Here is a 72,089-nt window from a genome sequence, read left to right as displayed (position 1 = left end):
CTTTGTACATTGAATGCAAGATGTTCCTAACAGGTTTAGACTAAAAAAAAAAAATCCGCAGGATACTCGTGTTTTATTGAAATTCGACGTCCCCCCCCCTTTTTTTTTAAATTGTTTGTTTTGATCACAAATTGTTCGCATGTAAATGTAATGTAATCTGTTTCTCAAACACCTGTAACATACTTGCATTTAAAAATATGATTCCTCAGATTTTTCAAAAGAAAAATTTTCAGTGAAAATACTTGTCAATTTGAAGCTTTCATTGTACCTTGACACATGAAATAGCACCAGGTTGTAATTTTAACCAGGTACGTGCTGCCTGCTTCGCTAATTAAGAAACGGGTGCACCGCAATTGGTAGCGCGTGCGGTGGATGTGTCGCTCGCGTGCGAAATGTAACATACACCCTTCAAGATTTTTATTGCAGTTTTCCTGGAAGGTGGCCTTTGTTTGACTGCATGTGATTTTTATCAAATATGATGCTTAAATGAATTTAATATTGCAGAAAAACAGGGTCATCATAAAAGGCACTTTCGATTTCAAGGATTTCGCTTTTTTTTAACATAATCAATTACTGGAATATATATATATATATATATATATATATATATATATATATATATATATATATATATATATATATATATATATATATATATATATATATATATATATAAAATCATTTTCTAATCTTTTAATTTAAAAAAATTAGATCTCTTTTTTTTTTAAATACAAATTAAAATGTTGCCCTTTTTTACAATAAGTTTAGATAATCTGCATTAGACAACAAACAAGGACATTACACATTCATGTATGCGGTATTTACAAATATATATAGCTACGTCTCCTTAATATCAAACAGTGGATCTTTATGAACCAAATAATGCATACATAATAGAGAGAATATACATCTCGATTGTTAATATTAAGTGGAATCTTGAAAGACTGTACTATTGAATATTTTGAAATATATATTCCAAAAAAAAAAAAAAAAAAAAAAAAAAAAATGAAAAATGCGTAAAATATGTCATGTATACTGTATTTTTTATACTAATGTATTTTTTTCATACAAAATCAACAGTTACTGTATAGCATTTCTTTAAAAAGCGGGAAAAACATCAAACGATATAAATATACAAAACAGGTGAATCTTCTGTCTAAAATCCAATTGTTCACGTGTCAATGAAACAGGTGAAAATGGCGCATAGTCAGTCCAGCGTAGAGCCATGTCCCGGCAGGTGCTGGCACCGGAATGCGATCCCGACGTGTGCCCAAAATCACTGCCTCCCGTTCATTATCGAAGCGAACAATCTTTATTGCTTATACCTGTCTGATATAGAAAAAACTTCAGGGTGCAATAAAATCAAAGTGATGATTAAAAATGACATAAATATATTTACTGTATGGTATATACAGTTGTTTATACTTAAATTGTAAAAATTACTTCTTAATCTTAATCTAAACATTTTCATTTAAGTTAACAGTACAATGAAAACAAAGCGTCTGCAGTTTTAAGCTTAGATATAAGATAAATTTAATTATATTATTTATTTTATTGTCATTTGATATAAATATTTTAGAATTTAAGAACAGTTCCGTTGTTTTATGTTCTGTAATAAAATATTTAACAAAGGTCCTAAACCAGTTTATAATTAATATTCAATTATTTTATACGGCTTTAAATACATGCAGAAATATATGCAGTATATGCATGTTGTAATTTTTGAACAGTTTCTGGCATGCATTTTGTATCTTGTCATCTTTACATGGCTTTGTTTGAGAAACGACAACAGTTGTGAAACCGTAACGTCCCAGCAGGGAAGAGAAATTTCAGACACGTGTGTGCTGATTACTTCCGTTATATTCAAGACTTTTTTCACACAAATATAGTAATACGAATAAATCTACTTAGTTATTCACACTTTTCAGTGTCAATTAAATCATGAAAAATTTTCATGCGAAGGCAGGATATTCTCTAAAAAATATTGATCTTGCATTTAAAATATTTGCACATTATTATTTTTATTTATTTATTTTTTTTTTTTTTTTGGAAGACTATTTCATATGTAGAGAGAAGACAAGAATAAATATATAAAATTATGTATAATAAATGTTTGAAAAGTCCAGTGTTGCACCTGAAAACACTGCTGTAAATGTGTTTTGTGAATCAACTATATATTACTAGTAAACCAATAAGGTGAATATATATAAATAATTAAGTCATTTATTTATGTGTGTCATTCTTTATTAACTGAGATTCAAAACGACCCTATATAATATAGACACCCCTTCAGAGCATGAGTTCAGTTTTGCTATCTGCCAAAATGTATTTATAAGCCGGGCAATAAGAATATATTTGTTCAGAAAATAATCTTAAAATCGCTTTGAAGGGTGAGGAGTATAGAAAATATACAGGTACTTTGTAGAGTTTACATGAATCCAACACTAAATCAATAAAACCGTCCACTACCATAACTAATTGGCAATATTTGTTACGATTTAATTTCCTATATACCGCTTGAAATTTTAAATTCCTTTTCAATACAAATATTGCCCCCAAGACTTCTGAAGTGACTTTAAAGTTTGCAAAAATAATATATCACTTGAAACCAGAAATATGTTCTTTCATATATTTCGAACAACAATAGCGGATTAAAGCTATCTTAACATGAAGAGGTAGTTCTTAATATTTGGAGGAGCAATTAATTTGAATCGAACAAGATGGCTTGGCAGGTCTTTTAAATACGAAGGGGTGGACAAAATACGCGAAGCAAACACAAATTTCAATGGAACACTTGTTATTTCAACAAGACAGTCATGCGGACGTTTACTTTCAATCAGACTTGGCATGAATTTTAACACCTTGTCGTCTGTATCTCCCGGAAGTTGCTAATTTCTAACACGTGAATTCCGTGTAGAAATAGGAAAAGAAAACAGTAGGATTCTGTCGTTGACACTTCGTTGTTTCTTTGTTTTTATTTACCACACGTCTTTATTTAATTAGCTGAGTCCCCTGTCTTGAAATAGATATATTAAATTTTCATTACATCAAATCTCAATGCCAATGTAAGTTACACAAAAATAAAAACAAAAGTTCAGGTAGTTAAATAAATCATACTCTTGTTGTTTTCAAACTTCGAGGAAATTCTTCAGGGCACTGGTTTTAGCACCTGTTACCGTTCTCCTGAGCATATTTATTCAGATTGGTTCAAGAAAGATATGGGGCGGAGCTTTGAAATTTGATTGGTTCTAGCGATATCAAACTTTCTCAAATCACGTTCTCTGATTGGCAGAGACTAAAAATGATTTCTTAAGAATCAAAAGTGGATATAGTATTTTTATAGGAAGGAGGAATATGATTTAAAAAACGAAACTCGAGAAAATTAAGTTTTGGTTCATTCGGCGTCCACAAAGTCACTGAAGCCACGAACTCATGCGTGTCCTTAGAAAAAAAAAATACGGGTTAAAAAAAATTTAAAAGCGAGGGACGTACTGGTCTAGGAATGGTTAAGCATACCTGATTTCTCCAAGTTTGAACAGTTTTAAATTCCTTTACACTTTTTTAAAAAAAAAAATACTGAACCGGTGAAAAATGAATGTTTGCCAAACTGGACAAGGCACAAAAGACTTGAGCAGCAAATCTGCTGTGGATACAACTATCCTTAGGATACCAAAGGAGAGGGATAGTCTACATAAGTTTGCCATCAGGGAGATGCTGGGAATATCAGATGACGAAGCTGAACGACCAAAATCTCAAAGCAGAAGCGAATCAGAAGTCACCAAATTAGATGAAAATTGCAACAACTTGGCAGGAAAAGGTATGAGAAATTCTTTTTTTTTTTTTGAAATAATTTCTAATCACTGATTTTTATTAATTTACAATTCATATCGTTATTCACTTACAAGTATTTGGGGAGGGTGGGGGGGGGGGGGGGTCCTAGCTATCTGCCCATGATGATGTCGTGTTCTTTATTACTGAGCATTTAAACAAAATCAAAGTGTTTGACTATATGAACATTTTTATTAGCTATAAAATATTAGTATAAACGAATCGAACTATTCAGCTTTTTTGAAGGAAAATAATATTGATACCATTTTTGAAAGATGTAAGAATCGGAGTATCATGATAAATAAATTTTTGTAAAGTATTAGCGCAATTTCTGTCTTGTTTTGCCTTATTATTCATTAAATGCTTAAATTACAAAATAAACTATCCACTTGGATTGAATAAAAGAGTGAATAATTTGCGAACAGGTGTATCGGTTTTATTATGTTATTGTGGTCAAACGTGTCTGATGTGTCGCATCTTTTTACCGATCGACCCTTAGGGGGAAAGAGTGGTTCTCCTATTCTCCAATTTTAAATGATACAATTAACAAGTGTTTTGATACAATGGTACATGTGAAAATAACAAGTGTTTTGATACAATGGTACAGATGAAAATAACAAGTGTTCAACATTTGTGCAGATATTGAAGCACTTATATATATTTTTTTAATGATTTGAAAGGGAATAGATACATTTTAAAACTTTATTTTTAAACTAAATAAATAAGGACCGAGGTCTCCTTTTTTAGGTTCCAGCATTAAAAATCCTTTACTTTTAACATATTTGCTTTAATGATTTAATATATCTGTTGCAGAAAGAAAATCCCCAGTAGCCACAAGTTCCCGAAACTCTTCTCCGCATAATGTCAGTATGTCCAGTCCCAGTCTACCGGGCGAGCAACATGAGAGATTAGTAAACTGTCGGACCCAAAGTAGCCCGCTGGGATTTCCGCCGCCACCACCATACGATTTTCCATGGCCAGGTCCATTATTCCGTGGAATGGCTCCTCATTTTTCACCTTATCTACCGTTTGGCATGCCGATCCCTGGATTTACTCCGGGATTCCCGCCACTACATCCCGTAACATCAGAGCATCAATTTCCCTTAAAAGCATTGAGTGATCCGTTTTTAGCATTCAACGCCATGCGCCATGCTTTCCCGCAATCACGGTCATTGGCTAGTGCGCATTTACCATACCCTAAACCTGTTTCAAAATCATTGAAAACTGACAGCGTCGAGGAAAATGATTCTAAAGTATTGACTTCAGCATTTGATCCAGTGGTTTCTAAGTACAGTCCTTTGCGAGAAAGCTCCATGTTCGAACTTGATTTGTCTGTTTCTGGAAAGAGAAAAGAGAGAGATGGAGAGACAATGCGATATCATTGCGATGGATGTACCAAAGTGTACGCAACATTTAGCGGACTCACAAAACACAAACAGTTTCATTGTGCCAGTCAGGTCAAAAAAGAATTCAGTTGCAAATACTGTGATAAGACCTATGTGTCTCTTGGAGCCCTGAAAATGCATATAAGAACACATACTTTGCCTTGCAAATGCAAACTCTGTGGAAAAGCATTTTCGCGCCCTTGGTTACTTCAAGGTCATATCCGAACACACACAGGGGAAAAACCTTTCAGGTGTGACCATTGTGCACGTGCGTTTGCAGACCGCTCCAATCTTCGCGCGCATCTCCAAACTCATTCTGACATCAAAAAGTACAGTTGCAAATCCTGCTGCAAAACATTTTCGCGCATGTCTCTTCTGTTAAAGCATGAAGATGGCTGCTGTAGTAAACCTTTATTAGTGTAAAATTAGTGTAAACCAGGTGTTCTTTCGGTGTCTAGTCATAATAAGCGGGTTTTTTGTGCATTTTTGAGTGCTAATTGGTTTTGAACTTACAATTATATATTCCACTTGATTTGATGTAAGATATGCTAATTAAATTATTGAAATATTCAAATTCAGATTTTTGTCCTCTTATCATTAAAGAAAAAAAAGTGTGTATTGAATTTGTAGATAATAATGGCTATTGTAAATATTCTTATTAGCGCGCTTTTTAAGTGGTTTCATTATGACAGATAGCTAGCTTACTATAAATTGGACAGATGACCTTGTGTTACCTTAAAAAACCAAACGAAGTCGTTGTTATTTCATTGCATGTATCTAGCTGATTAAAATATTGAATGATTTTTTTATTCAGCTTATATCAAACATTTTTTTTATTTGAGACCTATAACTAGTCGAGAAAAAATGTCATCCATTGAATCAGTTCTTTGAAATATTATTAGCTAAATAGGCCACTTCACGGCAGGTGCGAGCTGCAGGTGTAATTTAAAAGTGGTCTTCCTTACTTTCCCCTCGTACGACAGGTGATTTTTACCTTCTATATAAAGGCTGGAGGGAAAAGTTTACGTTAATTAAATAAATTACGCACCTTACCCCTCCCTCTTCACATTTGAGTGAAAGACATAAACCACTCCGAATAGAGATATTGTATTTGTAATTCACCTGCTCCTATCACTGAGAGGTATACTTAAAGCGAATGAAATCGCTGACACGTTTAAGCAAGTCATTATCTGTCTTGCCATTTGTCCCCATATCAGGGTTTCATCAAATAAAACCCGCAGCATTAATATTCCACAATTGCCTTGACACCATGCACAAGACAAAATAGATTCGGGATTCAGTTGCCCCGCGCGGGTGGGAAATGCCACGCGAGCAGTTTTGTTTGCAGACGATTAAGGTCGCGTGGAAGCAGCCGAGTGAATCCATCTACATCCTAATATAGCACATCATTTGCATACAACGGTGATGCTTGAAAATGAAAAGCATTTTTCTGTTGGAAGTGATTAAAATATCTTGAAAATTTCAAATGCGAAGTTTTAAAACCACATCATATAATTTTCTTTTAATTTCATTAATATTTATTTTAATTTTTTAAACTCTTAATAATATCCTGCGAATTTTTTTTTTTTTTTTTTTACTTTTTGAAAGTGAACGAGAAAGAAAATTTGCAAAACGGTATATCGATCTAGCTTTTTTTTTTTTACTTTCATTATAGTCTGTAGAGGTAATTAACAAGTACAAAATTCTATTTCTGATCAGCTTGTATAACTACTGATAGATTTTACAGCTAGTTTGTTCTTTACTTTTCATACAAACACCTGGCAGACTTATCAGAATTTATATCCTCTCAATTCTAACTTAAATATCTATAAAAACAAGGCAAGAATTATACTAAAACACGAGAAAATATTGACATCTTTCCCAAATCTTCGGACTGGCAGGTGCGACGTGATTTGGAATCCTGAGATGGGTTCTCGCACCTGCTTTTTACTCGCAAAAAGTGTTGATTTTGGGGATCTATGCGGGAGGGTTAAAGGTGAAGGGGATACTTGTCCACAATTTCACGTAAACGTCATTGGGAAATAGATGACTCTAAGTGGCCCGTAACAAAAGCTAACAAGCACTATTAGCACAACACACAATTGACGGATTTGTGTGTTAAAATTCAAAATTGAAATCGAGAAAAGTGCCTTGGAATGTTAGACACCTGCAGTTATATGAATAATACTTAATTAGTTTAAAGTATTTGTCCATGTTGTTTGAAGATTCTCAGTACAAGTCACGAAAGACTATTGGAAGCAATCAGATAATACGACAGAACACAAAAGGAACAAAAAAATGTACAAATAAATTGTAAAAGTTCAATACACACAAAATCGACGGATGCGTGAAGGACAATTGATGTATCTCACACCAGTTTATGTACATGTACTTCATATTTCAGTCCGACATTTATAAATTTACCCATTTTGAAATGAACTGTATACCGACATTTAAATAGAATCTCTCTCTCTCTCTCTCTCTCTCTCTCTCTCTCTCTCTCTCTCAATAAACATCTTATTTTCAAAATGGCAATGGAAAAAATTACTATTTCTAAAGATACAGGTGTACTTTTGTGATATCGGTGAATTGTATTTGATATTGTATACAGAGTCGGAGAAAGCTTGTCTAAGGGATTAAATTTTCTTTTCATTTGAGGACACAACTCCATGAATATTTTAGTAAGCATTTCACTTGTAAAATATGAAGCTATCATTTGACATTGTGTGACAGAGCTTTGGGTACTTTAATCATTGAAATTGTATTACATGGGCTCACACCTGCAGAAGTACCTGTCGCTAAATTCCTTTCTCTGAACAACACAAGTGCCCTTGCTAGAAATTGCAATATAATCACCATATATAACGACATGTTTTTGGAGAAAACCTTTATCCGTGTCGTTTATATTTAATTTAACATTTCAAAAATTTAATAATCAAAATCTCGATGTGTTATTATAAGATTGTGCAAAAAAGAAAATATCTTCAATACTAGTCGAGTGTCAATTTATGATTAATGAATTTCGATGTTTTCATGTGTAAATAACAGTTATTTATTAAAATATTGAAGGAAAAGTCACCAGTTCAAGCATAAAGTTGACTTTCTATCCATTTTGCATTTGCATTTCATCAAATTTTATACGTTTAGTTCATTCATATTGTGGTCCCATACATCTGCAAACACAACAAGTTCATAATATAGAAATAAAAATATGCCATTTTCAAACGGTGCAATTTTGGACTGATATAACAATGGAAATATCGTAAAAATAAATTCTCCATGAATACCTTATTAAACGAAGTGTTTAAAACAAGGAAATATTTATATTTAGAATGATTCATTAAAGATAGTAACATCAGATCTTGAATTTTTTTTTGTTCATTAACGAACTTTTTTCCCCATAATTTTTAAATAAATGGTTCCAAGTGTTTTAAATGATAGGAATTTTTTAAAATCTTAATATGTTTTGTTCATTTTTTGTAATCCCGGCACCTGCTATGCGTGTTTTGAGACAATTACAGGTGGAATAGACATACCTAACTCGGCGTAATTATTTTTCAAATCCTAATTTTCCCCCACGATAGAATATTTGAAATGTAATGTTGAGTCATGGTAATCTAGAACAATTTTCAACAGAGAAAGGCATGAACACAGGTGATTATGAAAATACTACTATTTTCATGCAGAAATATTCCTGTATTGAATTGAAAAGTCTATTTTTCTCACGACTTCTCTCTCTCTCTCTCTCTTAAATATATTGTTTAATCCTATTCTTGATTATACATTTCTTTTCTTTTTTCGTTTAATAAACATTTTTTTTAATGATAACACTTGTGCATTTACAGGGTTTTTTCCCCTCCATGCACCAGCCATACAAACTTTATTCTTAATTTTGATTTTGATTTTTAAATCTTCTAAAAACGCACATTTTTTCGCTCTGTGTGATAGAAATAATGCATTTTTTTCGTTCTTCTTAGATAATGATTGTTGTAATTCTTGGTAAGGTTTGAGCAATATACAGCAGGTCGCGGGAAACCAAAAATCGTGCATGGTCAAATATCAACATAAGATTTTTTAAAAATAAGAACAGATAAGATTTACAGATTATCATATCTATACCTTAAATCCGATTAACTTAAATTCAAAACACAAGCGATAATCTTTTATTGTAAAGATTATACAATATTTTCCCTCCAGTGATTGTTAGTAATTGCACTTGTTAAAAAGTGTTTTAATTTTTTAATTCTCTCTTTACCCTTTAATCCCCAAAGGCAGATACTTTAAGGTGATTTTATTCCGAATTGTATTCAAGGTGATCAGTTAGAGTTCACTGTGTATTTAATTAATCCGAAACTGAAGTTGAAGCACTTGATGTTATGAAATAAATATACCCTGAAACAGTTCGCGCTTAGGATCTGTCGGGTTCGTTACGACAAGTTTGGTCAAGGTTAGGGACAGGTTCATTCAATATGATTAAACTACACAAAGTCGACAAAAGTCTAGTTTTAATGACTTTATACCTGATGGCAAAGATCAATAGCTAATGTGCATAAGCTCCTTCTACATTGCTACGGGGACAGAGCTTATTGACTAAACAATATTTGTTGAGTAACAATCTCTCTCTCTCTCTCTCTCTCTCTCTCTCTCTCTCTAACAACTGTTGGAATTATTCCTAATGATAACAAAGATAAGAATATTAAATAAATCGTTATATCTAAACAAAGCAGATATGAAAAATCTCAAATATTAAAACTTGCTAAGAGATGCATCACATATTCGGCATCCAAAACTAAGGACCAGGGTTTCCAGATATGATCAGCTGTTCCATACCTTAATACCAATATCAATATACTTTTCTACCTTTCCGTAAAGCTGTTGAAAACATAAATCGGACATCAATACCTAACTTGTGTCGTCTGTTTACAAGTGCACAGGTTTTCTTCCTTTGGCAAATTAAGATCAAGTGCGTCTTAGAGAGAGGGTATGTCTGTATACAGGCTATTTCATCTTCTTTAAATGTTTGGTCTATACATCGACCGGCCGGTACAGGTTGCCAGGGATACAACATGGGGCTGAATGACATATGGGTTTCTCACATTTATCTGAGGGAGAAAACCAGCATGGTCTTTTGATGTAAAAAAAAAATGTCGTTTTTGTAATAACTTTTATAAGGAAAGGCCTCTTACATGCAACGTCATAATGGTCTTGCAGCTTGAATTTAATTGTGTCATCTGTAGGCGGACTCAAATTTGTACTGTGTCCTTATTAGTCCCCTACCTGTGAAACCGGAGGGGACTATAGGTTTCCTCTGAGTCTGTCCGTCCGTCTGTCTAGCTGTCTGTCCGTATGTCTAGCAGTCCCTCTGTCAGTCTGTCCCACTTGGTTTTCCGCACTTTTTTCCTAAACGCTTGCAGATATTGAGCTGATTTTCGGTATGTGAGTGTATCTTGATGAATTACAGGTCAAGTCTGCATTTCGTTCCGCTTCATTGATTTTTGACGGAATTACGACCTTTTCAATTTTTAAGGGTTTTCCGCGATTTTTTTCTAAACGCTTGCAGATATTGAGCTGAGTTTTGGTATGTAACTTAACCTTGATTACTTATAGATCAAGTTTGCATTTCGTTCCGCTTCAATGATTTTTAATGGAATTATGGCATTTTCAATTTGTAACGGGAACCAGATTACACTTGCCGGTAGGGGACTAGTATTGCTAATTGCAATACTCTCAGAATGCTTGTTACTTAAAGTCATATATGGCGTATTTTTTATAAGTTCAGACTAACTAAAATTAAAAAGATCTTCTATTTGTTTTGTTTTTTTACTTTATATAAAGATAGGACTTTCCTGTAAATTACACAATTTAAATCAATCGCGTTTCATAGATATTAGAAATTTAAAACAATTACTGATTTATTTACCGTCTCCGCATTTAAATAACAGACACAGTTTAAAGTCAATTTAACTATAGAAACGTGGGTTTATTCAAGTTCAAAATCGGTGAAAATTTTAATTTGAACGTAAATAAAAAATATCATGTTCATTTACACTCAATCTCATATTTTTAATTTTTTAGCTCAGATACGTCATGCATATATAGCTTTAATAAATTATGAGTGCTCTAATTAGCATTGTTTTGAATTTTTCAAGATATTTCTATTTGATTTAGGGCACAAATAAAACATTTACAGTTAAATGTGTATTTTTTATCATAGGCTAATACTTTGTACGTAATGTATTAGTCTCGTTCAACCAGTCTCTCGTATGTCTCCGTAATCTCCGACGAGCATCTCTGCTCGTCGGAGTTTACGAAGACAGTCGAGCGTCTAGTTGAACGAGAATATACATTATGTGTAGTTTTTTGTGAATTACCTATTTTTTACCTACACCTTTTAATGTATACACTCCCTGTCGTTTACTTGTTTGTTTGTTTTTTTTAAATTTCATGTAGAACAAAATATGAAAAAAATAACTTCTATCAAGGGAAAGAGTTGATAGCTTTGAAGGAAACTAACTCCATTTTTTGTCTACACTCAGATCATTGTCTTACTGCCTGGAGGACCATTTGTTGGGGGGGGGCAATTTTTTTCGGGTCCGATTATATTTTTTCAAGCCCCCACAGGCCACAGTATTAAAATTAGCAGCTTTTACTTTCTCTTCATTGGAAAAAAATTGATGAGAAAATGAAAAATAAGGGAGTAAGGAAACAGCCCAAAATGCGAATTCTCAAGGGGATGGGGTGGGTGGATGGGTTACCATTTTATATAATTATATCAATTGGGCGAAATGAGATTGTATTAAAAAGTGAAATAATTGACACACTTTCAGAATAGATGGACTAGCTGCAACATCAGTCCAAAATCATTTCGTAGATTTTATAAATATACAAAGAATATTCGTTATACATGTATTTCATAGATTAAATTCTTGATTATGTGTATCGATTTGTGTTTGTATCATTTCAATCAGAATACATTTTTTCTATAAGGTATATATACAAATGTTACTCTGGATAAGGAGCACCTGAAATGTGATAATGACAGAAGTCTAATAGAGCAAAATAAAACTATAAAATATGAAAGTTTATTAAGCTCATTTTCGTAGTTAAAAAAATCGCGTCATAACGTTACAACGCTAAAGTTACGCCGTATAACCGTAATATAACGCGAAATTATAAATATAATATATAGTAAGTCATGTTAATCAGGAACCCGTGATCTTGACGGACAGATAAGAAACATGAATGCAGTCGGGGACGACTATGAATTTATGTGTCATTTCTTCAGAATTGAGAAACTGCAAATACTTATCAAAGCATGCACAAACCATTTACTTATTTCATATGCATGGGGATTGTAATAAGCAATTCAATTACTTGTAGACCAGTCCATTTAGTAATTAACTTCCATGTTATTGTTTTCATACCCAACTCAGAATTTTTTTAATCTGTTGATTTATTTAATTAACAGTCCAACATCTACTTTTCTATGGAGTTCAGTATACAGTAAAACACGCTTATAGCAAACCCACTTATAATGTATTGACATTTTCAGGAAAGGGATTTCGATTTCCCATGGCATTAAAATATAAATGAATTTAACTTCGTTATAAACGTTTCTTGCTGTATTAAATACATGTAGCATCTAATTACTTGTACACATCTATTAAGAATAAGTGTATAAAATAAAAAATAACAAAAACTATACGTGTAATTCAACGTTTAACAGAAACATAATTTGATCATATATATATATATATATATATATATATATATATATATATATATATATATATATATATATATATATATATATATATATATATATATATATATATATATATATATATATATTATTTATGTCTCTGATCTGACCAGCTGAGGGTTACAATAAAACTTTAATCTCTATCCAGTTTGATCAACAGGAGGGCTGGGTGATCATGAATATTTTAGGCTATTAAAATGTCTCCTGAACAAAGGCAATAAAACTATAGGAAAATGCATTGAATTTAATAATAAAGAGCCACAGCGTATGATACGCCCATATCATGGGTTCCTGATTAACATGACTATATATAAACGTGTATAATTTCGCGTTATAGCGCAAGAATTTCGCGTTTACTCGCCATATTTTTTTGCCTACGAAAATGAGCTCAATGGGCTTAAATTTCGTATTATTGGAATTACTGCGATGTTTCATAATTCGTTAGCATTGCTGGGTATTGTTGTATTCATAAGAAAATATATCGACGTTTATTTTATATCATGATATCAAAAATTTAATGCAAAAATCTGCATTTGAAAAAAAATCTACGTCTGTGCGAAGGCATGTTTGATAAAATTAAAACGTTTCATGAGCTAAAATAGCAAATGCTGGGCAATAAACAAAACCTTAACATAATTTTGTTGTTTGACTTTGATAAATTAAAAAAAATAATAATAATTTCACTGATATTCCGTGGAAGCAGAATAAAGTTCAATAACCCTTTCCCTTCTCTGCATGAATCTTTTTTTTCCCGACGAAGACTCCATTGTTAATGACATTGTGAAAATTTAGAAGTTCTGAAAGTGTCCGTTTCAACGAAAAGGTCCATTATGCCTATACACCATTAACATGGGGAATAATTAGGGGAATGGGTTCCAGGTCATTTCTTTTTACTATAGAGAGTTAATATCTGAAAATTCCAGAGCGGTCAAGATCCTCTTGAACCCCTCCCCTGCCCCGGAGATGTAAAAAGTGTCATTATATAAATATGCATAAATCGTATAAAAAAGAAAAATATATGAGTTATTTCCCTTTGCAGCATTTTAAAAAAGATTGATTAAATAAATCATATTATAGAAGTACCTTTTTTCAGAATTCTTGTCTTTTTTCATTGGGCGTATTAAATAAAATTTTGAACATGAAAGACATATTTCTAAATATAATTGATGAAACATTTTGCAAAAACCTACATTACATGATATATATTCATTTTCTTCTTTTTCTCACACGCTTCTTGTAGGAAACAATCTTCCAAGCTATGGAGGCCTAAGGTCTCTTCACAATAGGGGCCGCATAAGATGCTTAATGATCTCAATGGTCACCTGAGTATAACTATATTTATTACATTTTCAACCGTGAAAACTGTGATTTATTTATTGAATAAAAGTGATATTCTCTCACAGTGGGAAAGGATACCAAAATGAAGAAGTCGAAAACGTTCACGACAATTACAAAGACTTTGCTCAGGTGGGCTAAAAATGTCTGTCGAGGTCTGCAAAGGTATGCTTCATTCAGTGATGTATAAAAGTTAACAGATAATTATGTCATTAACAACATGAAAGTACAATTCAATAAAAGAAAAAAGTTAAAAATAAAATACGTATTGTCGTATTTCCCTTTTTTCATTTACATTGGAGTGATGGGATCATCTAAACTCATGAACGGGTTAATAAATATTAAAAGATGGCGGCCTCCATTGGACGTGAGTTTGTATATTTTTTATTTTTATTTTCTCATTATTTGAGAATATCGAATATAAACATTCCATGTTCTTATTCCTTACAAGCCCTTCATTGTCTCTTTTTAAATTATCATTTTGATTTTTAAAAAAAATTCATGGACATTCATAGTCAACAGGTCAAGACAATTTCACAGAAAGATAGGCTAACTTGACAAGATAACATATGATAAACTTTAATTCAGTCAAGCATGGTAAGAAATCCACCGTACATGACCAGCAAAGCTGCTATACATAGCCGTGTACTATTTTGTTTTGAAGCCCCCATAATGAGACTGTTTTCCGAGGGGGGGGGGGGGGGGCATTGGAACAGGTTGAGACCAATATGTGACCAAATGGGTAGTGATTTATTTTGAAAAGGGTTTTCATGGGTCCAGTAAATAGTAATATTATATTTATACTTGTATTTCATAAACAATTTGAATTTGCAACAATATTGATTTTACAATACATTAAACTTATTTCGGACCAGAGTAATTAAGTTTAAAATTACCTGTGAGGAAGATCTTCAAAGATATTCCCGTGTGTCTATTACACACCTGTATTCTTGTATACACCCATAGGTTTATATATAAGGGGGACCAAACCACTTGAGTCATAACCATGAGGGATGAACACTTGGAACAGAACCACCTGATACCAAAATGACTCTCCGATCAACTTAAAGAAAATTTCACAAATTTGGTATTGAGAACTTTTAATGTAATAAGAGTTTTGAAACCTATATGTACTTTAATTCAGGAGAACAGGGTTTAAAAAAACCCCCAAAAAAACAAAAACATATGATAATTAAAGACAATGTTTAAAGTATCAATACATAGATAATATGTGTATTGATGCATATTGAAACTACCAATGTATTGGTACTTTCAATATATTGATACCAATGTACAGTCCTATACTAAAATACACCGTCCGAGTACATACCAGTAGAGCTACAATCTTGCAGAGACTTCTGGTTACATAAATATATGTATACCGGTATGTATATACATGTATTAGAAAAAAAAATCTCAAGAACAGCAAAGTCAAATTTTTATGGAAGCATGTTCAGGTAGTGCAGATTTTAGTTTGTTCAAATGTTTGTATCTGATAAAAATTTCAGGCATCTGTGCATATGTTAATGTATACTTAAATTTATGTATGTAAAATGTATATTTTTTACTCTTTCAACAAATGTGTTAGCAGATTCAAGCTCAACCAAAAAACTGAAGAACTACAGACGCTTGCCATTGTATATTGTTGAAGATCATAATGAGGTACGTGTATACAATACATGAATGTGATGGCAACGGACATGCCTTTAGATTCTTTTGCTATTTACAATGTTATGTTACAACTGCATTCTTCGTTTGTGCAATACTGTTTAATTAAGTCTGTTCTGCAATAATATTGCTTTAATTGAATTGCCAGTTTTATCAAACCTTTGCTTTATCAAAGGGTGCTTTATCAATACCACTTCCGGTTTTAACACAATCACTCCCTTCAAGATGTTAAAATTTCTCAAAACTTCAAATTAAGAAAATTATTGTATCAAATAATGATTATTGATGAGCAAAAATGTTAGTTAAAACAATGAAGAAAATATTCAGTAGGCCAAGCAGTTACAAGTGTTAGTTGGTGGTGCAAGATTTCTTTGACAATGAAGAAAAGTCGATTCACTTTTTACAACTGATTTCTTACTTGATACAGTGTTGTCCCTAAAAATTAAAATAGCAGGGGACATGAAAAGAGTAGAAGGGGATCTGGGGTTCCTATCCTAATAGGGGAGTGAGGATCGAGGAATACCAAAGTAACCGGGGGGATCATGTCATTATAGGCAGGGAAATTCCCCGGCCCACCGGGTCTTAGGGACAACCCTGCATGATGGTACTATAAACATATACATCTTACCATGGGTCTACACAAATGAATGAAAATCCTGAAATGCATTCTTTGCACTTATTCTTATTATATCCTTGGAATATTACAACTTTTCATTTAAAGTTTATTTTATTTCTCTGAAATAAATCTCCAACATACTTGTCATGTTTATCATATGTTTTAAAAGATTCAACTAATTCTAAGTTTTCATATTTTTGTATCTTTTGGCATATCAAAGTCAGCAGAGCTATGTCATCAAATCATGCATCATCAATTCAGAGATTTATCAATCATTGGAATAATCATTGTTCGTGGGGGACCAATGTTTGTGGATTGCATGGGCCACCCTCACCCACGAATTTACATCCCAACAACGTTTAGTATATGTATAAGCATATTGTTTCATTGAATCTTCCATATAAGTGAGTAACTCAAGAAATTATGTCCCAATGAACAAGTAAAATTTTGCTTTACTCTCAAACATTGACCCCCACAAATTAAAATGATTCCACATTACTCCCTCTCCTTAAAAAAGCTTTTTTTAAATTTGAATTTTAAAACTTTTTTTTTCATTTTTCATAATGCAGTATAACCAATCTTAAGAAAATAATTCTGTATTTTATCTTCACTTAATCAATATTCAATAATGATATGTCTACTTTATATGAGACTTCCACCCCCCTTTCATTTTGTTAGCTTCACTTATAAATCCAGTTCCTTTTAAATCAGTATGCTGTATTCCTTTAGTAAAATCTACATTCAAAGTGTTGATTATGCAGCTTCTCATTTTTACTGAATCAGATTTAAATTTTAAAATTTTTATCTCAAAGACTTATTGTAGTACACTGTATGGGTTTTAAAATGTGCAACAAATGTTCATTATTATTAACATGGTAAAGGTTTACAATGTAAAACAATAGGTTTGAGAACATGGTACATGTATCAACGACATAGAATTAATAAATTTTGGACAGCCTTACTGTGAAATGAGTAATTTTTATAATTAGGGGGAGGGGTTTATTTTTGTTGTTTTCATGATATTAAGAGACCCATGGATTCATGTCCTTCAAGAAATGTTAAAATTTCAAATACACCTCTTCAAGCATGAATTAAAATACACAGGAAAAAATATTTTTAAACCATAGAAAGGTGACCCAACAAAAATATAGTGATTTTACAACTTATTTGTACATAAAATTTGTTGAGATGAGCCTAATCATAATATTTGATTGCCTTTTTTTTCCCTTTAGGTTTTGCCATACATACACCGAGCCATAGGAAGTCACCATCTTCCATTTTCTGATGTGACGTTTGTTCACTTCGACTCCCACCCAGATCTTCTCATTCCAAAAGAAATGCCTGCAGATGATGTTTTTGACAAGGAATTACTTTACGAGTAAATACATGTACAGTATATTTTTGAATTCCATAAATTGAAAGTACTTAGATTATATTTCCTTGAAGTGTAAAATCATTTTTTTTTTAATCATTCAAATCCATTTTTTTAGGAGCATCAGCATAGAAAACTGGATCATGCCTTTGGTTTATGCTGGGCATGTCAGTGTTATTGTGTGGATCAAGCCTCCTTGGTGCACCCAGATAGCAGATAAAAATATCTTCTTCTATGTGGGCAAGTGTACCACAACAGGGACAATAAGGTGAAAATACATATTACCTGTAATAGAATTCAGTAAATTCACTTCAGAATCAAAGTACATGCATTATATGTACATGGCAACTTGTAGAGGTTTAAACAAAAACCACAGTAAAGAACTTGCTTATTAGGACATCTTTGTTTATACATGTATAAGAATGAATCCTGTATGACTGTATGCACCATGTTCCTCATATGGATATGAAGCACCTTAGTTTGTACAATGTATAAGAAAAAGTATGAAATCCCTGTGACTTCTTTATAACCAAGTTTTACTGTATATAGGTATATAGGTAATATATAAATTTTACTGTATATAGGTCTCTTTAATGAATGAGCCAAAGACTAAAGTGTGCTTTTCTGATCACATTTTGTCCGGTGTCCATCTGTCTGTAAATTTTCATATTTTCGACTTCTTCTCCAAAGCCACTGAGCCAATTTCAACCAAACTTGCCACAAAGTATCCTTGGGTGAAGGGGATTCAGGTATGTTCAAATAAAGGGCCATGCCTTCTTCCAAGGGGAAATAATTACAAATTAGTAAAAAATTAGTAGCATCTTTTCAAAATTTTCTTCTCAAGAACCACCTGTGGGCCAGAAAAGATAAAACTTATGTGGAAACATCCTCAGATGGTGTACATTCAAATTTGTTCAAATCATGGTAGGATGGGGCCACAACAGCCAATCAAAGTTTTGCAAAGGAATGCATAGGAAAAATCTTCTCAAAAACAGCAAAGCCATGATTAGTCAAATTGATAAAGAGGCATCATCAGGTAGTGTAGGTTCAAGTTTATTTAAATCATGTACCCCAGGTATAGGACATAGGTATATAGACAATCAAATGTATAGGAAAAATTCTTTAAAAATCTTGGAAAGCCATGATTAGTCAAAGAAATATGGAAGCATCCTCAGTTAGTGTAGATTCAAGTTAATTCAAATCATGCCCCCCCCCCCCTCTCCCTGTTAGGGGTAGGTTGGGACCACTTGTATATTAACTTTCCAATACTGAACTGATTTCTGCTTTTTCCTAGCCAAAGTGCTTAGGTGAGCAGAGTGGCCCATGGGCTTCTAGTTTTATCTTGTTATCATGGCTGCTAATTTTAATAATGGATTAAATATTGTTGTAGATGCAGTTGTAAAGAATCGTACTTTGTGAGTGAAACGCTTTACAGACCAGAATCTCAGCTCTTGAACAAGAAAAGAGTTCAATTGATTGTGTTTACACTGAAACCAAATGGCTGGAAGGAAAAACCACACTTTGACAAATCGGTGGAAAATATCAAACAGGAAGGAAAATATAAAAGTGAAGGTATTAAACCAGAAAGTAAAGAGAATAAATGTCATAGTAACAGTAAGTTAGGATCAGAGGAATGTTTGAACAAACAGCATGATCAGGAATTCTTACACAGGGATGTTGAAGAAGTAGCCAGTGAGAAAATAGATGGGCATGGAAACTCAGACCATATAGAATGTGACGACAGGTTAAATGACTGTGAAGATCCGAATTCCAACAACTTTAGAGCATTAAGTGACAGGAAAACTGACAATACTGTAGCTAACAATGAACAAGAATTGAATGATGAAGTGAAAAGTCATATTGCACAAAGTGAATTCAGAGACAGTGAGGGTGCAAGCAATTCAGTGTTACATTGCGGAGGTAGTTCCTCTAGAGAATTGACAGTTGATAAATTCAGGGAATCATTGACAAGTATCAGTGAGTTATTACAGGAGTTCCCGGACAGTCCTCTGATCTTGGATATTGACTTAGATTTTTATTCTACAAAGAACCCTTTCCTTGAAGTTTACACACCGTCACAATACAAGATTCTCAAAGAATTGTACAGCTTTCAGACACCTTTAAGTACATCAGATGAGGTGTGTGTAGAAGTGTATTTATAGGTCATATATTCATTAATATTAATGTTTGAAAGTTTTTCCTAATGGAAGGATGGATATATTTTAAATTTATACATTGGGATTGATGATTTTTATATGCAGGCCTTATTATGATAAGGGATTTCCCATCCATCCTTCTGTCTAGCTGCCCCCTATCTGTTACGTATAAGTAGTACTTTTTTTGTGTCAGGATTTTATCTTTCATTCTGTGATTGAGGCCAAGGAGCATTAAGGCTGCCTAGTCAGCTGATTCAACCTTATAGGAGGAAGCTGTGTTGCAACCAAATGTATATGCTTCTTGTATTCTATAGAATTAAAATCAAATACATGTATATACATTTGTGAGATAAATATGCAGGTTAAATGACTGTGAAGATCCGAATTCCAACAACTTTAGAGCATTAAGTGACAGGAAAACTGACAGTACTGTAGCTAACAATGAACAAGAATTGAATGATGAAGTGAAAAGTCATATTGCACAAAGTGAATTCAGAGACAGTGAGGGTGCAAGCAATTCAGTGTTACATTGCGGAGGTAGTTCCTCTAGAGAATTGACAGTTGATAAATTCAGGGAATCATTGACAAGTATCAGTGAGTTATTACAGGAGTTCCCGGACAGTCCTCTGATCCTGGATATTGACTTAGATTTTTATTCTACAAAGAACCCTTTCCTTGAAGTTTACACACCGTCACAATACAAGATTCTCAAAGAATTGTACAGCTTTCAGACACCTTTAAGTACATCAGATGAGGTGTGTGTAGAAGTGTATTTATAGGTCATATATTCATTAATATTAATGTTTGAAAGTTTTTCCTAATGGAAGGATGGATATATTTTAAATTTATACATTGGGATTGATGATTTTTATATGCAGGCCTTATTATGATAAGGGATTTCCCATCCATCCTTCTGTCTAGCTGCCCCCTATCTGTTACGTATAAGTAGTACTTTTTTTGTGTCAGGATTTTATCTTTCATTCTGTGATTGAGGCCAAGGAGCATTAAGGCTGCCTGGTCAGCTGATTCAACCTTATAGGAGGAAGCTGTGTTGCAACCAAATGTATATGCTTCTTGTATTCTATAGAATTAAAATCAAATACATGTATATACATTTGTGAGATAAATATGCAGAGAGCAAATAACTTCATTTCTGTATGGGCCCTCTGTCAAGGATATATTCATAACCGTATGTTGCATGCTTTAATTTTTATGTTTTTATGTTCCAGGACCACAAACTGAGAACAGCCTTAAGTGGAAATTTCAAATCAATATAACTTAAAAATAAAATAATTCTTTTTTATATGATATTATATTATACAAACTTCTTAAACATATTTGTAAAAAAAAAAAAGAAAAAAAGAAAAGAAAATGTAAATTTTGATATATGTCTGTAATCAGTTTATGGTCTTGAGGTCAGGACACAGAAGAATGATTATTGAAAATAGAGAGAAGGATTTAAACCATGATATGTTTAAAATTAATATTTCCAGAATGTAGAAGAATGTGTATTAAAGAGAGAAAAGGAGTTAAACCATTTAAAGCAAGAGTTTTTGAAATTCACTGAGTGTTCAGAACCAAAGCTCAATCATTCTAAGTGAGTAATATTTCTTAGTGGCAGTGATTTTCTGTAAAGTTTGGGGCTGCCAAATAGATTTTTCAAGTACTTGCCCATGGGCAAAAACTATAAAAAGTAGGAATACAAAATAATCATTACAAGCCCCCATGTCCACTTAAAACTAAGGCATTATTCTTTTTTCTTGAGAAAGTCATTTGCCCTTGGGCAAGTGGTTAATAAAAATTCACTTACCCATCCCTAACATTCACTAGTTCCTGGTGTCAGGCAATAGGATTTGTCAGCTCCAGAAGTTTAATGTCTTAAATATCACAATAGTATCAGTTATATTTAATAATTTGAGTATGCTATAGTTTATTGAAGAATTCCACGTATATTTTGTGTATTGTAGATCCGAGAAGATCAAAGCTTTAGTGGATGACCTGCAATCTTGTCAAGCAGATGATAATCCAGTGAACTTTGACCTTCTGCATGAGGCAGGGTGTACCTGTGATGACACAGAACTCCCCCATCATGTGAGCAGTCAGGAGGAGATAACTCTGTTAGTTGATGCCACACAGGACTTCTTGTGCCACATCAAACGTCCAACTATAATTACCATGGCTAGGTAAAAGATCTCAATCAAATACATTAATAATCGAATATATGGAGAAAATTCTTTTTTGCCAAGTACCTGATATTAATAAGTATTCATATTTTTGTCTGCAATCTGTCATATTACATATACATGTATATATATTGTACATTCCAGTTTATGTACAAAAGTCTTAAGTGTTTCAGGGATCGTTCTTTAAAGCTTAGTTAATTTTTCTACTAGCTATTTCATTATGTTTTATTTGCACTGCATGAGGGTTGTCCAAAAATCTTATGGACACATGCTATTTTTTGTTAACATAAGCGACACTGCCAAGTACTCATATGTAATAATTAATATATAAATACAGATCATGATTGAGTACCATTAAATTTATAAAAATCAGAGCAATGCACAATATTTTACAAATGTAATCAACTTAAATACTTTGTATATACAAGAAGCACAGCCCAGTCCAACTTTAAGACAGATTCATAAAAAAAATTCATGAATATGGGATTTGGATTTTCATCACGGTGGTTTTCCACTTCTTGCAAAAGTTACATTGATGATACCTAATCATGTTCTATAATATAAGCCATGATTGACTAAACATTTATCTAAGAATCAGAGCATGATATGTACTCAGCATAAATACTTTGTATATACAAGAAGCACAGTCCAATCTGAAGTCAATGTCATGAATATAGGGTGTCGTATTTACATCACATAACAATGACCGTCATGGTAGCTCAGTTGGTAGAGGGCTCGCTCTTTGATCGGGAGGCCATGAGTTCGAATCTCGGCCGCGACTGACCTAAGTCCATAAAAATAGGTAGCAGCTGTTCCTTCACCATGCGCTTGACACTTTGAAGTGAAAGTTGCGGGTCCTTCGAACGAGACCTTAAAAACCAAGGCCCCATGTCACAGCAGACGTTGGCACGTTTGCTTAATGGCCCTGAGTGCTGAGTAAAGGTTTAAATTTGAAGCCCTTCACCGGTATATGGTGACGTCTCTAAATGAGTGAAAAATTCTTGAATGGGACGTAAAACAACATACAATCAATCAATGAATCACATAACAATGGTCTTCCACTTCTTGCAACGTCTCTCAAATTGGGCATGCCGCATTTATCCCACTTGTAAATCAATGAAGTGGAAATATTCCTTCCATTCTGTTGATGTACCGGTAATTATTTTTGTGGTCTCTAAATGCATTTTCACTAGATAGACATAATTTTATGACACAGGCTGGTCTGTTTGGATGGCCAAAGTTGCTTTTTTGTGCATTTTCAAAGACATATTTCCCATATTTTTTCTTGATATTTCTTTTTAAAAAATATCCCATAGTAACAATATCAGAAAATACAGTCAGCAATTTTAGTTACCTCACATTTAAATTTTATTTAGTTTGGATTTGTTTTATGATAAACAGTCATTTAAATCCCAAAACTTTTTTTCAAAGTTTACAACATATTTACTCTCGGCCCTGCACACTTTCCATGACCACTTAAGATGACAAATTTTACATAAAATTTAAGATAAAATAAGCAAAATCAAACTAGTTTGACTTGGATTTTTATAAAAACATTTTGGTATACAATATGTATATGTATGACCATTCAAAATGACAAAAATGTTATTGTCAAATTTTTCAAACAGCTCTCATACAGTAGTTTATTCTTGGTCAGTATCATGCACTTGAGTAAAATATTTTTGTTCTTTTTACAGATCGAGTCAAGATGACTACTGTCCCCCAGAACAAGTAGAGTCCATCCAGAATAGCGTCCTAGAAGTTCTACAAGACCTATACTTAGAAATAGAACTTACTGCTGACTATTAGTGATCAGGCATAGGTAGAATGAAAAGATCATTGTCAAGGGAAATAACAGACATCTATTAAACTATATTGGAGAAAAATCTAAAGTTGTGATTTTGAATATAGAAAGTAAATAGTTGATTATGTCCCTTTAAATGCAGTGTATTTTCCATGAATAAAAAAACATGAGTGATACATGCACTTGTTGTTTTTTTCTTCTTTTTTTTTTATTTTTAATTACATATATTTTCACAGATTTGTACATGTTTATCACAGTTAATCATGCAGACAAAAGTACTAAACATGCTGAATAGCAGAAAAATATCACAATACAACACAGAGGTATAAAAAACAACCTGCAATTCTTTTTCATCATCTACCTGTACAGTGTATTACATGTATATGTGAAATACATATTAGGCCAAAGTTTTTTTTTCAATTGGTTTACGATTCCGCCGACCCTAATTTTCACAAATCATGAAAATAAAAATAATGTCTTTTTCCGACATATTTTTCCGGATTTTTCTCAGCTGAACTGTTGGGTTTTAAATTTTAGAATGCATCTTAGTCAAATAAGCGCTTATAAATATATGAGACCTTTACAAACATTTAGGTGACCGTAAATAAACACATGTGCAACCAAAAATGGCGGTTCTGTCATGTAAGAAGGTAATTCCTCACTGAAAGGAATGACACACACTTAAAGAACTTTTTATGCATGGAAAAGTGAATAAAATCTTGGATGCATGATCCCTTTCTCTAATTGCGATGTCTCAATTGGCTAAATTCATCCCGTAATATTGGAGAGTGTATGACCAACCCTGATCGACCTAGCAGACAAGGATACACCTATAGGTAACAGGGATTTATCAGTGCCTTCTCATGGGCCGAAATTCGGCCTCATTCCCAATTGAAAATGAGTTCAGTTTTCCCAATTTGGCAGTATTTTTTCCCAATTGGTGAACAATGCTTTTATTTTTAATTATCTTTGGGAAAAAAGTAAAATTGTCAGATTGTCTGTAATTTTCATCTATTTAACTCATTTAGCAAAGCTACAGTCATAACACATGTTTTAAAACACTGAAAAAACGTCGCCAACTTTTAATCCGAATTTCCTCCGTTTTCTAAAAATGATGATATTGTGTAATTATATAGATTTATTAAGTTATTTCCATCTACTCAATTGATCTACAAGTGAATGGTAAGGACTTTATGCATTATTTCAGATAGAAAAATATATTTTCAATGCATTAATACATATTAAAAGAGGACTTTTAGAAATGTGTACTTAGTATAATTTTTTGCAGGAGATTTATAATCTCCAGAAACAGATACTATAATGACCTAAATTGAAATCTCATACACACATGTACATGTACTACCCTAAGTTGTATAAATACTTTATACTCATTGAAGTCCATTCTAATTGTCGTTTGGTTGCCCAAATTAGAGTTCATGCTGAAATGTTAAATGAATTACCCCTGAATACATGATTTAAGCAACATTTTAATTTTTTTTCCAATTTCATCAAATAGCCGATATTTTTTTCCCAATTTCCCAAAAATGGTGTTTCCCAAAATAGGCTGATAAATCCATGGATAATAGTTAAGCCAATTTAGTGTTGAGAGATACATCTTAGTTGAAGTAACGCTGACCTGAGTGATTATTTCACTGGATAAGTTCAAATGTGTATAAAACATTTTGTTAATTTATAGAAGTAATTTTAATATACAAATCTTTGCAAATTTGATACTCAATTGAGATTAGAGCCCTCTGAATTACTAAGTAAATAATGAGCATTGCCTACTGTGCAGGTACATAACAAAATTTAAAGAAGGGCTTGATCGAGAAATTATTTGAACATTAAATTTAATAGCTGCATGATCAAATTATTACAGTATAACCTTTATTTCAACGTCAATTACTTTCAATATTGTTAAACAATTAAATTGTATTTTTCTTCAATCTAAATTTAACTTAAATTTGGATCCTTATTTTTAGTTTGTGGGGATACCGAGGTTTATAACACATCACATATCACTGAAGAGCACAAAAAGAAGTTGAACATCATGAACCAAGCACTGATTGACAAACAAAAATCAGAACTAAATGAAAATGACATTCAGTCTAAAGTTAGAAATGAATTAAAATTAAATAAAAAGAGTTATGTGATCAAGACAATAAAACTTAAAAGTACTATTGACGTGTATTATTTTCATTAAAATAAACATTGCTGGTATTTAAAAATGAAATTGTTGAATTCTAAATTATTTTTATTTTTATTTTTCGACCACCCAATGCATTTTTTTGAGACAGAAAATCGTAAACCAAAAAAAATAAAAACTTTGGCCTTATTGTACAGTACTTGTTTATCCATCTACAGTACACATTATAACTTAAACTTAGCCATAGTTAAATTTTGCTTATTTTATATGAAACTTGAGTGAACTGCCTCAAGAACACTAATTACACTACATGTATTACATGATGTAAGTGATGCATTAATCTCAGTATTAAAATTGCTTCACTTTTTTATGATTTCACAATTCTTTAAATCTTTGAAAATTATATAACCAAGTATTATTGATTTAAATGTGACCTGTACTTAAATTTTACTGTTTTCATTTTTTGTTGATAGTTTATAAGATATGATGTACATCTAGTTTTTTAGATAAATGATAAAACCTCTTTAAAAAAAAACAAAAAAAAAAACAACATATAATGTGTTTGAAGATGAAAGTTTAAACTTTGTCATTTAATGCAAAAAAATTGTATGAAACAATAGATTGAAATATACAAAATACAAAGAACACAATATGTAGGTTAGACATGATTTCATTTTTTTTCCACATAATCAATTTCACAGTCTTCTATAGTCAATACTTTGGCACACATTGTTACATTTTTTCTTTGCCAGCAGACATGGACCACTTTCCATACCCTGGTCTTATTCCTTTGGAGTTTATGACATCCATCACCGCACCTCTTTTAAACTGAGACCATTCACTCTTCAGCTTCTGGTTCATGTATTCCTCCTGAATGTCACTCTGAAAGAAGAAGACATTTATATACTGAGGCAGCAATTCTAAGATTTCAGTAAGGAACATTAAAGCAATATGAGCTGCAGCTGTGATGTCGGAAATTTTTGTTGCAGTATTGTAATTAAGTATTTCAATAATAGAAAAAGAAAGTTTGTAAAGTTCTGTTGTTTATATTTGGGGTGGAAGAACTAATTTTGAGCTCTGATTGAAGCAAAAGTACATTATTGTCGCCCTGTACAATATTGATTTCTTATATACATGTAATACTATACATTCCATTGTACAGAAATCTTTCTTCTGAAACAATTTAATACTTTATTTTAGTCTAATTCATCATAAAGGTTTAAGTTTCATACATATTTATCATAACAGCACATTTTAACAGCAAAATTCTCAAGAATGCAGCTCATATTGCTTTAAAATATGTTGGTGTGATGATCATGTATTTTGACCTATTTACTAAATCTAACAGTGACTCTGTCAAGGTTTAGAACACAAAACTTGTCGGATAAAAATCAATGTTATTTTTACTTTGACTGTGTAATTCAATAAATTTGATTGGTTTGCTTGCTACATGTATCACTTGCAAAATTATATTTTACGATATTGACTTGAGTTACTAAAAATAACTTAAGAAAAATCCAAAGATGTGTTTATAATGGTGAAAAGTCTTTCAAACTTACAAATTCCTACATAATGAATCTGTTTCTTTCTTTTCCAAAGAAAATAACATAACAAATGTAGCCCTTTGATTTGGTCAATCCATAGGTATATCGATTCACAGAAAAGCATATTGACTTCGCACTTCGTGCTCAGTAGATATGCTTTTCTGTGAAGATACCTATGGATCGACCTCATAAAAGGGTTATATTTGTATAATATACACATGTACTGGTATATTTATTGTTTGAGAATGAGTTTCTTACGGAGGCCTTTTGTGTAACAATTACAATAGAAAAACCATTTTCATGCCGTCCATAACAGATGCAAATTTTCAGGAAAATCTACTTGAGAATTTTTGATTCATACCTTCTTAAGGTTACCAAAGGTTGGCTCTGCAGACTGTTGAAATAATTTTTTGGTATCATCATCCAATTCTGTAAAGAACAAATTACCATCAAAAGCTAATCATTATAAATCCAGAATAAGTCTACTGTAAAAGGAGACAACCCAGGAAACACTGATGCAAGGAAGTACAAAGTGTGATGTGTACAACAAAATAAAAATAAAGATAAAAAGGAAGTATTTCACAGCTGATACCTTTAATTCGCTCTTTTCGGATAATGCCTAATTCTACATTTTTATCTGTGAGGATTGTACAGTCTATTGATTCGTCTAGGAGTACACTCAGCTCAGCAAATGACTGCGACTCCTTCAGTATTCCTACAACAACCTGCTTTGTTTTCTTCTCCTTTTAATAAGAAAATATTTCTTTTACAGAAAATAAACTGAGTAGGAAAGATAAAAAAAAAAATCAAATTCATACATATTTTCTGATCTTAGGATGTTTGATATTAACAAATAAACCGAGTATTAAAGATTTAAAAAGGTCAAATTCATACATATTTTTTGATCTTAGGATGTTTGATATGAACAAATTTACCCGTTTTCCATTTGGGTGGGTGTGCATGACTTCCACTTGCTTTAGGACATGACACACTCCTTTTTTGATGAAGCCTATGTATGGAGCTTTATATTTCTCACTGACCAGCACTGTAAGAAAGATAGGAAATAAGGAATAAAACTTGCTAAATGTAATCAACATGAATTTCTTTTAATAAAAAAAAATTGTCTTTATGAAGACTATGGATATTCTATTGATTAATCTAATATGTTTATATAGTCTTCTTATTAGAAAAATACTAAAAAAAAATTTAACAATGAATGCAACACTCCTCCCCCCCCCCCCCCCCCCCCAATACTTTTTTTTAAGGAATAAAACATGCTACATGTACAACATTCATAAATAAAAACTTTATTTTCAAAAAACATGATATATAAACCTCCTATTTTGTAGAATGATAATGTACTCACATGAATTTGGAGGAGCACTCATCCATTCTATAAGCTCAGCTACTTTCAGTACTGGCTGTTTTGGCCACATTTGGTACTGACCACAGGACAAAAGTAAGTTCACCTTTTCTGTGTGTTCTCGTTGTTTGATTTGCTGAAATATGATTAAAATATTACTTGGAAAAGATATGTTACCTATAGTTTTCATATTGACTTTTAGGCAATTTTTTCAATGGATTATGCAAGATTGTTTCAGATTTGTGTGACGGTGTTTTTGTGTGTGTATGTTTTGGGGGGGGTGGGTTGTGGGGGGTTGTAGGACATGTAATCATACCTCTATCACCCTCATATAGTCTGTAGACGATATTTTCAGGAATTCACAATTTGGTTGTACAGTAACTACACTAAATATTCTGAAATCAAAACAGAGACAACTATAAATTCCTTATAATTAAGGCACATAAATACTTTGTGGCCTCAACGTTGGCTTGCATGCTTCTAATTTAAGTTTGAAATACTTGTAACATATACACTCGTATGTATATACAATGATGAGTAATATATTTGAAAAGAGGGGAAAACACAATAGGCTTTTAGTTAGAAGTTTTATTTTTTTCTTTCAAATTCAACAGATTATTTATTCATTACTAACATCTTTGATATTTTATTGATATCATAAATATTATTTGACTACTACATGTAAATAATCTATTATAACAGCACATTGGTTAGTCATTTATCGGGCACTTAAAAAAAAAACCTTACTTTGAACCTTGTTCTCTTTTGACTTTTACTAAGGTACCAAAACAGTCACCAGCAACTAACTGAAATTTAAAAAAAAAATATAAATAGACTTTTCTATCCCATCTGACATCAAATTCATAAAAAAAAAAATTGTTTGTTACTCTCTAACTTACTTCATTTTAAGTAAAATATATATGCATGTACCTCCTTTTGGGTCTCCTCTGGTACTAAAGGGGTGGAGCTACGTGAATCAGGAACTTCATTATTCTCATTTAAGTATGGGTTCGTAATTGGTTTTACTGCTCCTCTTAACACCATATGCAACCCAGCCTTTCCAAACACTAAAATTTTTGCAACAAATATATAACGTAAAAGAATTAATAACAAATTATTCAAAAAGATGCTTGTTCACAAAAGCATTTATATTCACTAAGTAACTAAAGTAGGACAAATATACAAACATAGGTAATCAAAGATTACGAAGCTCACCTCGACAAATGTTATCTACATGTAAGGCAAATTTCACATCATATTTTTTTCTAGTTAGGGTACATCCCAAGATCAATATCCATGCAAGTTTGGTTGAAGTAGGACTTACAGTTACTTGGAAATAGATCTGCTCAAAAAACTTATAACCTGTTTACTAATCAAGAAAATTTTGGTAAGTTCCAACATCCAAAGCAAGTCTGGAAGTTTCATCCTTAGATGCACCATCTATGCAAGTTTAATTATAACAGGCCACAGTATTATATAGTTACTCCAAAAAAATTACCCTGGTCACTCATCTGGAAAATGTAAGTCAGATTCAGAATCCAAAGCAAGTTTGGAAGTGTCCATCCCTAGATACACCATCCATGCTAATTTGGTTAAAATATGGCTAAAATTCACTAATGTGGAAAATCTAGGTCAGATCAAGCATCCGAAGCAGGTTGGTAAGTGTACATCCCTAGATGCATCATTCATGAAAATTTGGTCCAGGTATAGGGCTTATAGTTACTTGGGAATGGGACTGCTCCAAAATCTAAACCTGGTCTCACATGTGGAAAATCTAGGTCAGATCCAGATGCATCATCCATGCAAGTTTGGTCCAGGTAGGGCTTATAGTTAATTGGGAATGGACCTGCTTCAAAAACATTAATCTAGTCACTCATCTGGAAAATCTAGGTCAGATCCAGCATCCCAAGCAAGTGTGGTAGTGTCTATCCCTAGATGCATCATCCTAGCAAGTTTGGTCCAGGTAGGGCTTATAGTTACTTGGGAATGGACCTGCTCCAAAAACTTTAACCTGGTCACTCATCTGGAAAATCTAGGTCAGATCCAGCATCCGAAGCAAGCGTGGTAATATCCATCCCTAAATGCATCATTCATGCAAGTTTGGTCCAAGTAGGGATTATAGTTATTTGGGTATGGACCTGCTCCAAAAACTTTAACCTGATCACTCATCTGGAAAATCTAGGTCAGACCCAGCATCCGAAGCAAGTGTTGTAGTGTCCATCCCTAGATGCATCATCCATGCAAGTTTGGTCATGGTAGGGCTTATAGTTATTTGGAAATGGACCTGCTTCAAAAACATTAATCTAGTCACTCATCTGGAAAATCTAGGTCAGATCCAGCATCCCACGCAAGTGTGGTAGTGTCCATCCCTAGATGCATCATCCTAGCAAGTTTGGTCCAGGTAGGACTTATAGTTACTTGGGAATGGACCTGCTCCAAAAACTTTAACTTGGTCACTCATCTGGAAAATCTAGGTCAGATCCAGCATCCGAAGCAAGCATGGTAATATCCTTCCCTAAATGCATCATTCATGCAAGTTTGGTCCAAGTAGGGCTTATAGTTATTTGGGTATGGACCTGCTTCAAAAACTTTAACCTGATCACTCATCTGGAAAATCTAAGTCAGATCCAGCATCCGAAGCAAGCATGGTAATGTCTGTCCATCCCTAGATGCATCATCCATGCAAGTTTGGTCCAGGTAGGGCTTATGGTTACTTGGGAATGGACCTGCTCCAAAAACATTAATCTAGTCACTCATCTGGAAAATCTAGGTCAGATCCAGCATCCCAAGCAAGTGTGGTAGTGTCCATCCCTAGATGCATCAGCCATGCAAGTTTGGTCCAGGTAGGGCTTATAGTTACTTGGGAATGGGACTTGCTCCTAAAACTTTAACCGGGACGCCGACGCTAATGCCGACGGTATAGCATAAGCTCATCTCAACTTTGTCGAGGTGAGCTAAAAACCATTTATATTCACTAAGTATAACTGAAGTTGGACAAATTAATATATTACAAAATTAAAGCATTTATATTCACTAACTAACTGATGTAGGACAAATATAATACTTGCCATTATCATCATTATAAACATGATTGCACAAAATTTATTCACACAACAACAGTACATCTTGTTTTAATTATTATTTATTAAAAGCACTTTACCGGTGATTACAGAATTCTAAATTTAGAATTTCTTGGTGATCAGTTTTAGCATACTTGTGAATCAAAATACATGCTTTTATATATGTAAAATTAATAAAATACTGCAATATTTTATAAATCTTCACTTGCTTAAAATACTGCTCGGATGTATTGAACATTATGTGTACCATACCTGTGAAACCTGGTTCTTTCCATTGCTCAAGAACCCCAACAACACAAAGCTCTCTTAGGACTTTGGAAGGAATCTTGTCTTTAAAGAAATTAAATGTTTGTAGAATGGAAAATATTTTCTCTATTTCTGGCAGTGATCTCTCAAATGGTCTGGAAAAAAAATATGTGAATATACAGCTTGCTGTACATAACTGATTAAGAATTCTGTTAGTATCTTTTGTTCTAAAAATGCAACACACTTATTCAAAATGCATGACACTTGAGAGAAATTACAATGCATCTTATGTATAATTAAAGTATCTATTCCATACCATGAATCTTTTAAATCATAAGGAGAAATTTTCATGTATTGTAAAAAAAAAAATTAGCATTTGCAAGGGACATAAATGTGTAGCTAAAAGTATCCCTATGACAAAGAATATACATGTACATAAGTATCAATATTCGTTGACCATGTAAGTTGTGTAAGGGGTACATGCACATGTGTCCATAAAAACTTCCATAAAAAAATGACTAAATTATATCTAAATATTGTATTTGAGGCCAGTTTGATGTTTATTATACAAGTAACATACAATTTTCTGAACAGCTTCCTGAGTGTCCTTAGGTTGTCAAGTCTAACATGTTCTGGGTCCTCGCTCTTCCTCTGTTTGTGATAAAGCGGCATATAGTCTCGGATATCATGGGTCATCCCATCAACTGGATATTCCTTTCCTTTAGGTTTCACAACCTCCGAGGATTTCCCTGCAGTAAGACATGATGAACTTTTATTGTATAGGCATTGTGATGTAACATCTTTTAAATGATTCTTATTTTTTCAATATTTGTGAAAGATCTTTACATAAAATCATTAGATTATATTCTGAAATTAACAAAATAATGTCACAGGATGGTTAGTACAATGCAGATACCTATATCATACCTGTAGCTCTGTTGGTAAAACTGGCAGCTGAAGACTTATGTTCACTGCAAATGGTAAAGAAAAAAATTATCATTATCATTTTGATTTTTACTTTTTCTCAGAAGCATGATTATATTACCGGTATATACCAGGTAATGTGACAATAGAAAATTATATATAAATCTCTTATTTTACCACCTTCTATTTCTACATTAAATAAGCCATATAAAATTAAGTTTGATTATTTTTTCAAAACTCAGATCTGCATGATTTTTTACATGTATTTAACTGGCTGCATGAGTACATGTATGCAAAACTGTTAGAGCAATTATACATAAACATGCAATATTATTAAATGATCGGAATTTTGAAGTTCTCTGATTGATCCAGACTCTCTTCCCTGTATTTTAAAGCATGTATGATCGTTGTAACATAAATAATGCAGACATCAGTGTCGAAAAGTCTAAACACTTTTAATAGTAAATGTTGTGAATACTTATTATTTTATAATATTATTTTCCACCTTGTTAAAGAGTTGCTAAACTGTTGAAATATAATTATGTGGTGCTTCACACCATATTATATTACGAGTGTTTATATTTGATGGAGAGAATAACTATAGTGTGAAAATGATATAAAATTCCTGATCATATAATAAAATGACTACTGACCTTTGAATTTGATGTACTTGTGACTATATGGACCTGGTGAGGTTTTGGTTAACCTCGGCCTTCAGCCTCAGTCAACCAATACCTGACCAAGTCCATGCAGTCACAAGTAGGCCTCATTAAAAGTCATTAATTGTGTAGCATATTGTACAAACTTGAGTAAATTTGTATACATGTAATTATGTTTATTTTATTATTTTTTTCCATTTTTTAATTATCCCCCCCCCCCAATTTTATAGGATTAGAATCCCAAAGTTAAATTTGTGTGGCCTTATCAATTTTTGGCAGTAAAACTTTAAATCACCTTCTTTTCTCTGAGTGGTTAGGGTAACCAGATTTTTTAGGTGGCTTTGCAAATATTTGATGATAATTCCTCATGAATTCTTCATGGGCTTCTTCGGTTGACTCAGCTTGCTCCCTAGATTAAGAAGTTGCAAAGAATATAATGACAGGAGGTTCAGAACATTTAAGATTTTCTTAAATTGCTTTTTCCATCCAGTGTAATTTTTATGGATTGTCCTCTATAAATGAGGCTGTAAATTGAGAATGTAACATTACATGGTGTATTTCTTCTATAATTACCTTCCTTTTAGGCCTTCAATGCTACAAAGCATTCGAAGTTTTTCATAGTCAATGGTAGGTTGTGGTGTGTCATCAATTTTTGGAACTAAAATGGAGGGGGAAAAAATCAAACTTAACAGAAATGAAAGATGGTAGTCAACAGATTTACATTTGATACGATTAAGAAACAATCAAACAAACAATATTACATTCACTTTATAAACATTGGTAAATAACGTGATTAAAATTTCATTTCAGGTTAAAAATGTCAAAAATAAGGTTTGTAATGAAACTTCAATTTAGAAATTTAATTACATTAAACAGTTTAAATAAACATTAAAAGTACTGAAGTTTAAGGAATAATTTTAGAACGTAAACTCAGGGACCTATATACTAACGGGAATGAAATAATTTTGCGTAAATATTTTATGATCTTGAACCATTGAGTTATTTTGTTATTTACGTTTAAGTCTCTGTCGTTTATTGATTCCCCATTCTTGAAGAGTTTGATCTCTTTTGACGAGAGCCATCGTTATTTCAACTCCTTTCTTTCGACTCGCACCTGCTCTGCGTTACTTTTCCGCCATATTGTTGACATTCAGTATTGTCCCAGCAACAGCGTTAGTTGCGTATAACAAGTTAATCAGAAAAAACTTAAATATTCTATTTCAAATTTCACCTTTAAACTCCCGATATAATTGAATTTTCGATACCGAATTTTCTATGAACAAAACTTGAGCATTATATTTTGAGCTTAATTATAAATTCGAAAATATCGAAAGTGAAAACCTAGACAGGGAAACATCCGGAATGGCTGAATTCCCAAATCTTGGCAAACATTGTAGCTTAGAAGGTTGTAAGCAAATAGGTAAGTAAAATTCATGATTGCTAGGTAGTACCTGGATACAAAGGCTTTCATTTGAACTCATAAAATAGTAAATGGATTTTTATGGTTTAAAGATTATTTCAGTATTCCTTTGTGGCATGGAGGAAATTCGAGATTTTCACAGATCATCTGTCAGATGACAAAGACCTCAATCTTAGAAAGAGACATAAATAAAATGAAAAAACATTTTTTGTGTGGCTATCGTCTTTGCTTTATACTTGATTTATCCATTCAGCTAAATTGCCACTGAAAAATGGAATCCGGGATGTTTCGCGCCCATTCCGTTTCGCACTGAGATGGTTCGCACCCCGATGATTCGCGCCAATTTAGGTGCGAAACATCTCACGATTTATTTAAAATATTCCATGACATTTTTATCCATTTTAAAAAATTGTTTATCAATTATAAGATATACATATATAGATGTTGTGTGTTGAAATGCATAATAATACATGTATGCACTGCCAAAGATTACGGATCGTGTTCATCAAATATTCCATGAGGATTTAATTGTAATTAGTTGTAGATCGAAAGGTGAGAATTTATTAATTGACGTGTTGGTAGTCAAACCAGCAGTAATTACTTAATTAGATGGCGGTATTATAATTAGCATGGTGTTAAAATAATACATAATTATATGCTATGTATACTTCAAACACAGACATAAATAATTATGTCTCTGCTACAAATATAATCTTGAATTAAAAAAAATGTTTCAAAAAATATCAAAATTTACATCAAAATTTACACCATATAACATGTTTAAAATCTAAAATTTTGTTAAACGAACTTCAGTAGGCGAGCACATATTTGTACAACAATGTGGGGCGAACCATCTCAGCGCGAAACGGAATTGGTACGAAACATCGCAGCGCGAACCATGCTTAGGTGCGAAACATCCCGTTACCGAAAAATGGAGTTATGATAATTATATATCTGAACAAAGAATCAAGCTCTGCTGTAAACAAACTGACTTCATTTAGCTGTTTAGGTATATTAAAAAAAATAATAATAAACAACAGACAAACATGTGACGTCTGAGAAAGGGAACAAAAAAACACACAAGAAAAAATAATTATTTAGGAACTTGGGAGATAGGACGTCATTGGTTTTGAGACTGTATTTGTAATTATAGAACGTTCTGTCGTTAAAATGATATTTGTCCTACAGAGTACAGACCCGGTTTAATGATCTGTGGTGAGGGCCTGAGACACAGATAGATTATTCTAAGTATATTTGAAAGTGCATGAGGATATTTTTTTTTTTTTGAGAGAGAGAGAGAATACTCAAAGGACTTGTCAAAGTTCAAGTAAATCTCTAGACGTGAATTTATTTACATTTACAGAAGTTCGAAGATCTACATACCAAAGAAAGAATTAAAAACTCTAGCACTATGAGGAGAAGTTACAGTAATCTTCATGACATTGTTGACAATTTACGTTTTGGATCTGAAAAATATTTCCAAACATTTATTGAAAAGAAAGGAGATCTAAATCTCAGTGATGGATATGGAAGAACCCTCTTGATGTGGAGTGTTTTGGATGGAAAAACCCAACGGGTTCAAGCCTTGATTGATGCAGGGTGTAGGTTGAATCTAGGGGATAGAAATAAAGATACAGCATTAATGCATGCTGTCCAGACTTCTAATATAGAGATTACTCAAGTACTGGTTTTGCATGGTGCCATAATAAATACTATAAATGAGGAAAACTCCACACCACTTAGTGAAGCAGTACAACAGAATAACTTACAAATGGTTAAACTTCTATTATTGTATGGAGCAGACAGCAATTACATTTGTGGTCATAGGCATTTACAAAATATTAGAACTGCATTGACCACTGCCATAGAGAATGACCAAGAGGAAATAATTTGTGCCATTCTCTCTGCCAGACAGACAAATGTTAGTCTACATTTGAGTGTTTGTATTCAAAGTCACAATTTGGGAACATTTCAATTTTTGCTTGCACATGGAGCAGATGTCTTTTATAGTGGTGTCGAGGGATCTATTGGTGAAACAATTCTTAATGAATATCTCAATGGACATCTCCAAGCAGAGAAATTTTTGATCAGTTTATTCAAAGAAAATGGATTTTGTACATCCATTTCAAAGAAGAATGACATTATGAAGTGTCTCATTCATCTACAAAAACAATGCACATATTCAAAAACAAAAGAGAAGCTAATGCCAATTATTCTTAAATATTTGTTGCCTCTAGGGATAATCCCAGATGCAACAATAAAATCAAAAATAAGCATGTATGCTCCAGACACCAGAGGACCTTTACCTATTCCTTGTCTTCAGAAACTGTGTAGAACAGCCATCCGAGAGGCAATGTGTTTTGGAATTTCATTAAAGACTGATAAACTGCCTCTTCCAGTGAGACTGAAAAACTTCATTTTATTTGATGAAATAGGTTTTAAAAGATGACTTGTATACATGTGGTTGATAAAGAAAATCAAATATTTGGAATGATTGTAAAATACTATTATAAATTCATTGTATTTAAAATAAGCTACATGCAGTTTTCTTGATATACCTGGTATATTAATATCAAATTTGTGATCTGGTCAGAGCTAATGTACATGTCATGATGTGTGTATATTAAAAAAGATGACTAATATTGTAGCATTATTTATGCATGGAATAAAAGTCTACTTGATCAAGAAAGAAAAATATAAAAGACTTTTTTTGTTGAATGTACACAGAAGTGATAACCATATATTGAAGTTTTAAGTTGGTTGTAATTTATCTATTGAAGGAATATTACAAAACAAAACCTTTCATTATATTTGGAACATATTGTTTATGACAATGCAAATGGCATTTCAGGTTCAGGCACATTGTATCTGGTCTGGAGGGGGTGGGGCAAGGAGGACTACCCCCCAACCCCACTTTTTTTTCCTTAACAACCTTTTACCTTTGTTTACTGAAATTGAAAATGTTCATCCCCCCCCCCCCCCCCCCAGGATTTTTTTATAAGCCCGTGTTTGACAGGACATATTTTGGTATGGTGGCAATCGCGTCCCTCTGTCTGTCTGTCAGTCAGCCTTTTCATGTCCGACTCGTAATTTTAATATTATGAGGACTAGAATCATCAAACTGTCAGTTGATGCATCTTGGGTAGAAGGTGTGTTGGCTTTAAAAGATAGGTCACTAAAACCTGATGTTATGGCCAAATAAGGGGGAAAAAAACCCTGTTGTATACCCATTCACAAAAATAGGTGATATTACCTATTCGAATAGGTGATATCACCTCTACAAATATGAGATATCACCTATTTGAATAAGTGATATCACTCATTCAAATTGAATAGGTGGTATCACTTATTAGAATAGGTGATATCCCTTATTTCAATAGGTGATATCACCTATTGGAAATGAATAGGTGATATCACCTATTCGAATACCTTTCTCTCTTTATTATGTAAAGTGGGGCATTTTCCGTGTGGAACAGTTATTATGTGTTTTTCATGATTTTTCCTATAGTATACATTATAGATAAGTGTAATGAATATAATTTGTGAGCAAAACAAACTACAAATTCTACTTCGGTGCTTAAAACTAAATGCGAAGCTGTAATGCATTGTCTCCAAGAGTGGTAAGTTATAAAACGAAGTGAAAGTAAATGAGAATTAAAGGCTATAGTCTTGGGAGCAGTTGTTATTTCATAAATTATTTGAATAGGTAATATCACCTATTTGAATAAGTGATATCACCTATTCAAAATGATTAAGTGATATCACCTATTCGAAAAGGTGATATCACCTATTTAATTTGAATACTGTGGAATCATTTTAATTCGTGGGGGTCAATGTTCGTGGGCAAGCAAAATTTTACTTGTTCGTGAGGACTTAAATTTCGTGGGTTAATCGTTTATACGGTAGATTTAATGAATTAATATGTTTACAAATAAACGTTCGTGGGGATGTAAATCCACGAACATTGGTCCCCAACGACAATGATGATTCCACAGTAGGTGATATCACCTATTTGAATAAGTAATATCACCTATTCAAAAGGAATAAGTGATACATGTATCACCTATTTGAATGGGTGATATCACTTATTTGAATAAGTGATATCACTTTTTGGCAGTAAATACCAGAAAGGTGCCTCATAGTTATCCATGTCTCTTCGGTATAATTTAGTAGAGGAATTAAAGGTCTGACCTCAGTCCTCTTGACTGTATCTGATACATGTAGCATATTTTGTCATATTAAAATATTTTTTGATTCTCAGTCTTTTGTTTTCAAAATAAATTTTTAGGTCACCTGAGTCACTCAGGTGACCTATTGCTATCTGTTTTCGTCCGTCGTCAGTCGTCCGTCGGTCGTAAACTTTTGAACATTTTCAGCTTTTTCTCTTGAACCACTGAACCAATTTCAACCAATTTTGGCATATAGCATCAATGGGTGAAGGGGTACAAAAATTGTGAATTTCATGGTCCCTGCCCCCCTGGGGCCTGAGGGATGGGGCTAAAACCATCAAAATTAGTGCTATCTTTAAAAATCTTCTTCTTTACTCCTGGACATCAAGCAGTCAAACTGTTGGCATGATTGTAATAAGCATTGAGCCCTCTACCAAAATTGTGAAATTCATGGCCCCAGGGTCAGGGGTTCTGGTGCTAGGGCGGGGCTAGATAGATCATATAGTGAAAGTGCATTATTTCTTTGAAAATCTTCTTCTCTACTCCTGGGTATTATTGAAACAAATTAAATACATAGTTATGATAAGCAAGGGTGACTCTACCAAAATTGTGAAATTCATAGCCCCAGGGTCAGGGGTTCTGGGCTAGGGTGGGGCTATATAGATCATATAGTGAAGGTGAATTATTTCTTTGAAAATCTTCTTCTCTGCCCCTGGGTATTATTTAAACAAATTAAATACATAGTTATGATAAGCAAGGATGCCTCTTCCAAAATTGTGAAATTCATGGCCCAGGGTCAGGGGTTCTGGTGTTAGGGTGGGGCTATATAGATCCTATAGTGAAGGTGAATTATTTCTTTGAAAATCTTCTTCTCTGCCCCTGGGTATTATTTAAACAAATTAAATACATAGTTATGATAAGCAAGAGTGACTCTACCAAAATTGTGAAATTCATAGCCCCAGGGTCAGGGGTTCTGGTGCTAGGGCGGGGCTATATAGATCATATATGAAAGTGCATTATTTCTTTGGAAATATTCTTTTCTGCTCCTGGGTATTATTTAAACAAATTAAATACATAGTTATGATAAGCAAGAGTGACTCTACCAGAATTGTGAAATTCTTGCCCCAGGGTCAGGGGTTCTGGTGCTAGGGTAGAGCTATATAGATCATATAGTGAAAGTGCATTATTTCTTTGAAAATCTTCTTCTCTACTCCTGGGTATTATTTAAACAAATGAAATACATAGTTATGATAAGCAAGGATGCCTCTTCCAAAATTGTGAAATTCATGGCCCAGTAATCAGGGGTTCTGGTGTTAGGATGGGGCTATATAGATCCTATAGTGAAGGTGAATTATTTCTTTGAAAATCTTCTTCTCTGCCCCTGGGTATTATTTAAACAAATTAAATACATAGTTATGATAAGCAAGAGTGACTCTACCAAAATTGTGAAATTCATAGCCCCAGGGTCAAGGGTTCTGGTGAAAAAAAAGGGGGGGGGCTCTGTTGATTATATAGTGAAAAAGCAAAATTTCTTTGAAGATATTCTTTTCTGTTCCTGGTTAAAAAGCATAGAAGGTGTATAGTTATGATGAGCAAGAGTGCTTCTTCCAGAGTAGGGAATTGCATGACCCCTGGGTCAGATGTGCTGGTGTAAGGGTGGGGCTCTTGATAATATAGTGAAAATGCATTAATTCTATTAAATAGTCCTGTCTACTCTTAGTGTTAAGCAGATAAACAAAGTGATTACTTATGATGAGCAAACTTCTGGTCCCAGGGTGAGAGGATCTGGTGTTTCTTGCTGGGGAGGGGGGGGGGGGGCTCTATTGATAATATAGTGAATCTGTAATAAAAATGCATTATTTCTTTTAAAATCTTCAATGCACCTGGGCATATCAGAGGCAAAAAGAGTAAAAGTTTTAATAAGGAAAAGTATTTTCACCAGATTTTTGAACACCTGGACCATTTGGTCAAGTGTTCTGGTCCTGGCCGGGGCTCTATTAATTTGTATTCTACTGAGAGGAGTTATTCCCCTTTGCCATTTACTTTTGATAATTAATCACTGTAAGTAATGTACTTGAAAGGTTAATGGAATAAGAGAATTATGCAAGAATGTTTATTGTATAATACATAAGGACTTTCATAGTTTTAATGATCAGATATACTTGTAAGTAATAGATAAATAAAAATGAGACAAAAATAACTTGTCTTTTTAAATGTTCATCAAAGACCAAGAGAAGCCAATGTAAGAAATTTTAACGAGGAATTAAAATAGTACAGAAGCACTGATAGTTTGCTATTTAATATACTGTATGGTGATATTGATAAATGGGGAACAGATTAGAATCTAATTTATGAATTGTTAATGAATACTAGACTATTTTGTTGATCCTGATCACCCTATTTTTCTTGCTTTTGGGCAACAAAGCTTCACCTTTCAGTTCATTTTATACTCTATGGATCCTCTAAATTGTTGTATTATACTCAGGTGACCGTTAAGGCCCTTGGGCCTCTTGTTATATGAAGTTATAAAAAATTAATTTGATATTATATATATATATATATATATTTTATATCTCAAACAACCAAATTGCTGAGTGTCATGTTTGGATCATTAAGATGACAGATGTAAAAGTTTTGTCAGTGTTATAATCATAAACATAATGATTAGTATTCTGATGTTTTATTAGGCAGTGTCTTTGTTCATCTTTCATAAGCAATACAGTGAACAAAGCTGCAGATTGGGCATTTGTGTCATGACCAGTTGAAAAATGAACTACTATTTTTAATAGCTACAGTGTAGGAGATCTTCTCCTAACATTAGAAATGGAGAAAAAAGAAATCTAGCTAAATGTACCAATGTTGACATGATTTTCTTCCATGCACACTTTTCTATTTATGATAAGTAAACAATATCTGACAGGCATCATATCATTCACCCAGGTGGTGCACTTTATTTTGTTTATTACAATGTAAATGCCGGTGGCATCTTAAGTTCAGGCAAGTTGTATCTTGAGAGGGTGGGACAGAGAGGCCTGCCCCCACCCCCACTTTTTTCCAAACAACTTTTTACTGCAGTTGAAAATGTTCATCACCCTTCTACCCCATAGATATATTTTTTCAGATAAGGTGTCAAATTTTTTTTTCTGCCCCCCCCCCCTTTTTCAAAATCTATACTACCTGCCGGAGGTTGGACTTAAATATGTTTGCAATCTGAGAATGATCATTGTTTCCAATTAGTGATTTTTCTTAATTTAATAAAATTATTAGCATTAAAATAGAATTTTTATCAAATTTTATCAATCTGCATTCGATCTGACCTACAAAAACATTGTTTCTATAGTGTTGACTTAAGTTATTAATCATTTATTGAAATTCTCATTTGTTGTAGATTTTTTGCCTTTTACATGTGAAAGTTGTCAGCAAGTATTCTGGTAAGCAATGAGTATATTTTTACTTGTCCTTATTTGTTAGTGCATACTGATGTCAAGGAATTTACAATGTATTTATTTTTGTTTTTAGTTTAGATCACAAATTTCCAGACAACCATTCCTGTTCAAAGGTAGAATACAGTCATCTCTTATTACAGTAAAACACAGTTCAGAAAATACGCTTATGAATTATAATGAATTCATGTTTAAAGCAAAGTGATTTTCATTCCCTATAGTTTTACAATCTATGATGAACTTAATGAACATTACAAATTACAATTATTACATTTATAAAAAAAAATCAAATCATTTGTCCCTTGCACTTTGCTATAAGATGTTGTGCTGTAACTTCATGTAATATATACATGCATGTACTGATTTGTGTGTTGCACACTTTGTACATATCTGATATATTTATAGTTTGGTGCAGAAACTCCTCATGCTGAGTACACAGGTACTAAGGCCTACTCCTGCAGTTTTACAGAATGTGATTCTAGAGAGCTGATGCCTGTAGTCTGTGAAAAATGTGCCAAAAATTTCTGCTTGAGGTATAATGTTAGATTCAGTTAATGTGAATCGCAATATAATGTTTGTGGGAACTTTATTTATGTGTATTAATCTGGCAAGATTGTCTGGACACCAGAAGAAAAACTATATTTAATAACTGTCTAATTTTTTAGTTTCATGATGTGATCAAGCAATCGCATGATAATTTGCATTCATGCCAAAGGTGTTTATGCATAAAATTGTCATGCAAGCCAATTGCTTGATCATTATCATGAAACCAAAAAACCTGACAATTATTTCTTATATTTACATGCTCTTGATTCCATAAATTCACATGCTAGAAGCCCCCACCTACTTCTGTCTCTCTGTGTACCGCTCCGCATATGGGTTTTTTTAACCACGCCATTAGATGAACCAGTAGCTTTATGTAGAAATCAATTTTTTTACTATTTGTAGTTTTATCTCAGACAAAGAAATTTAAGAGTGTAAATATATGTGTGTCAATGTAACACAGATGCCCCCACAGACATTCGAGTTTTAAATACATGTCTGTTTGAAAATCCAAGAATAGGTGGAAATGAAACTAAAAATAGATATTATGGTGCCTTTGTTTAGTTGAATCAGTTGTTGATACCACAACATACTTAAGCTGCATGAAAATAGTGATCACCTACAAGCACAGCAAAAAAGTCCAGGAAACAGAATAATTAGATTTTTTTTAAGTCTGAGAGGAAGAACTTTCTTGAAAATGGACAGATTGACTTAGAACTAAACTTGGTTTGTAAGTCATCAATAAAAAGAGACAGAAAATGCCAAAAATAAGCTCATTATCTCAAGTATGCAAAATAAGAGCCTTAAAAAAGTTAATTCATTAGAAATTTTTCACAGTCAAAGGGCAATAACTTGTGAAATTTTGGAGAACAATTATACAGGCTTCATGCCTGCTGTTTAATCCATTTCATGTAGCAATGAGTGAAATATTTTTAAAACAAACTTTAGCTTGAATATATGAGACATACCAAAAATAAGCTAATTATCTACATGGAAAGAACCAAAGGTCCTGAAAAGTTGTATTTTAAATAGTAGAATAGTCAAAGAGCAGTAACTCATGAAAACCGATCAATCGAGGTGAAACTAGCTTGATCTGCAAGTCCTCAATATGCAAAGACTTGTCAAAAATCCACTCATTATCTGCAAGCAAAAAAGTCCAGAACACTAATTATGATGGAAAACATTGATAAGCAGAGCAATTTTTGAAGCCAGTTTCAAAATATGTACATGTAATATAATTAGATGATCAAATTTCCTTTAGTTGAATAAGATTTACAGAACACATAGGTAGCATACATGTACCGATACATTGTACATGATCACAAACTCATAAGGTCATATGAGAATAAAGTACAGCACAGTATATACATAAAAATATTATTTAGAAAACCATGTAAGCTCAACGAAAACTGTTGCTTTCTCATAAACTTTAAACAAAATTATTCTGCTACTTGTTTTGTTTTATCAGACACAGACATCAAAATGATCACCAGTGTGAAAAGTTGGAAGAAAAGAAAACTCAAAATAAAACGGCAGAACATGTACAACAGATACTTGGTAAGTTCAAAATAATTGCTAAAACACAACAATCATTGATAAAATATCATAACGGTAATTAACCTTTATCAAGTAGCAGGCTACCATAAAATGATCAGAAAATACAGAAAATTTAAAGTATGATGTGAAATGTCAGTTGAAAAGAATCAAACTATGAATAGTTTTATTTAAGCTAATAAGAAAGTACATGAAATCCCAAAGAAACCCAGAGGGAAGAAATCCAGTAAGACTGCAGCAAAAGTAGCGTTGATGAAGATGAAGCTCCATGCTGCTGGAGATACGAAGATTCCCGAGTTTGACAGGGTGTACTTCTCTGTGGTATTACCTGGTGGTTCTGTGTCCAAAGGGCCAAACAAACCTCTGTTCTTCTCTAAGGTGGGTTAATCTCGGCGAGTACTTGTTAGTTTATTCGATCTGTGATCAACATGTTTGTAGAGTGCTCTCACATCTTACAAGTGAGACTTAGGTTCAGTCTTAGGATTGAGGAAAGTTTGAGGTTGAATTTAGAATGCTCCACTTGGACATTTAGACCTGCCAACCATTACAAGTTAAGCGTAATTTTTACAATTTGTCATTTTAAATTATGCTTTCAATACTTAAGTTACGACTTTGAAGAATATCAGAAATTTTTACCTCTTCAGTCAAAAGTTAAGTATATTCTTAATTTGAGTAATCTATTGTAGATCACCAAATATTCGCGATACCTTATTTTCACAAGATAGGTATTTGGTATTTATAAGTGAGACAAAATTTTCATGAATGCTGGTTAATGCTGTATATATCCTATGCCAATAAAAATATATGCAAGAATGAAATTTTTGCGAGCAGATTGTCTCACGTAATTATGCAAAAATAAAGTTATCACGAATAAAAAGTGATTTACTTTTGTTTTCCCTCAAAATGCTCCGAGAAACTTTTCTGTTAAAACAAATATCTTTATATGTCACAGAATCATTTTCAATATTTCATCACTGCAAGTCTGACCGGTGGACAGGGGATGCTTACTCCTCTGAGGCACCTGATCCCCCCTCTGGTGTTTCCAGGCGTCTGTGTTTTTGCCCTGTTCACGATTTGAATTCTTTGCTGTTTTTTTGAGATTGATCACTGTTTCTCATCTTCACCTTTTACATTGGTTATAAGTACAACAGATGAAAATATGAGACGAATGCATGTTTGAATAAAAAAAATCAACTTGAAGTCTTCTCGGTGATTTGGAAGTGTATCCCCTGATCCTTGCTTATTATGCCTTCTTTCAAATAGAGTTGGCAGGTCTGACCATTTGAGTTTTCAGAATCTGCATAGATATTTCATTATATCCCCCCCCATCTCCCCTTGACACCTTATTATTTCAGTACTTAAAATTTTTTTTAGCAAATTTAAAGTTTGTTTGCAATGTATATATATACATGTAGCTAATAACTTTTTTTAACATATAAATTATTCACCGTTTCTTGAATTGGAAATTTAAGGACAGCATGAAGAAGGAAAAATTATAAAGCTTTTTTATTTTTTCACCATATAGGGTACATTTAGAAATAAATTGTAAAAGAAAAAAAGGAATTTTTTTTGCTTTTATTCAGTGTTGTATATATGCACATGCATCCATAAATTTCCTTTGTTTTCTTAGTCAATATTAATATTAGTGTTTAACATGCTATATATAAATAAATTAAATCAAATTATAACCATGAAACATTTATGACATTAAGTTGATCTTTATATTCAGACCTGGTCTGTTGGACGCGTGATAGATGTGGCTGCAGACAGAACAAGTATTACTAACACCAACAACACAGGTAGTCCTCAGGTATGGTATCAATATAAGTATCCAACTACAGTCAAACCTCATTATCTTGAACTCAATGGGACTGATGAAAAACTTCAAGATATCTGAGTATTCCAGATATCAAGGGTAAAATACGTCCTAAAAAAAATAAGTGGTTGGAACTTCCAATCACTTTGACATATCCGTGATATTTGAAATATTGATGTTCAAGATATTGAAGTTTAACGTACATTTTTAGCTCACCTCGACAAAGTCGAGATGAGCTTATGCTATACCCCTGGCGTCGGCGTTAGCGTCCCGGTTAAAGTTTTAGGAGCAAGTCCATTCTCAAGTAACTATAAGCCCTACCTTGACCAAACTTGCATGGATGATGCATCTAGGGATGGACACTACCACACTTGCTTCGGATGCTGGGTCTGACCTACATTTTCCAGATGAGTGACCAGGTTAAAGTTTTTGGAGCAGGTACCTAACTATAAGCCCTACCTTGACCAAACTTGCATGGATGATACATCTAGGGAAGGACACTACCACACTTGCTTCAGATGCTGGATCTGACCTAGATTTTCCAGATGAGTGACCACGTTAAAGTTTTTGAAGCAGGTCCATTGTTAAGGAACTATAAGCCCCACCTTGACCAAACTTGCATGGATGATGCATCTAGGGATGGACACTACCACACTTGCTTCAGATTCTGGATCTGACCTAGATTTTCCAGATGAGTGACCATGTTAAAGGTTTTGGAGCAGGTACCTAACCATAAGCCCTACCTTGACCAAACTTGCATGGATGATACATCTAGGGATGGACACTACCACACTTGCTTCAGATTCTGGATTTGACCTAGATTTTCCAGATGAGTGACCACGTTGAAGTGTTTGGCACAGGTCCATTCCCAAGTAATTATAAGCCTTACCATGACCAAACTTGCATGTATGATGCATATAGGGATTGACACTACCACACTTGCTTCAGATGCTCGATATGACATACATTTTCCAGATGAGTGACAAGTTTAAAGTTTTTGGAGCAGGTACTTAACGTTAAGCCCTACCAGGACCAAACTTGCATGGATGATGCATTTAGGGATGGACACTACCATACTTGTTTCGGATGCTGGGTCTGATCTAGATTTTCATGATGAGTGACCAGGTTGAAGTTTTTGGAGCAGGTCCATTGCCAAGGAACTATAAGCACTACCTGGACCAAATTTGCATGGATGATACATCTAGGGATAGACACTACCACACTTGCTTCAGATGCTGGATCTGACCTAGATTTTCCAGGTGAATGACTAGGTGAAAATTTTTGAAGCAGGTTCATTGCCAAGTAACTATGAGCCCTACCTGGACCAAACTTGTATGGATGATGCATGTAGGGATTTTCACTAACTAACCTGCTTCGGATTCTGGATCTGACCTAGATTTTCCACATGAGTGAATTTTAGCCATATTTTAACCAAATTAGCATGAATGATGATGATGTATCTAGGGATGGACACTTCCAGACTTGCTTCGGATTCTGAATCTGATATTGATGAATATTGATCTTGGGATGTACACTAACTAGGAAAAAAATATGATGTGAGATTTGCCTTACTTATAGATAACATTCGTCGAGGTGAGCTTCGTAATCTTTGAATACCTATGTTTGTGCATTCTCAAATGTACAGTCAGGTAGATTCAGCTCAATTGGACGATGTATTTGAACAGCCTTTTTATATAAATTAGTTTACCAATTCAAGAAATTAACTAAGGGTGTTTTCAACTGAAATGAAGCAGGATTTTGTATTTCTAGTTAGATACAAATTATTGGAATTCATTTTATTTTTCAGAAACTACGACTGTTTTCTTTTGATGATGGATCCCTGTTACCTATTGATCAAAATATTGACACTCTTTTAACAAACGAGACAATCTTTAATGGTGGCACTGTGATCTTAGAACGAGTAACTGATGATGTCACAAGTGTTAATGTAGAATTATACAAATAAAATGTTTTGTAAATTCTGTATGAGTGTATAAAATGTATTATAGTTTACCAGCATTTTCAAATGGCTATTATCACAGTCTTTTCCCTAAGTAAAACAAAAGCAAGGTAACAAGACAATGAGGCAGACTTGCAGGTCAATGTCAAGGTAGTTATATACAGTATTATACTTTTGTAAGGGGGCCGACAGGGATTTCCATTGTGCAATACTTTACACAGTAAATTGAAGTAAAATATATTTAGGCTTTAACAGTGTAAGCAATTATTTTAAATAATATATCAAGTTTAACAAAATGGAGAAACCAGAATTTGAAAAAAAATATTCTCATTTTTAAACCATCCAATAGGCAGATGGATGTTGTTACTGTTATGAGAAAATGAACTCCATTAAAACAGGAATGTTTTGTTAATTATGAAAATTTGTGACACCTCCTCTTGAAGGCAATAAAATCTATTGTTATACCTTTAAAAATTGGTTCCTATGTAAAACTATACTAAACAAGCAATTTCAAAGAATTGTGGTCCCCTGCTTTTGGTGTCTTAGAGGATGGGATGCCATTATTTCTGGCATATTGTCAAATATGAAAGCCCTATCATACGTCATTCAAAAGAAATCACCAAAGTTAAAAGTTTTGAAAATTAGGTCAAACATGAAGGTCCAGGTCAAGGGGTCAAAAATCATAGCATGCTCAGAAACACCTTCTCACTGGTAATGCACATGTCGTATATGAAAGCCCTATCTATTCTCAATCAAAAGTTATAAGTAAAGATATAAATTTCAAAAAGTAGGTCAAACTTCGGGGTCAAGGTCACGGGGTCAAAAACCATAGTATGTTTGGAAAGGTCTTGTCACAAATAATGGTCAAATATGAAAGCCCTATCTCTTCTCACTCAAAAGGTACAAGTAAATTTTTGAAAAGTACCGGTAGGTAAAACTTCAAGGTCAAGGTCACAGAATAAAAAATCCTAGTATATATGGAAAGGTCTTGTCACAAGTAATATAAATATATAATATGAAAGCCTCATCTCTTCTCATTCAAAAGTTATTACCAATTTAATGTAAAGTTAAAATTTTTGAAAAATAGGTCAAATGTCAAGGTCACGGGGTCAAAATTCATAGTATATTTAGAAAAGTCTTGTCACAGGTAGTATACATGTGAAATATGAAAGCCCAATCTCTTCTCATTCAAAAGTTATGACCAAGGTTAAAGTTTTGGTGACAGACAGACTCAGTCTGACAGAAGGACAGACTGACAGATGGACAGAGTAACAAATGAGATTTAATGTCACCTCGCTTTTGCGAAAGTGGGGTAAACAAAAAAGTCTATTATTATATTTTATATTTCCAATATTTCACTGAGCAGTCATAAAAAAAATTGAGGTTTAACTGGGGAGTGAGATATTGAACCTGTCAATGAGATATTGGACTGCTTACGTCACACTGTGGGCGGAATCTGCTAAATCTTATTTGCATTTATTGGTGTTCGACAGTGAAAGAATTAACATTGAAATTTACATCATAAAAGCCAGCACATAATAAATGTTTGTCAAAAAATAAAAGGTAAAACGAAACATTTATTGACTTGGGTTCTTGGGCAAAATGAGTTTTTCGACCCCTCTAACCAAACTGTTTGCCTTCGTTTGGTTATTGGGTCCGACAAAACGCATGTTGCCCTCGAACCCAGTCAATAAATGTATATTGTTATACATGTATTGTTTTTCTATATAAATCTATACTAAAATAAAAATTAACATTTCCAATGTTTTACTGAGTGGACCAAAAAAAAGATACTGTAATCGAAACATTTGACCACTGGTGATAGTTGGAAATGTCGATGAGATGCTGGACCTCCGTTGTCACACTGTAGGCTGGATCAACTTTCTCTTATTTGCACTCGTTGTTGTACGACAGTTACAGAACTGACCCAGTCGAATTTGCAGTACCATTTGATTACCCAGTCTCATAATTTTAAAAAGTTTTAAGGGGTAAGAGGAAAATGTCAAAAGTTAAGGACAGACAAACAAAATAAATGGATGCCTGGATTGATATATATTTTTGGACCTATTTTAGTTGTAAATGATGCAGATATCAAATGTCTAAAATATTAAGAAATTGTAAACTTTCTATGATGTTCAACATTACTTTTCTATAATTATCCTTATAAATCTATACTACTTTTTATCATTTTATAGTATATTATTGAGAAACTTTGAATGAAAAATTAAGAAAACTATGCCGTTAACTTATTCATTATACTTATATAGACATGACTTTTGTTATTTTCATGATTTTTGAAAAAAAAAAAGTTTGTATCCGTGCATTTGTCTTTAATGATGTACAAAGAACTTTGAGAAAATTTGTTCTTGGAATGATATGACATTGTAAATGGATGATCACTTCAAAATATATCTGGTTATTTAACGATATATATGTACTTTATAGACCTTTCAAATTTATAAAAGGTCAGAAACTATGTGTTTGTAATATGGGTCATTTATTTTACAACAATGCAAACTCTCTATACATGTACACAATTACATGTATAATACTCCAAAATGAACATATTTTAAACAAATATAAACACTATTTTCATAAAAAAGAACATTTAGAATAAATGCACAAAACTGAAGAAAACATTAATAAAAAAAAAACAGAGAACATGTGGGCCACAGAGCTCACTTGACTCATCCTGCTGTAACAGAGAAATCTCGATTTTGGAATCGAGTCATGCATGTTAAGATAGGGGCATGATATAAATTCTGGATCTCTACTGCATTAGTATACAGTACTTGGTTTAAGGACTTTTTTAAAAATCTGCTTTTAGTTAGAAAATAATAACAATAAAAAAGTTTTGTAATTTCTAGTCATCAAAAAAGGATCAAGATAAACACTTTAACAAATTTGAATCAACTCCACCTACTTTAATTTACTTCCCTTAGGGAGCTTCATTTGACCAAACACTCCCTTCATAGCCAAAAGGGACTTTACTTTGTATATTCAGAAAAACCAAGAAGGCTCCACATTCCTAAGTGCAAATACATGTAGCTGGTAATTTTTTCTTTTAATCACATGGACCTGTGCTTGGTGAAATTCTCCAACACTAGAAGCTGCCAGATGATGTGAAATAATGAACCTAATTTACAAAATTATGCTTTTCCTTAAAGATAAATTATGGTTTTTACTTAGTTTTTTTTCCTTTTTTGTTAACCAGCACTAGATAATAACTGTGCAAAACACCATGAATAAATTCTGCAATGACACATTTGTTATTTCATTTCTTTAGACACACACAAAAAAAATTCCCTACTTAAAATACCCTGATATTCAATTTCAGACCAAGTAAAAACTTAAAAAATGGTCAGGAAGTTATTTAAAAGTCTATTTAGTGAGATGAGTTTACATAGTTTTTCAGTTTTGTTCACAGACAACTGGCATACTTTGATCAATAAAGTTAGCTGATGCTTTACATGCATCTAAGCAAGTGAGCAACATATTACTATGACAGGGAAAACATTAGTAATTTTAAGTAAAGGCATACTTATATAAGTACATATAGATTAAGAAGTGAACATAGCCTGAAAAATCTTATTAACAATCAATCACAATAAACAATATCAATACTGTTATGAATCACTTTTTCCAGTAATTTATTACTCTAGTCTTTAAGTCAGGTGGTAATTTAAGATGATATAATTTCTGTCCAATTTCATCCTGTGGTTCAGCTTGCCTTGGTAGAACTATCTGAAAAATTAAAAAAAAATTATGCATGTTTATTTTGAAAAAAAAAATCCATCTTGTAGAAAAAAATCTTTCGAAAGAAATCTTAAAATCTGAAGAACAATCATTGAATAAGGGATAAACATGTACTGGTAACTCAAATATAACCAGAAGTCTCTGATGAGACTGTAGCTCTACTGGTGTGTATTATAATAAAGAAAGATGTATCTTAGTACAGTCTACCTTAGCTGCAATAATGTAGCCCTCTCCAATTTTTTTTAATCTGATATTTTCAGGAGAGGGCTACAATTCCACTGCATCTCCGTAATGGTGCAAATATATTTTTTAGATACGGGCGACTGCAGGCAAAATAAATTGTTTTTGTATTCAACTTACTTCCAATAAGATGGAATTTTTATTCACTATCAACATCATAGCCCTTTATACACGAAAACCGAATAAAATAAATCTGTGTGTTTACAAGTCGTTTTCCTCAGCAGCCATGACAGTTCTCGCGTGATGTACTGAGACTTGCGCTTGAAATTTATAATCACTTGATAAAGTAAATGTCGGTGTTGATATATGTTTGTGTTGTATGATATCACTAAACATCGATAAATAAGAGCATTCCATGGGATATTTTTTCATAAACAGTGTTATTTATGATTAAATTAAGGGAAATCCTAAACGATCCGCTCCACTATATCCCGAATTCTCATTGGTTGTCCCAAAATAAAATCGATCAAGGTCAGTAAACATAAATTCAAGTTGTAATGTTGACATACACGAAAAATAACCGATATACGGATTGTTCAGTATATTTTTGCATCAGTTCATGTCTTGCATAACTACATTTTATGAGTTCAGGTAAGATATGTTAATAAAATACCCACTTTCTGATAATTTGAGCCGAAATCTGTGCGGTAGTGAATCACTCCCGCACTTGCACCATTACGGAGATCCTAAGGAGTTGTAGCCCTCTCCCCCCCCCCCCAAAAAAAAAAAAAAAAAAAAAAAAAAAAAAAAAAAAAAAAAAAAAATTGGGAGAGGGCTACATTATTGCAGCTAAGTCTACCTGTGTACCAAGTCTAATTGAAATCCAACCAAAACTGTAGGAGGAGTAATATTTTGAAAGAATTTCATAGAAATTCCTATTTATAGTAAAACATGGTAACATCATCTGTTGAAATCAACAAGAACCTAAGGACCTTCAAGGTCACGTGAGTATAATACAACCCTGTTAAGATCTATGGAATGGTAAATAAATATACAAGAACACAACATGCACTGAAATTCAATAACAAGAAAATGGATGATCAGGGATATACAAAAATAGTTTCATAAATCATTAACAACTGAGCAACTTGTCTGTAAATGCCAGTGCTATCTACACTCTAGCACTATCACCAAACATAACAAAACAAAAGTGCTTCAGCATAGAACATAATATTCACAGAGTACACCCAGCAGGATCCCCACACCATGTTGGCCTCTCTTGGTCTTTGAATAAATATTTAATGTCAATATAAAGCATGCATTTTCATGATATGACCACCATAGCCCTACCTAACTCATGAACCCTTGTCCCTAGGGCCATGAATTTCACAATTTTGGAAGAGGCACCCTTGCTCATTGTAATCATGCACTTAGTTTGTCTGATAAATACTTAGGAGCAGAAATGATCTCCACAGAATTAATGCATTTTCACTCTATGACCAATACAGACCCAGCCTTACTCAAAATCCCTGTCCAAGGGGCCACAAATTTCACAATCTTAGAAGAGACACCCTTGCTCATCATAACCATGCACTTAGTTTGTCTGCTAAATATCCAGGAGTAGAGGGGAAAAAAAATTATAACAAATTTATGCATTTTCACTCTATGACCAATACAGCCCGACCTTAACTCCAAAATCCCTGTCCATGAAGAGACACCCATGCTCATTGTAACCATGCAATTAGTTTGTCTTCTAAATGCCAGGGGGCATAAAATTAACAATTTTTGTTGCCCTTCACCCATAAATGCTATATGCCAAAATTGGTTGAAATTGCTTCTGTGTTCCAGCTTCAGTGTTCCAGAGAAGAAGTTGAAAATGTTGAAATGTTAACACACAACAAACGTGGCACAATGATGGATGAAAACAGATTGTAATAGGTCACCTGAGTGACTCAGGTGACCTAAAAACCAAATAAATAGAATTATTTATCTGAGTATAGTCTACTTGTGTACAGTCTTATTGAGATTGGAATTAAACAGTAGGAAGAGGGATTACACAGATACATGTATTTCTATTTTTCGTCTCAATGGCAACATTCTTTGTCGAAATCAAAAACCAATGTATGGAATGATGTATCTGAATATAGTCTACTTGTGCACCAGATCTTATTGAAACTGGACCAAAACTGTAGGAAAAGTAGCATTTTTGAAAGATTTTCAAACTGATTTCTATTTTTAGTAACCATGGCAATACCATTTGTTGAAATCAAAAATCAACATGCAATGGATGATGTATATGAGTTTAGTCTACTGTGTACCACGTCTAATTGCAATCAGACCAAAATGTCGGCAATGGATGATGTATATGAGTTTAGTCTACTGTGTACCACGTCTAATTGCAATCAGACCAAAATGTCGGAAAGAGCAGCATTTTGAAAGAATTTCAGACTTTTTAATTACCATGGCAACACTGTTTTCCAAAATGAAAAAGCAATACTAGAATAATCTAGCAAAGTACATGAATATCCTACTTGTGCATGAAATAATATTGAAATCGGATCAAAACTGTAGGAGGAGTAGCATTTTGAAAAACTGTTTACAGAGAGACGGATGGACAACTTACTAATGCATAAGCTCTTCTAGTGTCTGACCAGTAGAGCTAGAAATCAATTTAGATTTGGTGTCAGTTATATAAAATTAGTACATGAGAATACTTAGACTGTAACTACCTCAGTGATAAACCTCTAATTATTATACATACCACCACTGGAATCTCCGATCCAAGAGATGATGAGATTTCTAATAAAAGAAAATTTATACAATGTATATGGAGCAGATACTTTGACCAAGACCAATTGTTACCAATTTTAGCAATGTTATGTTAACTTTAATGATTGCCTGACCTTGATCCTGTTCTATCATTTTTGCTTGTTCTTTTGCCTCCCTGTCAGAATTTTCAGGTAAAGTCTCCTGGCCAGCTACAAAATACCAATACCATATACAGATTTAAAACAAAAAAATGTACCGGGTATATTCAGAATGTTGTTCATTTAAACCTTGGCTATGATACATGTGGAACTGTAGTTATCAATAATACATTTGTATTTTTATTAGACCTATACAGGCCTTGTCATACATGTAAATTGATCTTTAGACATACTGTATACCGAAAAATTTTCACCCCCGTTTTATTTTTGCCCCGCTTACCCTATCCACAGATGGGCAAATTTAAAATGGGGTGAATTCAAAAAATACAGTATATTTTCTTAAACAGAACTGTAACTGGGCGAATTTAAAATGGGGCAAAATTGTTTGCAAGTGTGAAAGGGCCAACATATCCCTGTATAGAGTAAATTTATTTAGCAGACCCTTTACATCTTTGGATCATACATACAAATCAAAATAATTGATAAACATTGAAAAGTTTATCATGTTTATATTGTACCTCAGAGTACATGACACTCATGCTACCTCAAAATAATTATATATCATTACATATAATAGCTTTACTTCATAATGTAAAATAGAACACAGCCAATGGTTCGGTAATGTATTTAAATCTCACCTTCCTGACTGTCACCTTCCGTGCTTCTGTCACTGATCAAGATCACCCCCTCTGTCTCCTTACCCTCGCCTTCATCCTGAATGGTTTTACACACAGTAATATTTCTCTCACTTAATACTCTGGGTGAGTTTTTGGATTTCTTTGGTGAGTCACTTTGTTTTTTTCCCTCCGGAAGTCCTTCTGTGTTAACTTTTTTACTTGACTGCAATAAAGACTGAGACGCTTCACACGGCTCACCAGAAAATGAATTTGTTAAGTTTAGAATGTTCTCATCTAAATCGACAGAATTTCCGTCATTCACATTTGTACTTTTTTCACCACTTGAATCAGGGCTTCTGCCCACAAGATTGAGTAACTTATCCACTACATTAAATACAAAACTTTTCCTGCCCCCATTATTCCCAATATTTGATTTTTCACTATTTTTCTCCTCCGTCACTGTAGGGTCACCATCACTTATTTTCTTCCTCTTATCCATTGTTTCATCCTCACTAGATTCGTCCAGTAATCTTTTCCTGCTTCTCGGTTGTTTTTCACCTGCTAGATCCTTCAACCTTTCACTTTCTATCATCATTTCAAAATGGTCCTGAAATGTTTTCTTAGCAGATCGAGTCATGCATTGCAATCGTGGGCTTTCCCGACTTTTTTCTGCCAGAGTCTCAGGACTTACAATAGGCGGTTCTAGATGAAACTGAGGCTCCTCAGAGGAATTCTTTGGATTTTCCTCACTTCCTTTTCCACTATTGCTAGGGGTTTCTGACGAGCTTTTATTAGTCTCACCGGAGCTAGAGATAAGAATAGGAGAGGTTTCTTGAAATAATACACTGTTGCCTGAATTATTATCAGGGCTTTTCTGTCCTCCAGTACTATTAGGAGACAGGTGAGGTGAAAACGGAGCTGTACCAATCATGTCTTCATAACCAAGCTGTGGGATAAATTCTTGTGTAGCTCCAGCAATGGCATCACTTGGACTGGTGCAGACCTCTGTATTGTTTTTATTTTTAGAACCATTAAGGTTTGTGTTATCTTTTGAATTTGGATTTATCATGCTGTTGTTTGTTTGAATGGACTGATCATTTTCTACATCATGTTTAAATGCTTGTTTCTTCTCCTTTGGTTTTACTGTCTCCTACAAAATGAAGTTGTCAAATATCAGTTATATGCATCCAGTTACCCCTTTTTTATTTTTACATGTTCAAAATATGCTCTACAATAACTAAGAAAAGCCTATATACTGTTAGAAATCAGGACAAATAAACAGGAAAGCATGCATTTAAGACCATTGGTTAGATTGCAAAATACATGTAGATGTACTCACTAAGTGATAAATCATGACTGTTGTGATCAATACTTAATTACCTGCCCTCTGAACAAAAAATTCATAAAAAGTGTGCTCCCGATTATCATTAACCAATTTAAGAAAGATCACCTTCAAGTGCAGCATTGAACACATCTAAGAATATAAAGCTTTCACATAAGTTTCATCTTTTCTGGTCTAGTGGCTCTTGAGAAAGAGATATTTTCCCTATATAGTCCCACGTTAAATTTTGCTCTCTTATTGCAGCCCTATCTTACCCCTTGAACAACAAAGAATCTATATCATATCGGGAAGCTTTCAGCCAAGTTTCGTTTTTTCTATCCCAGTGGTTCTTGAGGAAAGAATTTTTAAATGATCCACACTATTCATGCCTTTTTCAGAATATGTCCACTTGGTAAGGGGCAATGCTCTTCTTTTGAACAATTTTGAATCCCCTTTATTAAAGATTCTCTGTGCCATATTTGGTTGAATTGGCCCTGTGGTTCTTAAGAAGAAGTACTATAGATCATGTTTAAAAATTATGGATCAATAAATAGACAGACACAGCTAGGACAACAGGTATATGAAAAGCACACTTAAGTTCATACATTAGGTAAGCTAAAACCCTTCAATGCTAATATCCAAGCTGTTCCTACCTTGTCAGCCATTCTGTTTTCTTTAGACTTCTTTTTATCTGTGGTTATTGTAATCCGTTCTCGATCCTGGTTTGGTTGGCCTGCAAATTACAAACATAAAACTAGATGTGATGGTACATGTACATATTTTATGATATATGTGAGTGGATTTAAGATATTGAAATTGCATAGTGCTTTAAGCTCGTATTTACTAAAATTAGTTTTATTGTTGTTAATTTATCTTCAAATATAATGTACATATACGAGCCTCAGGGTTGTTCGAAAAGTTCACCGACAAGTTCTATTATGAGTGCCCTATTTGCATGAAATCAGAAAAACTCTGCAGATAAAAACTCTACGTATTGTCCAATACATATGCAAAGATTTAGTGTTTTTGATGATCTTTAAGAAACACACAGCTATAAATATTTAAATAAAACAGGCACCTTGGAGCATGTCAATTTTTCGCTCATTTACATTAGATAGACATTTTTTTTGAAATTAAAAATTGCAGCATTGTAGCACATAAAGATTTATGATATTTTACCTATCGCCACAATATTCATAAAATGCCATTTGGCAAAATTTTGAATTAATTTGGAGGGGTTATGACTGTTTTATTGCTAATTATAGATGATCAATGCATAAAAACAAAGTCAAGAACTGCAATGTCATTGAACGTCTTGGAGCACAGAGATACTAAAAATTAAGTCTGCAGACAAGAAAATGTCCGAAAGAGACGAAAAAACCCCATTTAGCGCCTATGGATTTTGCAATGTGCCCATATCTGATCGCTTAACTGGGTAGACACTGATTTTAAGATCTCACTAATATCTGATACGCTACAAAAGACATTTTAGGAAAAAAAGTACCATGTCTTGCTATAGTTATTCAATTTTTAAGTAGTAAAAAGACATGAAGAGTCTAGAGAACTGAAAGATATTTAGAAGTTAAGAATTGTGAAAAATCTGAACAGGGTAAGAATCAAATTATCACATCGCTCTGTGTCAAAAAACATCAAGTGAATGCTCTGTGAATCCTATGACTGCACAGTAAAAATCATTATACATTTTCAATATTTTTCACAAATGGACATGATTTTTTACATACTAATAAACAAACGATAAGAATTCAATCAAACATAGGTCATTCTTCAAAGTACACAACACTTTTTTCGTAATTCATTTCTCTGCGAGCTTTTCTAAGGACCCTTGTACATTATCCTTTTAAACGTATCACATAACAAAGAGTCTTTTTTTACTGTACAACTTCCCACCCCCATCCCCATGATTTATCAGTTGGAAATCCATTCACGATGACTAATTTTCAATAATTCGACAGAACATCACAATAAAATAAACAGTTCTCTGCAAGAAATATTCACAAGTAAAACAAAGTCATAAAACTTGCAGATATTTCTTGCACATTTATTAAAGCTGGTTTTAGTACAGTAATGCAGAACACGACCAGACCTGGCTGTATATCATCAGGACTGTCTACAGAGTGTGAGGGCTGATAACTGGGTATGTCCATTGGTGGGGATTCATTCTCAGACTGGGCGGGGATGTAATTTTCTTCCCATTCTACAAAGAAAATATTTTTTTTATTTAATGAAGTGTGGTACAGGAAACAGGTCATCTGTAAGTAACCTATTTTTGTGAAAGTACAACTCCTCCAAGAAAGACATACCCACAGACAAAACAATCCCTAGGTTTCTGATCTCACGACAACACAAGCACTCAAGTCGGGGTCATATCTAATATACAAGTACTTCAAAATGATTACTTTTGGTTGATAAATTTTTTACAATAACAACACCTAAACTTTTACAATTTTATTTTACTGATCAATACATAGTGCATTGGTCACACTGCACTCCATGAATCTATATTGTTATCAGACTGCAAAGTTTATGGCTCCTTCTCTGCAGGATGATCAAGAACATGTGTCTCTTATATTCATAAATTTCATTTCTTAATGAGACAGAATTCATTTAAGATTTCTTATTAATAAGTTGATTTAGTTTCTAGTTGAACATTAGTTAGCCTATTTAGAACAGCAAACCTTTTATATTCTCTAGTTCTTTTTGCTGGGAGTTGCTGATAATAAATTCACATGGACTAAAGGTGGATTTTAGGTTATCCTCTGGACTTACTTCAGCGACATCTGTAATAATTCACATATCATTCTATTACACAATCCACTATACATTGCTTTAAAGTTAAAACAGACAACTGGATCCTCAAAAAAATCATCCTAATTGAAAATCCCCCCCCCCCACCGCGTTAAAGTAAAAATTCTCAGATCATAAACAGATTGAATTCATCAGTGCTTTTTTATATCAGATTATAATATTTCATCAAGATATGAATATACTGTAAACCAATTATCATTCGCTACATCTTTTATTCGCGAATCTCCTGTTTAGAATCCATCCACGACTTCTAATTTTGGCGACCGAGGCAATGTTCTACATGAATACCTAGGTGAAAAATTGGTTTGCAACGATAAATCTTCGCAAGTGAAAACAAGAGGCACATGGGCCACAGCGCTCACCTGAGTAACTTTGGCCTTGCTGTTTTTCACCTGATTTCTCCCCCCCCCCCCCCCCCCCCCCCGTAGTACTTATTGTGGCCCTACACCCAGGGGTCATGATTGGAACAGTAAGAATCTACACTACCCCAGAATGCTTCCACATAAGTTTCAGCTTCTCTGGCCCAGTGGTTCTTGAGAAGAAGATTTTTAAAGATTTTTACTATATATTTCAATGTAAAACTTGGATTCCCTATTGTGGCCCCGCCCTACCCCTGAGGGTCATGATTTGAACAATTCAGAATCTACACTACCCCAGAATGCTTCCACATAAGTTTCAGCTTCTCGGGCCCAGTGGTTCTTGAGAAGAAGTTTTTAAAGATTTTTACTATATATTTCAATGTAAAACTTGGATTCCCTATTGTGGCCCCGCCCTACCCCCGGGGGTCATGATTTGAACAATTTAGAATCTACACTACCCCAGGATGCTTCCACATAAGTTTCAGCCTTTCTGGCCCAGTGGTTCTTGAGAAGAAGATTTTTTAATGACCCCATCCAATTTTTGTATTATCTTGATTATCTCCCCTTTGATGGGGACTTGGCCCTTCATTTTCACAATTTACACTCCCCTTCATCCAAGGATGCTTTGTACCAAGTTTGGTTAAAATTGGCCCAGTGGTTCTTGAGAAGAAGTTGAAAATGCAGCAGTTCAAAATAAACATGTTTAGGTTATCAAATGAATATTTTCCCATTTTTCTCAACATTTAATTTAAAATTCAGAATTGAAAGGCACAGGACCCTGATGACACCTGTACCAAAAGGATCAATTAAACCCTGCTTGGGTTGAGCAAATAAAAGTTTCTGTCAGCTTACTTACATTTTAAGTACCTCAACTTAGTTAACTTATCTATTTTTACACTTGGCCTATCAGTATTTTTGTTTTCAAGCAGATTTTAAAACAGAAATGGCATACTAATATTGACTGGAAAGCTCTGGGATTCCTCTGGAATTGGAAACGTATTCAGAGAATCACTTCCTTTTTGACTCTGACTCATTGTTGAAGTATTTTGTATCATGGCTTCTAGGAACTGGGTCAGAGAAAAACTCTCAGAATGACAGCTCCTATAATAGACAAAGATATCTACAAGATAAAACTCACCAACATAAAGTTAAACTATTAAATCTTAAAAAATATAATGCTTTCAGCAATGCTAAAGTTTTAAATTATAATGGTAGTGCAAAGTAATTTAAATTAATATTCTGCATTGCAACAAGTACTTGCATTATGAATATACATGTATGTACTAATAAAAGAAAAAGTGAGCAAGCTCACATACCCCATGCTCAAACATCTCTTGACAATGTTACATATAATGAATGGAATGCTACTCATTAAACATGTTAAATACAACAAATAATTAACACACACCCCTTTCCTTTTACAGATGTTTATCCCATCAGAATTAGATGTGTTTGTAACCTCCAAGGGTACACTGAGTAAAACATTTCCGAAAAGCTTCTCTTCATCATTTATTATAATAAAATCAAGTGCTTGACTTTTTCACACAAGTTGCATAAAAAAGCATGTTTTTGCCTAACTTCTAAATTCAAAATGGGCATTACTCACAAAAAAATAATTAAAATAATTGAATAAGAATTTCCTGTGAATATACATATCTACACAGTATGTCCTTATTAATTACAAAGTTTCATGAAATTCTGTTCAGCAGTTTCAGAGGAGTTGCACAGATAAATTGTTGTAGTAGCATATTTAAGTTTGGCCAAACTTCAAGGTTTAAAATGGGCGTATCTCCAAGAAAAAAACATGAATCAGAATTTCCTGCAAATATGCACTTCTACACAGTATGATAAGTTTTTATTAACTACAAAGTTTCTCAAAATTCTATTCAGTGGTTAAGAGGATATAGCTGTGCTGACAAACTGTTCCAGTAGTATATTTTGACCAAATTTCCATGTTCAAAAGGGGCATATCTCCCAGAAAAAAAAAATTGAATCAGAATTTCCTGTAAATATGCACATCTACACATGATGTCCTTATATATTAAAAATTTTCAAGAAATTCTGGTGAGTTTCAGAGAGATGTAACAAGATCAGGACTGGCTGACTGAAGGACTGACGGATGGATTATACCCTCCAGAACTCACTGCGCGGGGTATAATAACCACCAATACACCTAAATAGTAGATGCATAAACATTACACAATGAGCATGTACCTACACATATTGTTTCTATTTTTTTTTCTTAAGGATGCATGTCCTTATACTTTTCTTCATTCATATTTTCATTTTTGTGTAACATTCTTACAATTTCTTAACTTTGACAGGCGAAACAATCAACTGAGAACTGCCTCATTACCTCATTTCATCCCATTTGACCTTTGCCCTTTCCTGGACAGCAGTGTTGTCCATGCTGCAATAAAGTATGTCAGTTGTTCAAATGTGTAGTGTAAGATCACATGAGAATAGACTTACATGACAAATCATTTAATCAATGTTATCCTAACAAGAGCACCTTTACAGGTAATACAGCTTTAAATAAATGTACACTCATGACATCAATATTTCTTTTTAACTGAAAGCTTAGAGCATATGGTATTGGCCATGTGAACTTGACCTTTTTTCAGCTGGATATTAAATGGCTCAAAAAATGTTTGAGAAACATATATATCCCCCCCCCCCTTTCCATGTTGCAATATTAAAAATGGTGGAACTACTTTGAATAAAGATTGTCTAATGATAGTGAAAACAATTGGTCACATAATTGTCAGGGGCAAACTTAATACTAAGTTTGATCTCTATCAGACCTCAATATAATTAGGGATCATTTCCTTCTTAGAAGGTACCAGTGCATCATATTTGATGTCTGTAAGGCAAATGGTTCTCAAGATACTAAGCTGACAATATCTTGCTAAGTCTAGTGTCTGTGTTGTTTGAAGCTGCACATCTGTTGCTCACTGGTCTGAAAATATTTGGATGGATGACCAGACAGCTACAATGCCACCCATTGAAAAAAGTGTATATTTATTGCACACAAAATAAAAAATGTGCCGTTTCTCAATTTCTCATCTGTGATGTTTTACACTGTAGCTAAGCTGTTGAGATGTCATAGCTAAGCAATTGTGAGATTGAAAATTGCAAACATGGATTTTAACGTTTTGGAGAAACTTTGGCAGTTCTAGTTTCTGTCAGGATGGTTTATTTATTCTCACTATCTTATATAACAGGTTATAGGGAGTAGTTTTCATAACATTCTTCATGCAAGGAAGGAAAATCTCATGTTTTGCCATGCTTCATATATTTTTTCACACTGTGGAAAAACATCACTTTGATATTTTTTTACACTGTAAAAAAATATTACTTTTATTCAATAAATAGATTACAGTACAGTATTTCACTGTAATGTGATCAAAACACTCTAAACATTCTGAATTAGATAACCTACTGTCTAGAGTTCTATCCTGTCCTTGGCAAAACATTGTACTTTTTGCATACTAATTGTTCAAATCATTAGATTGTCACTACATGTACTATAAACATGATAAATAGTGTTATGTCCCAAAAATCATGCAAGATGTAAAGCTTCCTTGACTTCCCTACAAAAGAGCTGCTGTAAGTTAGATACATGTAACTACGAGGTAATCATGATACTAAGTATTCATTATAAGCATGTTAGCTATAACCACGTTTTGCTGTATGTACAGTTGAACTTCAGTCTCTTGAACACTGATATCTCGAATACCATGGATATGTCGAAGCGATTTTGAAGTCCCAAGCGGTTACTTCTTTAAGTATTTTACCCTGGATATCTCGAATCCTCCGATATCTCTAAGTAATTTCTTGGCCCCATGAAGTTCGAGATAACAAGGTTTGACTGCATTATGATCAAAGCATATATGAATTTATTAAAAGTCATAAACTTTTATTTATTAATTTTTTTTTTCAAAATAAGAGTTATAATGAGATAATTTACTGCTAGGTATATGTGCATCCATGCTTACCAGAATTTGACATCTTCTTTCAGATCAAAGCCCTCTTGCACATCCCAAATTTGGAATTTCTCCACTCTGATGTAGAATTCACAAAATTTCTAAATAAACAAAGTATATGGCATTAACAATTGAAAACAGCAAATGTCATGTTGCATGTATAGCAGTAGTACATGTATTTACCATTGAATTCTTTTTCTGATTCAATTTTACTTAAAATTTGTTGTTTATGCTGATACATTGAGTAACAAACAGACACAGGTATTTGCCATACATTTTTGTTAACTATCATAAAAAAAATATAATGCCCTGCACATAGGGGGTTAGGATATATACCACTAATTTTTGTGATAAGAAAATATAATGTTGAGTGTCTGTGCAAACAGAAAACAACTTTGGTATCCACTAGCAGTTTTATATGAAATTTAAAATCTTGAGCTAAAGGAAGAGTTTTATATAACTGTTCTATACTTAACAATTTCTGAGGGTAAATGCATATCATGGTGAAAAAAATTGCTGAACATAATTAAATAACAGTTAGCATATTTTTTAGCACATTCATATATAACAAATCTAGACTTAAAAAAAACTGACAATGTCATATAGGAGCAATAGTCTTGCCCTTTTAACCTTGGCATTTGACCAAGTTGCATCAAACTCTGCCTAACTGTCTGTAGGTTGTTTCTTTTAACCGTACAGTATTAAAATATGCAGTCTATTTCCATAATATGCTCAAGTTGTTATACTTATTAGAGTAGATTCATGGGGATATAAACAATGATGATCTTGATGTTTGATTGAATGTTCACAAGATCTATAGTGTCTTCTCCAAAGCACCTTTTGCCTGTGTAACGTAAATTTAAAAAAACAACAACAACATGCCAAACCAACAATAAAACACTATAAATTGTATCACCGAATTGGTTAATATCTAGCTCTACATGTACATCCATAATTTAATTGGACTATTTGGTCTCAACCTTTGTTTAAGTGACACCAAAATCAAAAGATGTCTTCTTCTCTTATTAACTATGCAGTAAACATGAAAAGTGTAGATAAAAGAAATTAATCTTAATATATTGATCCTTGAGCAAGTGACATTAACATACTTGCGGATGTTCTTTCTCTACCCATTTTCAGGTTGTGTAGCAATATAATGTCAGTAGGTTGAAAAGTATTCAAAAGTACTTTTTGTCACATAAAAATTTTGACAGATGTAGACAGACCATGCAGACAGATAGAAAAAGTGATAACTATAGGGCTATTGCATTTGCCTTAATTACAAATGAATTCCAATAAATTTAATATATCAATTAATTACTTACTAGTTCCTCATGAGACTTGAATTCTACTGTGTACTTGTTCAAAATAATCAGAGCTTTACTCCAGTCCAACTCAGAGTCATATTCACTAAAAAGAGATAGAATATATATTGTAGATTCCTAAATATATGTGAGGAATTAATTATTGCGTAATTTTGTGGGAAATAACACTAGCAAAATAAAATTACTCACTTTTATTTTTATGGTATTAAAATCCATGTAAAATCTATTGATCAACCTTCCAATTATTGTCTGATCTCGCGATTTGCCATTAAAGAGCCATTTCACGATAAGTACTTGCCAAAAATAAGGAATCTATAGTATTGTATCTTTAACTTATTCTTAACATGTCTTGTAAAATGAATTATAAAAAACAGCAATTAGAAAATTTTTACTGCTGCAGAGTATATATTGTACCTTGACTCCTCAATTTCAGCTAAAAGTAAAAAATGATATTAGGAGGAATATTTTCCTGAACTGATACCTTTAGTAAAGTTGTTGTCTTTTTTAGCATTATATACATATATACATGTAGTAATTGATTCATCTTACCTAAATAGATAAATTAAGTATGATGTTTATTCTCTTGTATCATGTTGCAAATATATACATGCATGATCTCTTAACATGGTATGGTTGAATGATCTCACAGGGATTTGGTTGCATGAAGACAGAAATTTTTTATGGTATTCAAAAGGAGCAAAATAAGGAAAAAGTGAAGTTCAAGGACCTAGGGACTAAGGTATATCAAAGTTTAGGTTGTGCATGTGAAATTAACACACATTAGTAATTAAGATAAAAATCTTATTTGAGTGGATATGTAAATCACCTTCTGATTTCATTCAAAGACTCTGGACTAAAGACTGCTTTGATGTACACTTCAAAATCACTGATTTCTTTTACAACACTCCCATCTGCCAAAGGTCCTGATACATGCTACAAAAAGAAACCATTAAATGTTTTACTGTACCTCAAAGGTACATAAATCTCAGACATTACTTTGCATCAGATGATACATCTATAGCTTGAGAGAAACTGATACCTTTAACTTTAATTTATCTTGTTTGCTTTTGAAGTTTTGTCTAATTAACTTACTTTGACAATTTTTGCAGGATGTGCTGGGCGTTTTGAAATATTATCTGCTAAAATTTGCTTGAATATCCATTTAGGTTGACGTCTAGATCTAGAAAATCGTTGAAATGGCATAATTTTACTAGAACCTTTAATTCAGATTTGCCGCGGTTTCGTCATTTGAGAAAATTCGGATCAATTATCGTTAGCCAACTCGTCCTAGTAATGCCTAAAATAATTCGCGCTTGAAAAAGTCGGACGTCGTTTGTGTATATAAACCAGGCGATTCATCCTATTTCATTTAAAGACTTGATACACTGTGAACACAAGTAGATTAACTGTTAGGCCTATACTAAAACAAATAATTCTGTATATCGGTTTTCTTTTATTTTGATACAACATTGCAATGCATACCAAAATCAAAATGTGCAAATTTTTTTTGACTGTGTTTAATAAATCCTGGTACTAAAGTACTTATTGGTGTTGTCATGGCTAATAAGTTCGAAGTTCAGGTGTTTTTTTTTTTTTTATCTTTTCCCTTATTATAGATATATGATATGTGTGGCTACAGTACGTCTCGTCAACGACGTCTATTTTTTCCCCCCATGAGAATGAGGTTGGTGCGAAAGCCTATTAGGATCAAACTACGGTAAAAAAAGGTTTAAAAGGCGTTATAACGTTATAACGCGAAAAAAGGCGTTATATCGCCTTTTGAAAAGGCGTTATAACGCGGAAAAAAGGCGTAATAACGCAAATAAAGGCGTGATTAAGCCTTTCCAAAAGGCGTTAAAACGCGAAAAAAGACGTAATTACGCCTTTTTAAAAGGCGTTATTACGCCTTTCCAAAAGGGGTTATTCCGCCTTTCTAAAAGGCGTTATTACGCCTTTCCAAAAGATGTTATTACGCCTTTCTAAAAGGCGTTATTACGCCTTTCTAAAAGGCGTTATTACGCCTTTCCAAAAGGCGTTATTAAGCCTTTCCAAAAGGCGTTATTACTCCTTTCCAAAAGGCATTATTACGCCTCTTTTTTTCAATACATGACTTACTTAGCCCACCCTGGGGGCTGATTATAATTAGATTTCCAGGAAAAAAGATTTTTAAATGTGTAAAATATTTTCAGTGTTAAACCAACTTAGTCCTTCACTGATGCCAAACGCCTCTACCAAGGTGCATTGATTTCAGAAATTTGGTTGAAGGCTAATTGCTCGTTATACCTATGCAAATAGTTTGCCTGTTTTTTCCCAAGAGGAGAGAAAAATATTTCAAATTTGACATGAATTTTTAATACGTGGCTAGCAAAGCCCAAAGCTGGCTCTGCCTATATCCTGGATTTTCAAAAGTAGAGTGTTGACTTCTCTTAATATGCATGCAAAATGCAAACAGCTGTCTGCGAGATGTGCAGGAATATAGAAAATACCATAATTTATAATATAATTTACAATATTAAAACTATAATATTAAAACTATAATCTAAATATTGCATAAATAAAGATGGCTTTGGTTCAATCTTTCATATATTTATCATTTTAAAATAACGCCTTTCCATTTTTGGATATAACTCCTTTTCAAACAGGCCGGTAATACGAATGCGAGTGGGTGGGGGGGGAGGGGGGGGGGCTCCCCCACCCCATTTTTTGGGAGAATAGTCTTGCTATAGTTTAAATATAAAAAATCATTTATTGATTGCTTGGTCCCTTAACATTTTGTTGCAGTATGGTTAAACTCGGGCAAATCATTGCATTTAAAAAAAGTTTTACCGAAAAGTTAGAAAAAGATTCCCCTCAAGTTTAGGCAGTTTATTTTTTTCGGGGGGGGGGGGGGTTCTTGTTTTTTTGTTTGCTTGCCGCTTTTATGGGAGGCTGCCCCCCCCCCCCTCTTCAAAAGCACGAGCCTGTCAAAGACATAATATTGGTCCTTCAAAAGGCATAATAACGTCTTTTTGAAAGGTGTATTAATGCCTTTTAGAAAGGCGTAATAACGCCTTTTGGAAAGGCGTAATAACGCCTTTTTTCGCTTTATTACGCCTTTTGGAAAGGCGTAATTACGCCTTTATTTGCGTTATTACGCCTTTTTCCGCGTTATAACGCCTTTTCAAAAAGCGTTATTACTCCTTTTTTCGCGTTATAACGCCTTTTGAAAAAGCGTTATAACGCCTTTTAAATTTTTTTTCCCGTAGTTTGATCCTAATAGGCTTTCGTAGGTTGGAGAGGGGGTTACAAATATTTTCACAAGCAAACAAGGGGGGGGGGTATTTGGAGGGAGGAGGTACATGTAGTAGTTTATTGTAGTTCGTATAGCCTTCAGCAGATGACAGTGCCCGAATTTTGAAGTGTGAAGATCATTTTAACTTCCCAATTTGATTTTGCTAATAATGTTACGTTATGGTTTGAGACATTCCCACAATATACAATCTGTTTTATTCATATTAGCGATTTAAAAAAAACAAATACCATTTTACTTATGGTAAGTGCTATTTAATTCTTAATGTAAATTGAACTGCAAATGAATATCATATTTCTATTATTTCTCCTTTATACAGAGATATTAAGGAACAATCCAAGCCACTATCTGTCTCAAAAGAAGCGAAAATTATTCAGACTAAGTAAGTTCACAATAAAATGTTATGTTAGTGTTTTTTCTCGAATAAAAACGGAAGCCATCCAAGATCATTCACTGCATAACCTGATCTGACAAATTAAAAAAAAAAAGGATGTACCGTAAAACTCGGTTATAGCAAAGTCCTGTGGACCTGTGAATTTTACTTTGCTATATATCCCGTGTGGCAACGCACTTTGAAAAAATTACGCACCTTGAAAAATTTTTTCAAAGTGCGTTAAAATTGGGACAAAATCAACGCTCTTTGAAAATTTTTTTCAAAGTGCGTTAAGAGTGTACATCAACATTTTTTTTTACCATGGAGACACTTAACGCACTTTGAAAACATACGTATAAAACAAAAATTCTTGACATAGATTTTAATAATAGACAGCATTAATTTGTTATATTTCTTCCGAAAAACTGATGAATTGATCTACCCTCATCGAGAACAAGGAGAAGACAGGAAGAAAGTCCCTCAGCCCAACTCTCTATCTTTCCTACACAAATATATGTATTTACATAACTGGTATGACATTAATATTATTTCTCTCAATAAATTGGAGTCAACGTAAAATAGATGAAAAAACTGAGATAAGCTTTCCTGAAAAAAAAACAAGATGTGTTTGTGAAACACTGATGCCCCCGCATGGCAACTTATAGCAAAGGTTATACTTTCTCAAATGCAAATCAAATATGTTGCTACCCAAAGTAAGGTCTTGTCTCGAGGAATATACCTGTGAAATATGAGAGTCCTAGTAGAAACCATTGGAAAAGGTTAAAGTTTCTTCAAAAGTAAGTCAAACATCAAGGTCAAGGTCAAATGGTAAAAAATAATGGTGCCTAAGGAAAGGCCTTCTCACAAGAAATACACTGTTGAAATATGAAAGCTGAAGCACCAATCGTTCAAAAAATATGACCAAGGTTTAAGTTTTCCAAAAGTAGGTCAAACTCCAAGGTCAAGGTCAAAGTTGTTGGTATCCAAAGGAAGGTCTTGTCACAAGGATTACATATGTGAAGTATGAAAGCCCTAGCTCCAACGGTTCACAAGTTATGGCCAAGGTTAAAATTTTCCAAAAAGTAGGTCTAACTCCAAGGTCAAAGGGTCAAAGTTGTTGGTATCCAAAGAAAGGACTTGTCACAAGGATTACATATGTGAAGTATGAAAGCCCTAGCACCAATTGTTCAAAAGTTATGGCCAAGGTTAAAGTTTTTTAAAAGTAGGTCAAACTCCAAGGTCAAGGTCAAAGGGTCAAAGTTGTTGGTATCCAAAGGAAGGTCTTGTCACAAGGATTACATATGTGAAGTATGAAAGCCTTAGCACCAACCCTTCAAAAGTTATGGCTAATGTTAAAGTTTTTCAAAGTAGGTCAAACTCCAAGGTCAAAGGGTAAAAGTTGTTGGTATCCAAAGGAAAGTCTTGTCACAAGGATAACACATGTGAAGTATGAAAGCCCTAGCTCCAACCGTTCAAAAGTTAAGGCCAAGGTTAAAGTTGGGTAAAATTTTGTAAAACTAAATCAAACTCCAAGGTCAATGTCAAAAGGTCAAATATGGTGGTACCCAAAGAAAAGTCTTGTCACAAGAAATACACATGTGAAATATGAAAGCCATAGCTCCAACAAATCAAAAGTTATGGGCAATGTTAAAGTTTTTGCGGACAAACAGATAAACAGGCAAACAAACAGACGCACGGGCAGGGCAAAAACTATATACCCCCGAATCTTCGATACGGGGGCATAAAAATACATTTACATGCTAATTAAAACAGGCTATTTGACATGTCTAGCGTTTTTATGATATCAAATTACAGATTTAGAAGTAATCTGACTGCATAACTTTTTTGAGAAAAAGTTATTAGTGAACGAGGTAAAAATTTCAGTCGAGTGAGTAATGTGGCTACTTAGGTTTATTTTCTTACTATCAAATAAAGTCAATAAGTCAACCATTGTTACATATATGTTCACAATAGATAGATAGATGAATATGATAGAAAAATAGATAAGAGAGAGAGAGAGAATTTTCATGGTATGGAAAAATCATAATTGCTCCCTTTTCCCGAAATAAAAATGCGATGCTTTAAGTCACTTATCGACACCTACATCTACCGAACTTATTAGAGACTGAATAAAATTTGAAAAAGAAAAAAAAC

At 33.3% G+C, this 72,089-nt stretch overlaps 5 protein-coding genes across 6 annotated transcripts; 3 read left to right on the top strand and 2 right to left on the bottom strand.

Moving 5' to 3' along the window:
* The first annotated feature begins 3,523 nt into the window (after positions 1–3,523).
* On the top strand, positions 3,524–5,757 carry LOC133205976 (zinc finger protein SNAI3-like). The gene is made up of 2 exons (XM_061341881.1): positions 3,524–3,817; positions 4,642–5,757. The coding sequence occupies exons 1-2, from the start codon at positions 3,592–3,594 to the stop codon at positions 5,634–5,636; spliced, it is 1,221 nt and encodes a 406-aa protein (XP_061197865.1). The 5' UTR covers positions 3,524–3,591; the 3' UTR covers positions 5,637–5,757.
* A 10,095-nt stretch (positions 5,758–15,852) lies between these two features.
* Positions 15,853–24,139, top strand: LOC133204627 (UPF0489 protein C5orf22 homolog). Its single transcript, XM_061340378.1, has 8 exons — positions 15,853–15,972; positions 17,827–17,972; positions 18,085–18,234; positions 19,357–20,118; positions 20,484–20,877; positions 21,616–21,719; positions 22,090–22,305; positions 24,003–24,139. The coding sequence occupies exons 1-8, from the start codon at positions 15,853–15,855 to the stop codon at positions 24,112–24,114; spliced, it is 2,004 nt and encodes a 667-aa protein (XP_061196362.1). The 3' UTR covers positions 24,115–24,139.
* Positions 24,140–26,893: 2,754 nt separating this feature from the next.
* On the bottom strand, positions 26,894–35,158 carry LOC133205799 (cyclic nucleotide-binding domain-containing protein 1-like). Its single transcript, XM_061341678.1, has 14 exons — positions 35,087–35,158; positions 34,645–34,729; positions 34,367–34,480; positions 33,416–33,459; positions 33,069–33,237; positions 32,495–32,643; positions 30,093–30,229; positions 29,910–29,968; positions 29,479–29,557; positions 29,166–29,298; positions 28,735–28,844; positions 28,392–28,542; positions 28,161–28,228; positions 26,894–27,137 (listed from the first exon to the last, which is right to left on the bottom strand). Exons 1-14 carry the CDS (start codon positions 35,151–35,153, stop codon positions 26,988–26,990), a joined length of 1,515 nt encoding a protein of 504 aa, XP_061197662.1. The 5' UTR covers positions 35,154–35,158; the 3' UTR covers positions 26,894–26,987.
* Positions 35,159–35,423: 265 nt separating this feature from the next.
* On the top strand, positions 35,424–48,997 carry LOC133205973 (AN1-type zinc finger protein 1-like). 2 transcript variants are annotated; one of them, XM_061341879.1, is made up of 8 exons: positions 35,430–35,491; positions 43,049–43,091; positions 43,180–43,219; positions 43,509–43,636; positions 45,115–45,203; positions 45,376–45,578; positions 46,930–47,010; positions 48,824–48,997. In XM_061341879.1, the coding sequence occupies exons 1-8, from the start codon at positions 35,434–35,436 to the stop codon at positions 48,980–48,982; spliced, it is 801 nt and encodes a 266-aa protein (XP_061197863.1). In that variant the 5' UTR covers positions 35,430–35,433; the 3' UTR covers positions 48,983–48,997. The 2 variants fall into 2 exon arrangements, with proteins under 2 accessions (XP_061197862.1, XP_061197863.1); XM_061341878.1 differs by lacking the exons at positions 43,049–43,091; positions 43,180–43,219; positions 43,509–43,636; ... (2 more) ...; positions 46,930–47,010; positions 48,824–48,997 and adding an exon at positions 36,855–37,982 and having other exon boundaries at positions 35,424–35,491.
* Positions 48,998–52,500: 3,503 nt separating this feature from the next.
* LOC133204816 (uncharacterized) lies at positions 52,501–67,551 on the bottom strand. The gene is made up of 13 exons (XM_061340561.1): positions 67,366–67,551; positions 67,100–67,206; positions 66,274–66,358; positions 64,961–65,049; positions 63,319–63,372; positions 61,915–62,063; positions 60,474–60,575; positions 59,882–59,992; positions 58,431–58,510; positions 56,478–57,606; positions 55,816–55,890; positions 55,674–55,711; positions 52,501–52,720 (listed from the first exon to the last, which is right to left on the bottom strand). The coding sequence occupies exons 1-13, from the start codon at positions 67,474–67,476 to the stop codon at positions 52,610–52,612; spliced, it is 2,241 nt and encodes a 746-aa protein (XP_061196545.1). The 5' UTR covers positions 67,477–67,551; the 3' UTR covers positions 52,501–52,609.
* Positions 67,552–72,089: the final 4,538 nt, after the last annotated feature.

The sequence above is a fragment of the Saccostrea echinata genome, unplaced genomic scaffold (genome assembly GCF_033153115.1).
Source record: "Saccostrea echinata isolate AGI-Se365-2 ecotype Australia unplaced genomic scaffold, CSIRO_AGI_Sech_v1 ptg000054l, whole genome shotgun sequence".
NCBI classification, from domain to species: Eukaryota; Metazoa; Mollusca; class Bivalvia; order Ostreida; family Ostreidae; genus Saccostrea; species Saccostrea echinata.
This window is presented reverse-complemented; position numbering and strand designations above follow the sequence as displayed.

Excerpts from the sequence above, each read along its gene's own strand:
- LOC133205976 (XM_061341881.1), top strand. The coding sequence starts at position 3,592 with ATGAATGTTTGCCAAACTGGACAAGGCACAAAAGACTTGAGCAGCAAA. Across the intron at positions 3,818-4,641 it reads CAACAACTTGGCAGGAAAAG|AAAGAAAATCCCCAGTAGCC; the intron begins GTATGAGAAATT and ends TATCTGTTGCAG.
- LOC133204627 (XM_061340378.1), top strand. The coding sequence starts at position 15,853 with ATGTATGTAAAATGTATATTTTTTACTCTTTCAACAAATGTGTTAGCA. Across the intron at positions 15,973-17,826 it reads TTGTTGAAGATCATAATGAG|GTTTTGCCATACATACACCG; the intron begins GTACGTGTATAC and ends TTTTCCCTTTAG. Across the intron at positions 21,720-22,089 it reads CCAAAGCTCAATCATTCTAA|ATCCGAGAAGATCAAAGCTT; the intron begins GTGAGTAATATT and ends TGTGTATTGTAG.
- LOC133205799 (XM_061341678.1), bottom strand. The coding sequence starts at position 35,153 with ATGGCTCTCGTCAAAAGAGATCAAACTCTTCAAGAATGGGGAATCAAT. Across the intron at positions 34,730-35,086 it reads TAAACGACAGAGACTTAAAC|TTCCAAAAATTGATGACACA; the intron begins GTAAATAACAAA and ends CCTCCATTTTAG. Across the intron at positions 30,230-32,494 it reads GAAAGAACCAGGTTTCACAG|TGTTTGGAAAGGCTGGGTTG; the intron begins GTATGGTACACA and ends CAAAAATTTTAG.
- LOC133205973 (XM_061341878.1), top strand. The coding sequence starts at position 36,903 with ATGAGGAGAAGTTACAGTAATCTTCATGACATTGTTGACAATTTACGT.
- LOC133204816 (XM_061340561.1), bottom strand. The coding sequence starts at position 67,476 with ATGCCATTTCAACGATTTTCTAGATCTAGACGTCAACCTAAATGGATA. Across the intron at positions 66,359-67,099 it reads TCTTTGAATGAAATCAGAAG|TGAATATGACTCTGAGTTGG; the intron begins GTGATTTACATA and ends ATCTCTTTTTAG. Across the intron at positions 62,064-63,318 it reads GTCAAATGGGATGAAATGAG|GAGCTGTCATTCTGAGAGTT; the intron begins GTAATGAGGCAG and ends TGTCTATTATAG.